This window comes from Nicotiana tabacum, chromosome 17 (assembly GCF_000715075.1).
Source record: "Nicotiana tabacum cultivar K326 chromosome 17, ASM71507v2, whole genome shotgun sequence".
NCBI classification, from domain to species: domain Eukaryota; kingdom Viridiplantae; phylum Streptophyta; class Magnoliopsida; order Solanales; family Solanaceae; genus Nicotiana; species Nicotiana tabacum.
The window spans coordinates 26,405,330-26,458,119 of record NC_134096.1 but is presented as its reverse complement, the minus strand read 5'-3'; the positions used below and the strand labels follow the sequence as shown (position 1 = coordinate 26,458,119).

The window sequence follows — 52,790 nt, the reverse complement described above, 5'->3', positions numbered from 1 at the left end:
TTAAAAGAGTGAATTATGAAAAAGTTTAAAAAATATTTATAAATTACATTACAATAATTATTTTTATGTATAAAATATTTTTAAAACTTGTATACATGTAATGTCGGGTTGGTTTGGTTTCAGTTTGACTTTTTCTAGTTAAAATTGTAGGTGGCAAATGGTTAAAAGAAAATAGTTATCCACCCATATTATCCATTAAAAAGTGGGTTGGATAATGAACTTTTTAAAAACGGGTCGAATATGGATAAGAACCATATTATCCACTTAGAAAATGGTTAACCAAATGGATAACCAATGGATAACTAATGTGTTTAACTTTTTCATTTGTAAAACCTCAAATTGGGGGTTCGTCAAGTTTGGAAGACTAGGAATTCTTCCACAAGTGATCATATTCAAGAAGGCATGGATAATATGGATATCTATATTATCCGTCGGATAATCCATTTTTTATCCGTCTAAAATACGGGTCGGATCAGATAATTTATCTATTTTTTGAATTACTCGTTTTTTACTCGCTCATATCTGACTCAACCCGCCCGTTTGCCACCCCTAGTTAAAACCAAACCAATTATGGTCGAGTTTTTTTTCTAACACCAAACCAAATAAAACCAAACCATAGTCGGATTTTTTTCTCGGTTTGACTCAGATTATCGGTTTGGTGCGGTTTATCGATTTCCTTTGTACACCCTTAGTCGAAACACACCAAATCAACTCTGATTGACCTCAAATTTTGCACACAAATCATAAATGACGTAACAAACGTATTCCAACTTTCGAAACCAAAATCTAAGCCTCGTAACTACAAAGTCAACTCTCGATCAAACTTCTCAACTTTTCAAACCTTCAACTTTCCAACTTTCTCCAATTCAAGACAAAACTACCTACGGACCTCCAAATCAATATCTGGACACACTCCTAAGTCCAAAATCACCATAGAGAGCTATTAGAACTATCAAAACTCCATTTCGGAGTCATTCACACATAAGTCAACAGCTGGTCAACTCTTTCAACTTAGGCTTCCAACCTTGGGACTAAGTGTCCCAATTCATTCCGAAATATCCCCGGAAATAAACCAACCATCCCGGCAAGTCACATAACCACAAAAGATCATAAAATAAGAAATAAATAGGAGAATGGGGCTACATTACTCAAAACGACCAGCCGAGTTGTTACATTCCCCTCTCTTAAGCAAACGTTCATCCTCGAACGGATCTAGAATCATACATGGAGCCTCAAATAGGTATGGATAGCTGATCCGCATCTCCCGATCAGTCTTCCACTTAGCCTCCTTGACTTGCTGACCTCTCCACTATACTTTTACAGAATCTATATTCTTTGATCTCAACTTTCGAACCTGTCAATCCAAATTGGCCACCAGCTCCATATCATAAGTCAAATTCCCATCTAACTAAACCGTGCTGAAGTCCAAAACATGAGATGGATCACCGAAATACTTCCAGGGCATGGAAACATAAAATACTGGGGAACACTCGATAGACTAGGTGGAAATGTAGGCTTGTAAGCAACCTCTCCAATCCTCTGAAGCACCTCAAAAGGGCCAATATACCGAGGGCTCAACTTTCCCTTCTTCCCGACCCTCATAACACCCTTCATGAGTGAAAATCTAAGCAATACCTTCTCTCCCACCATGTAGGCAACATCACGAACCTTTCGATCAGCGTAACTCTTCTATTTATACCCTGACGTATGAAGCCGATCCTGAATCAACTTAACCTTTTCCAAAGCATCCTGAACCAAGTCAGTACCAAATAGCCGAGCCTCACCAGCTCAAACCAACCAAACGGAGACCAACACTTCCTACCATACAAGGCCTCATACAGAGCCATATGAATACTCGATTGGTAGATATTAAGCGGTAAAAACTGATCCCAAGAACCGCCAAAATCCATGACACAAGCGCGTAACATATCCTCCAATATCTGAATGGTGCGCTTGGACTGTCCATCCGTTTGAAGGTGGAATGATATACTCAACTCAACCAATGTGCCTAAATCTCACTACACTGCTCTCCAAAACTACCATGTGAATTGCGTGCCCCGGTCTGAAATAATAGACATCGGTACACCATGAAGGCGAACAATCTCGTAGATATAGATATCATCTAACCGCTCCGAAGAATAGGTATCCCGACTGGAATGAAGTGTGCGGACTTAGTCAACCGGTCCACAATCACCCAAATAGCATCAAATTTCTTCAAAGTCCCTAGGAGCACAACTACGAAGTCCATGGTGATACGCTCCCATTTCCACCCAGGAATCTCAAGCCTTTGAAGCAAACCGTCCGACCTCTAATGCTCGTACTTCACCTGTTGACAATTCAAGCACTGAGCTACAAACTCCACTATATCTTTCTTCATTTTCCTCCACCAATAGTGCTGCCTCAAGTCCTGATACATCTTCGTGGCATCCGAATGAATGGAATACCGCGAACTGCAGTCCTCCTCAAGAATCAACTCACGTAACCCATCCACATTGGGCACACAAATCTAACCCTGCATCCGCAACACCCCATCATCTCCAATAGAAACCTCCTTAGCATCACAGTGTTGAACTGTGTGCATAAGGACAAGCAAATGGGGATCGTAAGACTTGCGCTCTCTGATGCGATCAAATAAAGAGGACCAAGAAACCATTCAAGCCAGAACCCGACTAGGCTCCGAAATATCTAACCTCACGAACTGATTGGCTAAGGCCTGAAAATTTGATGCAAGTGGTCTCTCACTAACAGGAACATATGCAAGGCTACCCATACTCACTGCCTTTCTACTCAAGGCATCGTCCACTATATTGGCCTTCCCGGAATGATACAAAATGGTAATATCATAGTCCTTTAACAACTCTAGCCGTCTCCGCTAACTCAAATTTAGATCCTTTTACTTGACCAAGTGCTGAAGACTCCGATGATCTGTAAATACCTCACAAGACACGCCGTAGAGAACATGCCTCCAAATATTCAATGCATGAACTATGGCTGCCAACTCTAAATCATGAACGGGGTAGGGTAGTTCTTCTCATGAGGCTTCAACTAGAGTGAAGCATACGCAATCACTCTACCCTCATGTATCAAAACACACCCAATACTAATCCGAGATGCATCACAATACACTGTATAAGAACCCGATGCTGAAGGCAAAACTAGAACTGGAGCTATGGTCAAGGCAGTCTTGAGCTTATGAAAGCTCTCCTCACACTCATCAGACCACCTGAATGGGGCACCCTTATGGGTCAACCTGCTCAAAAGCGCTGCAATGGACGAGAAACCATCCACAAAGCAATGATAATATTCGGCCAAGCCAAGAAAACTCCGAATCTCAGTAGCTGAATACGGTCTAGGATAACTCTGAACTGCCTCAATCTTCTTCGGATCTACTTTGATCCCATCACTGGACACCACGTGTCCCCAAGAATGCCACCGAACTGAGCCAAAACTCACACTTGGAGAACTTATCACAAAGCTTCTCCTCTCTCAACGTCTGTAGTACAGTCCCCAAATGATGTGCATGATCTTCCTAGCTACGTGAGTGCACCAGGATATCATCAATAAACAAACGAATCGAGATATGGTTGGAATACATTGTTCATCAGATGCATGAATGTTGTTGGGGCATTTGTCAACCCAAAAGACATCACAAGGAACTCGTAGTGACCATAACGGGTCCTGAATGACGTCTTCAGAATATCAGAGTCTCGGATCTTCAACTGGTGATACCCAGACCTCAAATCAATCTTAGAGAACACTCTAGCTCCCTGAATCTGGTCAAATAAGTCATCAATTCGCGGCAAAGGATACTTGTTCTTAATTGTAACTTTGTTCAACAGCCTATAGTCAATGCACATCTACATAGTACCATCTTTCTTCTTCACAAACAGAACCGGTGCATCCCAATGTGACACACTAGGCTTAATGAACCCCTTATCAAGAAGCTCCTGAAACTGCTTTTTCAATTCCTTCAACTCTGCTGGTGCCATGCGATACGGAGGAATAGAAATGGGCTGAGTGCCTGACACCAAGTCAATACCAAAATCAATGTCCATGTCGGGTGGCATGCCCGACAGGTCTGCAGGAAAAACATTCGTAAAGTCTCGCACTACCGGAACAGAATCAATGGTAGGAGTATCGCACCCACATCCCTCACAAAAGCCAAATATGACAAACATCCTTTCTCAACCATCCGTTAGGACTTCAGATATGAAATCACCCTACTGGGAACATAGTCCAGAGAACCTCTCCATTCGATCCTAGGTGATCTAGGCATCGCCAACCTCACAGTTTTAGCATGATACCCCTCTCCTGAACTGGACTTTGAAAACGACGAGGATACTACCTCCACACATGTACAAACTCCCCGTACTCGAAGCAACTCTGATTCGCCAATGGTGGTGGAGACTGAATCGAACCCCAAGAACCAGAATAGCTACTAGAAGGACCTGGTACATATGAACCCCTGAACTGATAGAGCACGAGATGAACTTTGAGCTGGGAAGGCACTGAGAGATGACTGACCCGGATGAGCACTGTATGAACCATAGCTAGCTGATGCACCACGATAAACCGGACGAACCATCTGAGCAGGCCTATAAGGGCAACCCCTGTTGTAGTGGGATTATCCTCCATAAGAAACATCGTTAAAACCACCCAAACCAGGAGGCCTCTTGGCCTCCCTCTCCTCGTGCTCCTAGCTGTGAACCCGCTCTAGATGCCTAGCAATATCAACCACCTCGTTGAACCTAGCACCTGATGCAATCTATCGATTCATGACAAAGCATAGTCCATAGTTGAGGCCATCAATGAACCTCCTAATCCTCTCCCTCTCTATAGGAACCAACCAAATCGCGTGACGAGCTAACTCTTAAAATCTTATCTCATACTGGGTCACTAATATACCCTCATGGTGTAGCTACTCAAACTGCCTACGCAACTCCTCCATGCGGGTCTTTGGAACAAACTTCTCTAATAAGAGAACTGAAAACTCATGCCACATAAGTGGTGCAGCGCCGACTGGCCTGCTCAACTCATAGGCCTCGCACCATCTGAAGGCTGCCACCGATAGCAGAAAAGTAGTAAATGGGACTCCACTAGTCTCCAGAATACCCGCTGTGGGAAGGATATGCTGGCACTTGTCTAAGAAATCCTGAGCATTCTCTGACTCAACCCCTACTGAATGATGGAGGCTTGATCCTCCCAAACCGCTCTAGCCTATTCTGCTCCTCGTCACTCATAGGTGGACCCACCTGGGCCTGAGAAACTACAACCGGCTGGGCTGGTAGTACCCCAGGTGTCTAAAGTCCCTGACCACCTTCTCTGGAGTATGGGCGGAGGGAGTCTGAGCAGCTCCCCCGACCTGAAAAGTGGTTGGTGCGGCCTGAACTGAAACCGCCTGAGCAAGGCTAATGTATACAGCAAATATCTGGGTCAAAGCTTCCTAAGGCCTAGAATCACAATGGGCACATCCGATGCCTGAGTTGGTCCCACCGGCTCAACCACATCCGGTATCTGCTCCTGAGCTGGAGCAACTGCTGGCTCCACAGGTACAACTCTAGCTGCACCTCAGCCTCGACCTCTCGCGGCCCTAGCTGGTGGTACTGGTGGTCGTCTACCCGATCCGATCGCGCGTGTCCTCACCATCTGTGAGAGAATAGAATAATAAAAGTTTAGTTTTCCCGAATCAACAAATTCGCACGACAAGAATATAAGAAGGTGAATTTTCCTAGTCGGTTAAGTAGCATCTCGAAGATAAGTACAAACGTCTCAGTACTGATCCACAAGACTCTACTAAACCTTCTCATGACTCGTGAGACCTAAGTAACCTAGGATCTAATACAAACTTGTCATGGACCAAATCTCAACATGTCGTGATGGCGCCTATCATATTACTAGGCAAGCCCATAATCACAAAATAACTATGCATTTTCAATTAAAAGCATGATGTAATAAGTTTAACAGTGAAAAAACGTGTAAATAACCGATAAGAACAACTGTGACTCGACTACAAACTCCCCAAAATCCGAGTTTCACCGAGTTCATGAGCTACTAAGTGCCAACATAGTTTAAATCTCTAATACAACTATCTAAAAGATAGAACATTACAAAATAAAACTGAAAAGAAGGAGAGTTGATGTTTGCGGGCATCAAAGCAGCTACCTCAATAGTCTTCTAGCTGATATAGCTTCGAGCCTAGCAACCACCGAGTTCAGATGTACCTGGATCTGCACACGAAGTGCATAATGTAGTATGAGTACAACCAACCCAATGTACTCAATAAGTAATATGACTAACAATGGGCTGAAAGCAGTGACGAGCTCCAAAATGTATAGTCCAAATCCAGATAATAACAATACAGATATAACAGGGAAATGATATTAATAATTCAAATAAATTCCATAATCACATTACAGAAATGTAGACATGCTTTCAAGTTCAATAATTTAAGCTCAATACTGATAAAATATGCCAAGTATAGTCAACACGGGGAATGTTACGTCTCTATGTCTACATGTCAAATATGCATGTTACATGTAATGCAACACAGTAATAAACTCATGTACTCATACTCTCAGAGTACTCAATCTCACTCAGCACGCTCAATCATTCAGCACACTCAAATCGCTCAGCACACTCAATTACTCAGCACTCTCAATCGCTCAGCACTCTCAATCACTCAACACTCAATGGTACATGTGCCTATTGCTGGTATGTCAGACTCCGGAGGGGCGGATCCTACCTAAGCGCTAATATAAGCCAGCATGGCATGCTGTAGCATGCATCCCGATCCCATAAATGTGTCAATAAAGCCTGCTGCGGCCGCAACCCGATCCTATAAATATCACTCACAAGATGGCCCTCAGACCCCAACTCAGTCATCAATCTCTCGAGTCTCTCGAGCTCACAACTCTCATGCCAATCAGCCCAAACAAAGATAATATGATATAACAATAAATGATAACAGAGACTGAGATATGATATGCAAATGATGAATATGACTAAGTACATAATTGCAATTTAAGTAAATAACTCAATAGTAGAAATGTTCTCATTGGGTCCCAACAGAATAAGCATATAGCCTAAACATGATTTCTAACATGGATCGCAGCTCAATTACTCTAACACGTAGGGATTACATGAATAGCAACAAGATTTGATAACTACACAGTACCACAGAATCAACCGGGTCATAATTACCACGGTGCACGCCACATGCCTGTCACCTAGCATGTGCGTCACCTCAACACCAACCATATAACACAAAATCTGGGGATTCATACCATCAGTACCAAGTTTAGAAGTGTTACTTACCTCAAACCGCGCAAATCACACCTCTATCAAGCCCTTCCCTCCAAATCGGCCTCCGAACGACTCCAATCTAGCCACAAATAACTTAATACAATCAATACAAGCTATAAGAATCGATTTCATACGATAAAGCTAAGTTCTTTAACCAAAGTAAAAAAGTTAACTCCGAGCTCACGTCTCGAAACCCGACAAAATTCACAAAAATTAGAACATCTATTCAATAACGAGTCCAACCGCACCTAAACCATCCAATTCCATCCTCAAATTGCCTTTCAAATCCTCAAAATATAGTTATTTTCCTAATTTTTTTCCAACCCAAAACACTAATTAAATGGTAAAAATAATAATGGATTCATGTATAATAATCAAATCCGAGTTAGAATAACTTATCCCAATCAACTCCTTGAAAATCTTTTCAAAAATCGGCCAAAATCGAGGTCTTTATCTCAAAAGATGAAAAATGGGACAAAACCCTCGATTTGGAAATAATATACTGCTGGCCAGTTGTCCTTCTACGCGAACGCGGAAAGTGCCTCGCGTTCGCGAAGCACAAAATCCTCAGCTGCCAAAATTCCTCGTACGCGAAGGCGAGACCTCCCTCGCGAACGCGATGATCACTGAACCAATGCATACACGAATGCAACTCATCTCCCACGAACGCAAAGGCTTCAATGCCTGGTGCCCAACCGGCTTCAACCTTCTACGCGAACGCGATTCCCCTCTTGCGATCGTGATGTACAAACTCCCTAGACCTTCACGAATGCGAAGAACAAATTTCACCAATCACCTAGATACACACCGTGAACGTGAGACCTCTCTCACAAACGCGTATAAGGAAACCAGACACCAAGAAATTCAGCAACTCTACAAGGCCAAACTCAATCCGAAATCAATCGGAATCTCACCCGAGGCATCCGGGACCCCATCCAAACATACCAACACATCCTAAAAATATTATACGAACTTAGTCGAACCCTCAAATCATATCAAACAACATCAAAACACAAATCGTACCCCAATTCAAGCCTAATGAACTATTGAATTTCCAACTTCTAACACCAATGTCGAAACACACCAAATCCACTCCGATTGACCTTAAAGTTTGCACACAAGTCATAAATGATACAACAGACTTGTTCCAACTTCCGAAACCAAAATTCGAGCCCGGTAACAACAAAGTTAACGCTCGGTCAAACTTCTCAACTTTTCAAACCTTCAACTTTCCTACTTTCGCCAATTCAAGCCAAAATGACCTACGGACCTCCAAATCAATATTCAGGCATACTCTAAGTCCAAAATTACCATACGGAGCTATCGAAACTATCAAAACTCTATTCCGGAGTCATTTACACATAAGTCAATATCCGATAAACTCTTTCAACTTACGCTTCCAACCTAGGGACTTAGTATCCCAATTCATTCCGAAACATCCCCGGAACCAAACCAATCACCCCGGCAAGTCACATAATCACAAACGAACAAAAAATAAGTAATAAATGGGAGAATATGACTACAATACACAAAATGATTGTTCGGGTTGTTACACTTAATCTCATGAGTAGTTATTGTATTCTTAAAATCTTGCTTGCTTGAAAAAGTATATTCCAGAGCTAAAATCGGATTATCTCTATCTGTATTTTGATTGAATTGAGGGAAACTGGATTTCTCAATCTCAGAATCTCTATGCAAACTTTTTGTGTCTGTAGAATCAACACAATTAGATTCCCCTTCTGGAGCTGCCATCTTTCTCTTCCATTCGATACAAATAATCTCTCTTTCATCCGTATGCTTTGTGCAATATTTTCATGTTTATCAACAAGTAGATCACCAGACAAATCAGCTTTGAGTCACTAACATCATCACTAAATGAATTTTCCTGCACAAATTGATGTTTGTCATTATCTCCAGACTCCAACATTTGATTTATATACCGAATCCATATTGTCTATACTGAAATATGAGTCCAAGTGTATAAAGTAAATCTCAATTACATTGTCATTCAGGATGTTTCTACCAACTGCATAGGCTTCATTATGTGTAGATACCAACCTCCATTTATTAACAGATCTTCCATACCTATGCCAAAAAGTTATTGAATCCTTTGACTATCCACAAATATGTGCCATCTCTTGAACTCATCAAGGTTCGATTTTTTCATATTAATATAATCAATATAGTTGATGTTTGCCGCCAACATAATGCTTTTCTAGCATATGTTTTATACAATAGTTTGATACTGACAAATGATGCCCCTGTTATCGATTTTGAAATCACAAAAGGTATATTATGACACGATTAGCAAAAATAATATACAATACGACATTAACAATAGTACATATCCGAAAACGTTCCGATTTTAGGGCATGGATCAAGTCATATTTAAAAAAAAAAAAGAAGTTGCAAATGTGTCTTTTAAAGGTTCTCTTTACTTATTCATAAACATGTTTCTTGTACTTAACTCTTTTGTGGGAGGGGGTCCGACAAGAGTAAAGAAAAGCTAACCATAAATTGGAGTCAATTCTCTGCCACTATAACGCCTTACAAATATTGTTACTTCCAAGCTATGATTTTGCTGATCTGAAGTCTGATCATTTCAAGGAGAAGCCCAAAGGATATTGCAGCAACAAGAGTTTGAGTTTGGAGGGAATTTTTGTTCAGTTGAAGGACTCACAGTGGTTAGGTTTGGGACTTAGAGCCTGTTTGGATGGGCTTGACCAACTTTTAAGTACTTTTTAATTTGTGAAAGTGTTTGGCAACAAAAAAAAAGAGCTTAAAAAAGTTAAAATCTGCTTAGAAAAAGCCAAAATCAATAAGTTGGAAAACTCAACTTTTCGAAATTGGCTTAAAAGCCATATTGCTTTGACCAAGAATATTATATTCTTATCCCTTATAATTTTTCTTAATTTCAAAATTACCCCTCAGTAGAAAACCCTACAACATACTATCATTTTCTTTTCTCCATCTTTGTTACAACAACCCCTGCTTTTTTCTTGGTCATTTTCCATAGCTTCCTCTCTTTTCTTTTTATTTCTTTCTTTACACTTTCATTTATTATTTTCCCATATTTTTCCTTTCCTTTCTTTCTTCCCTAGTGCTGCTATGAACTGAAAATATATTTACGTGTTCCTTTCCTTTCTTTCATCAAATATATTTTCCGTTGCCCTTTCTCTTGCTCACCTCTTAACCTCTGAGAAATTATTATATTTTCCATCCGAGAATGTGAAGTCCGACGATATGATATGAGTGAACGGAGATCAGAGAAGATTTTGGGATAGCTTCCTTCCCCGGCGCTGCCACCTCTATTGCTACTTGATCCTTGACAACTTTAAGGATATTTCAGTCATTTTAACAAGAAAAAGTGCTTACCAGCACTTGTTTACCAAACACTTCATCATATATTTTTCAGCTTAAGCACTTTTATCCAAACACATAACTGCTTATTTATAAAATAAGCTAAGTGCTTTTAAGTAGTTAACTTAAAAGTTATTTTTTTAAGCCAATACAAACGTTCTCTTAAAATATACCACTTTCTCAAAGAACATGGACTATTAGTGCTCAACCAAAATAAAAAATAAAAAATATAGGATTATTTGGAGCCGAGTCTATTTTGAGCTTTTTTCACAAGGAAAATAACTCTAGATTGTTCCACGCTCTTCCACTTTCAGTTTGATTTTGCCCCTTCCCTAAGGTTACAGTTAGTCTCATTTGCACAATCATCAGCTCTATGGCAACACGTAGAAGCTCTAGCTCTGCTCTCACGGCCCTTGCGGCGTCTCGTTCCCGCCTACTCTCTCGGTTTCGTCCTGCAGTTTCTCGTCTCTCTGAGAATACTTTACTCGGCGCCGGCAGCTGTCCACCTCCCAATAGTGAATTTTTTGTTTGGCCGAATTATAACGCGTTGTCCAAAAATTTCGTGCACTCTTACTCTACTACTGCTGCTAGCTCCGGACAGGCACGACTTTCTTCTTCCTAATTGCATTCTTCTGTCTGTTCAATTGGAAGTGCTAATAGAATTAACTCTAATTGACGTTTAGATTAAACTTGAATGAATGCTTTTGGTTCTTTTATTTAGCTTTTGCTGCGAAGTGAAGTAATCTCTATTTAGATATTGTCAGTTAGAGAACTATTTTCTCAACGTTAAGGAACACCATTTCCAGCCTTTCTTTGCAGAGTGGAGGCCTTAAATTGTGTATTTTTGGACGAGAAAATAAAAAAATGGTCCCTTATATGTGGGGTAGAATAAAATAGTCCCTTAACTATACTCCTGAGCAGTTTTGGTTCTTTAAGTTTGCAAAAAAGTGAGCATTTTTAGTAGTCGTCAATTATTTTAACAAACTCTGGTTGTTTAATTTAACGAATACGAAGTCACATTTGAAGGTGCATTTTTTGCAGTTTATGATATATTTGATCTTTTTTTTTTTTTTTTTTAGAAGGTAACAAGTTTTATAAAATAAGTAGAAAAACCTTTAGCATAAAGATTATGCTATAGTTTAAAGATAGTTACAAGAACCCCGAAAAAAAAGCAAAAAGCAAACCCAGACTTGTGATTGTTACAAAGACCCAATAATATCCACTATAGACTCTACATCCTGTACCAGATCTTCTTTACACCAAAAGTGAAACAAAAATATACAATTCGTCTTGATCTTCTGTTCAGTGTTAGCTCTATCTTCAAAGCACCTTGAATTTCTCTCCAACTAAATTGTCCACCAAATACATGGTGGGATCAATCTCCACCAATGCTTCTGCCATTCCAGCAAGCTAACATTTCTGCAGTTGTCCTAGGTATTGCCCATTTCACACCTTTCATACTCATGAAAAGATACCACAACCTACTAGTTACTTTGCAATGTAAAAAGAGGTGACTGTTTGTTTCAATCTCTTTTCCACACAAGAAACATTTGGAACACATAAGCATTCCTCTCCTATTTAAATAGTCATGGGTTAGAACAACCTCTTTGACGACAAGCCAACAAAAGCAAGCCACTTTAAAAGGGATTTTCACCTTCCAGATGTGCTTCCAGTGCCATGTCCCATTGTTCATGTGGCCAGAGCTATTCAAAATTCCATATGCTGACTTTACAGTATATACTCTTCCGCTGTTTCTTTCCCATATAAGTCTATCCTCTTCTTCTGTGATGCCATTAAAACCATCCAACAATTTGTAGAATTCAATCACTCTCGTAACCTCCCAGTCATTGAGGAACCTTCTGAACGTAACATTCCATCCCTGCATACTCCATACCTCAGCCACATTAGCTTGGGGTTGCTGCACTATAGTGAACAAATTTGGAAAAGCCTCTTTAAAAGGTCCATTACCAATCCAATCATCATTCCAGAAAGAAGTTTTATTGCCATTCCCCACTTTGATACTTACATTGCTGCCATAAATTTCTAATTGACTTCCGTATACTTACACCATAGGATCCAAAAGCTCCTACTGTACACCACCTTCCATCTGCCCCATATTTTTCACAGATAACCTTCCTCCATAAAGCTTGATCTTCCAGAGAAAATCTCCATAGCCACTTCATAAGTAAACTCTTGTTATGTTGTCTCAAATTTCTAATTCCCAAACCTCCATCCTTCTTGCTTTTAAGAAAAGTGCTCCATTTTACCAAATTGTAGGCCTTTTTCTCCTTATTCCCTTGCCATATGAATTTCCTCCTTAAAGCATCCACCCTTTTCTCTACTTTAACAGGAAGTGAGAAAAGAGACATCATATATGTAGGAAGAGCGTCTAGCACACTATTGACTAAAGTAATTCTCCCTCCCAAAGAAAGATAATTTCCTTTCCATATATCAAGTTTCTTTTCACACCTCTCCAGCACCTCATTCCATAACTCTTGAGATCTATTTTTTGCTCCCAAGGGCATCCCCAAATATGTTGTTGTGAGATTTCCCACTTGACAGCCTAGCATCCCTGCCAATCTTTGAATGTTGGTGACCTCATTAACTGTGTACACCTGCGACTTACTCCAGTTGACATGTAACCCTGAGACAGCTTCAAAGACAAATAAGATCAACCTCGGATGTCTAACTTGCTCTTCATTAGCATCACAGAACTTCAAAGAATCATCAGCATAAAGCAGATGAGTAATCTCCACTGACATCATTCACTACTTTGAAACCCCTTATCCACCTCTCCTTGTTTGCCTTATTAATCATACTATTCAGACCTTCAATTGCAATTATAAAAAGGAATGGAGACAAAGGGTCTCCTTGCCTTAGCCCTCTCTTTGAAGAAAAGAAACCCTCTGGAGAACCATTAACTAGAATGGAAAACTTAACAGCGCTATTGCAGAAACCTATCCATTTGATCCACTTGCTTCCAAAGCCCATATTCTTCGGAGTTATCAACAAATAGTTCCAGTTTATATGGTCATATGCCTTCTCAATATCCAATTTGCCAAGGATCCCATGGATCTTACTTTTAACCCTGGAATCAACACATTCGTTTGCTATTAGGTCTGCATCCATGATCTCCCCAGAGTGTCAACCAGTTTGTGAATGACTGTCTTCAATCTCTCTGTCAACACCTTTGAAATGATCTTATACACACTACTTATGAGACTTATAGGTCTATATAATCTTTTAGCTCCATCACCTCAGTCTTCTTTGGAATTAATGCTACATAAGTAGCATTAAAGCTCTTCTCAAACAATTCCTGTGAGTGGAAGTTTTGAAAAGTATTCATCAAATCTTCTTTTACCACATCCCAACATTGAATAAAAAAACCCATGGTGTAGCCATCTGGACCCGGAGCTTTGACTGCTGCACAAGCCTTCAATCCCTCAATGATTTCTTGCTCTTCAAACTCCCCCTGTAGCCATTGCTCCTCTGCCTCACTAATTCTAGGACAATCTGGAGAATTGAACTCTGGCCTCCATGCTTCAGATTCAGTGTATAAGTGCTTATAAAAGGCTAAGATCTAACCCTTTATAACTTCCATATCATCCATTTGTATCTCATTAATGATGAGCTTGTCAATGTTATTGAACCTTCTGTGGGCATTTGCAATCCTCTAAAAATATTTAGTATTTCGATCCTCTTATTTTAACCATTGAACTCTTGATTTCTGCCTCCAAATTAACTCCTCATTTTTGGCAATCTCTTCCAATTCCATGACTAGGCTAGCCTTTTGCACCAACTCATCTTCAGAAAGATCCCTGGAGTCTTGAGCCACATTTAGTGGGTCTTTCCTAGTGGTTCTAGTTAAATCCTTTTCTTTTTCATATTTGGTGATATTTGGTCTATTTCTGGTGTTTGATGCAGTTTTTGGGATTTAGTGGGTCTTTCCTAGTGGTTCTAGTTAAATCCTTTTCTTTTTCATATTTGGTGATATTTGGTCTATTTCTGGTGTTTGATGCAGTTTTTGGGATTTAGTGGGTCTTTCCTAGTGGTTCTAGTTAAATCCTTTTCTTTTTCATAGTTTCGGTAAATCTAACAGCCAAAATTTGATAAACAATTGACAAGATTAAAAGTGCTCATGTGTGGCAAACATAGATCCTGCTTAGCTTAGCTGATAAGCGTCAAGCAGTGGAAAACACTTTTAGGTGCTGAAGTGGATTTTATAAATTGACAGTTACGTGTTAAGAGAGAAGTGGAACTGATAATAATCAATTAGTATGTTTGGTAACAAACTGTTGATAAGCACCTTTTTTGCTAAAATAACTGTAATGACCTTAAAGTTATTTACAAATTCTATAAATTTAAAAGAATTTATTACATAAAAAGACGAAAAATAGAGGTAATTAAAAGTTATGTTAGAAGAATTTATTGGAGATTACAAAAGATCTTAGGAATAAAATCATAAAAGGCTTGGTCAAACAAAAAATGTTTATAAGCTATAACTTATGACTGATTTTGGCTTACAAGCACTTCTCATATGAGCACTTTTGGTGTTTATCAAACGTGTAGATAAGCCAAAATGTGCTTACAAGCTAGTATGATCCTCTTAAAGGACCCTTTTATAGCTTAGCTAAATACATGTATTTAAGAGTCTATTTCATACCTACCCGGCTACCCCCCAACAAAAGTTGTCATTTTCTAATTGTTGGACAGGCGGTTTCATTTTACTATTTTTTGACAATTTCGTGGGTCATCCTTGGGGTAGGGTAGGCTGCCTTCATCACACACCCTTGGGGTGCGACCCTTTCTCGGATCCTACATGAGGGCTTCCCTTTGTGGAGTACACTTTATCAAAGTTATGTATAAACACATGCACTAAACTAGACTTTTGTGATAGTTGTTTCACTTGAGGCTGTCAGTTTACTTCTTTTTTTGTTTGGCTGCACATTTCATTTGGCTGCTATTGGTGTTGCCATAAAAGCTACTCTAGTGTTTACTATTGATGCTAAGAACTTATGGGGTGAATGAAAGGACGGGTGACTGAAAGGACATCTCCTTCCTCAACTGTGTTATATCTTCTTAAACAAGAAGTTTTGATGTACTCAAACAATACTAAGGGGTTTGTGCAGATAAAAACAGCTATTTATAAAGGTCCATTGGTCTCCCTGGCCTTCTCTAAAATGAGGAGTACCATGATTGTAGATATTTACCTATACCATATCGCCATTTGTCAATTCTCTTGGATTTGACCTGATGATTACTTATCTTTAATTTTGGATAATTTTAAATTGTTTTGGCATATTATTTGTTGTTATGTTAATTAGTATGAAGATTTAACAGATCAATAATATGGACTACACCGAGATGGCTCTTGAGGGTATTGTTGGTGCTGTTGAGGCGGCACGGACTAGCAAGCAACAAGTAGTTGAGACTGAGCACTTAATGAAAGCTCTTTTGGAGCAGAAGGATGGGTTGGCTCGAAGAATATTCACTAAGACTGGGTTAGACAACACATCAGTTCTGCAAGAAACAGATCAATTTATATCTCAGCAGCCAAAGGTATGAAAAATGGAGTCTGATTGTGGATTCTGATGAGTTCTTGGACTAGAGAATCAGATATTTTTTCTTGCAGGTAGTAGGTGATACTAGTGGCCCCATATTAGGGTCACATCTTAGTTCTCTCCTAGAGAATGCGAAGAAGCACAAGAAAGAAATGGGAGATTCCTTTGTGTCTGTGGAGCATATGTTGTTATCTTTTTTGTCAGACACTAGATTTGGTAAAAAGTTATTCAGGAATCTCCAGCTTACGGAGAAGGCTTTGAAGGATGCTGTCAATGCTGTTCGTGGAATTCAGAGAGTAACTGATCCAAGTATGTATATATGTATATAGCCTCATGTTTCGTATCCATGTCTCGTATGATTTCATTCGTTTTGGTTGAATGGTAAATCCCAGTTGGCTAAAGGATCTTACTTTATCACAGCATGAGATGATCCTTGCTTTGGTTGATTGGGTGGATCATGCGTTATTGTCTCTCTGGTTTGTCATGGACATTAAATTTTGCTTATTGATGGGGGGAAGTCTTGTAAGGTGGTTAGAGGCTTAGAGCTTATAATATTTCAAAAAGTACTTGGCAAAAAAGGCTAATTCCAAGTAGCTGGTATAATACTCCATTCACATGAACTTAGATTAAATCTGAATTTGAAGAATGATTTTTGATATCAAAAGGTAGAATGAGGAATTCTGTTAGCAAAATTGCATTAAGGGAGTATGGATGTCCTTGATATATATGACAATGCATATTACTGTCTCTTAGTGACTACATCATGGAGTTCCAAAATGACTGACCATGCTCAGTGCAAATAAGATATCTAATTGTGTCAAAATAGATAATTTAGTATAGCTCCGATATTTGTCAAGATCTTCCAGCGGCTCTTCCTGTCTAGGAATGAGTTTGAAATCCCGATCCTAAGGGTGTGAACATGTTTACAATGTGACATGTTTGTTTACTCTAGTTGTCAAAAGCATGCTTTGTAAGATAGCAATGCCTATCTTTGATTGTGCTACCTCAATCTCCTGTAATTTTCTCAAATCCTGAGCCTGACAGCAATTGAACAAGTGTTGCTCGAGTTAAGAAACTATTTGGTCATTGCCTTCTATAATAAAATGTCATCAACATAGTCCACTAGTAAATACATTAACCATGACCATTATAATGAAAGGAAATTGAACGATCAGCTTCACTTTGGACACTTCCCATGATATTGGACCACAAACTGAATTAGAGAAATTCCAAGCCATACTCCCTATAAGTGTTTTAGACCATATGACCGTCAACAGCATACTAAACCTGAATTCCCTAGAGCAACAAGCTAGAGTGGTTGCTTCATGTACACCTCCATGGCTAATTCCTCATGCAAGAAGGCATTTCAGATATCCTGTTTATAAAGTGTACATTAAAACATTGGCGCTAAAAAGTTAAACAGTTGGGTGGGTGGATGCAGTACAGGACGTGTTACTATAGTCAAGGCCATAAATCTGAATGTACTCTTTGGCAAGGTTGGCCCTCAGTTGACCAGAACATACCTCTACCATATAAGTAGCGACGTCCAAAAAACACTTACCAGAACAAAACCAATTCCCGCACCCAAGGGTGTGGACTAGTGTTCAATGAAGTGGGTTGAGAATCATGAGTTTCAGGTTCAAATTCCAGCAGTGGCAAAAGACACTAGGTGATTTCTTCTTGTATGTCCAAGTCTTGGTGGACATATGTGAGAAATAAGAGAGCTTGAGAGGGAACTCAGCTTGATTATTCCCTTAAGCAGTGGGCTTTAAATAGCTAAGTGCACATATTCTGAGTATTAGATCAAGTTTGAGTCCTAGTAAACTTCCACAGGAAAAAAGATAGAGTCAGAAACCTAAACCTAGTTATACTCTAAAGTTCTTATTGTTAGATAATTATGTGTAAATAGTCCTAGTCCCATATATAATAGGAATAGAATATGTCCTAGTTCCATATGTAGTAGGAGTAGAATATGTCCTAGTTCCATATGTAGTAGGAGTGGAATATGTCCTAGTCCCATATGTAGTAGGAGTAGAATATATATTATATATAGGGCTCATTGTATCATTGTTAATAAAAATAGATTTTTCTCCCGTGTATTCTCACATGGTATCGGAGCTTCAGTGAGAAAATTATCATTGTGCGTCATTCCAGTGACATCCGGAAGAAAGATCTCATCGCCGTGCAATTTTCCGGCAATTTCGTCTTGTTCCCAGGGTTCATCACTGCTACAGTAGTACTGTGCATATACCAGTACCGCCATCAGATCTGAAACCCTTGTGTGACCAAACCCCAGAAATTCCAATCACATCTGAACAGAAAAGTCAGTCACCGTGCATCTTTCCGGTTGACGACTCAAGATTGATTTGTGTTATCTCCTAATCGGTAAGTGTTGTGCGAAAACCAACACTACCATCTTGTTCGGAAAAGTCAGGCGACAAAACCCCAGTCAATCGCTTCGGCATAAAGTCACTCGCGCCTCTACGCGCCACCAAAACTAGGGTTCCGGTGAGCTACAATAACGTTTCCGGCGCGTATGAGCCATTCCGGCCACTTTTTGACAAAACTTCTTTAGGACAACTTACTCGTTCAATGATTCCAAGCCTACCCATATAAATTACATCAAATTCTGACAACTTTTAGTCCCATATGTAGTAGGAGTAGAATATGTCCTAGTCCTATATGTAGTAGGAGTAGAATATGTATTATATATAGGGCTCATTGTATCATTGTTAATAAAAATAGATTTTTCTCCCGTTCATTCTCACACTTATGTAATTAGATCTCCTCAGTCTCTATCCTATGGTATATTCTCATCTGTGCTGTCCCAAATTAATACGCTGAAGAGAAATTCAATCCCGAAGTTGTGTGTGAATTTATATGGTATCAGAAGCCATGTTGATATCTTCCTCCTCCTCTCCTCCATCACCTACACTCGTTAACCCTCTTTCTTCTTCATCTTCCTCGCATGCACCCCTTAACCATGCTCATCACTTTGAAGGGAAGCCCGGTGCACTAAGCTCCTGCTATGCGCGGGGTCCGGGAAGGGCCGGACCACAAGGGTCTATTATACGTAGCCTTACCTTACATTTTTGCAAGAGGCTGTTTCCACGGCTCGAACCCGTGACCTCTTGGTCACATGGCAGCAACTTTACCAGTTGCGCCAAGGCTCCCCTTAACCATGCTCATCACTTCATTTCAATAAAATTAACTTCTACGTAAGTTTTCTTTCTTGGAAGACACAACTATTACCTTTTTTTCCAGGACAAAATCTCCATGGCTATATTGATGGAACTAATCCTTGCCCATCATCACACACTATGGTGGAAGGCAAAGAAATACCAAATACAACCTATGCATAATGGATCCAACAGGACCAATTGATTCTTAGCCTGTTGATATAATCACTTTCCGAAGGAATGTTGCCCATGAAAATTGGTTTAAATACCTCCAAAGCAGTTTGTGATGCACTTGAGACCGCCCGAACCTTCAAATGCACGAATCCTCAATCTTCATATGCAACTTTATAACTTGAAGCAAGAAGATCTTTCGGTTACTCAATAGCACAAGGCCAAACTCATCTCCAACGAATTGGCAGCTGCTGGAAGGCCCCTTTGTCTTGCCGATCAAAATGTGTACATCTTTAAGGGACTGAGATCTGATTTCAAGGACATTGTTACAACTCTCTCAGCACGACCTGAACCAATCACATTCTCAGAAGTTCACAGCCTCTTGCTTAACCATGAATCTAGACATGGTTCCTCTATCTCCTCACTTTCCTTAACCACCCCAACACCACCTGCTCTTCAACAATACCCACAGCTAACCTCAGTCAACGAACTACAAATCTGATCGTAATAATGGTTTCAATTCAAATAGGGGACGAGGCAGATCTTCGTTTGGAAGAGGGGGTCGAGGTGGTTGTTCATGCTCAAGGAATTTCTCTAAACCATCTTGCATCAACTTGCTTCCAGAGGTATAATCACTTGAATAACCCTATGGCTTATTTGTCTCACCAAGCTCCTGTACCCTCAACTTTGCAATGGTTAGCCACTCGCCACATCACTCTGGATCTCACAAATATTCATCAAGTTGAAGATTATAGGGGTTCAGATCAGGTTCAAATTGGCAATAGACATGGCCTTTCTATCCATCGCACTGGTAACTCCGCTCTCTGATCACCCTCTTGGTCTCTCTATCTTAAGAATATCCTTCCATGTTCCTTCAATTACCAAACATTTACTCTCAGTTCAACTTTTGCTCGTCACAATAATGTCTTCGAACTTCATCCCTTTCATTTTGTTGTCAAGGATCTACAATCCAGGACACCTCTTCTTACAGGGCAGAGTGATGCTGTGATGGTGATTTATACACACTTCCAGTCAAGTCTTCTTCTTCCATCTCCCAGCCAGTTCCAGCCTCTCCAACAGCTTCTCTATCCATCAACACATCACCTTCATGCTGGCATCTTCATATTGGTCACCCCCATCAACGAGTACTTAGGCAGATTCTTAGGACCTACAATTTACCTTGTTGTGGTTCTAGTTTGAATAACATTTGTTGTGCTTGCCAACTTGGCAAGTCACATAAATTATCTCTTCCTTTGAGTATTAATAAAAGCACTTTGATTCTTCAATTACTTTATGTTGATGTTTGGGGTCCTGTACCTTTTCTTTTCTCTCAATAACACATATACTTCTTGGTGTCTGTAGATGATTATTCTAGTTATACCTGAGGATATGCTCTATATCGTAAAACTGATGTATTAACCACATTTAATCAGTTTAGAATTCTTGTGGAAAGACAATTTAATATATTCATTAAAGCAATACAATCTGACTGGGGTAGGGAATGCAGATTAGTTAATCCTGTTGTTGCCAAACTTGGGATTGCTCACAATGTTTCTTGTCCTCATATTCATGAACAACAAGGAAAAGTTGAAAGAAAACATCGACACATCGTCGAAACTGGCCTTAGTCAAAGCTCTATGCCTCCTCGTTTTTGGCAGTACGCTTTCGAATCTGCAGTTTCCTTATCAATCGTCTGCCATCAACAACTACTCGAGGAATCTCACCTCATGAGTTGCTTCACCATTCTAAACCTGACTATGGATTTCTTAAAGCCTTTGGATGCCTCTGCTATCCTTACTTACGTCCTTACAACAAGCACAGGTTTGATTATTGCAGCAAATCTTGCGTCTTTCTTGGTTATAGCCCAACTCACTTAGGGTATTGTTGTCTTGATCGTTCTACTAGGATAATCTATATTGCTCGTCATGTTCGCTTTGACGAGATCAATTTTCCTTTCGATGTGCCCTCAATTCTTGGTCCTCCACTAAACCAAAGTCATTTTACTTCACCATGGGCTTCCTCTCCTTGTAGCTCTTTCGCCAACATCTACTACACTGCAGCTCTCAAGACCAATAGCTTTCCCTCCTGTTCCTACTTCTTCAAGCCCTACTCCTACTCCTACTCCCACTCCCGTTCTACGAACTGTTCCTCCTCTGGACCCTAATCCTAGTCCATATCGTCCTTCTTCTCCGAAAAACAGTTCTAGTTCACCTCCCAATGCTTCATCTCAGTAGCCTAGCAATTTGCCAGGTAATCCATTAAGCACATCTCCAGGTTCACCTTTCGTAGCAGAACCTCCAGCTCTACTCAAACAATATTCTCGTCGTTCCACAAAAACAATACACTTGTTCAACGTACTCATCATTGAATCTTCGGCATATGCCACCCTCTTCCCATCTCACTTCAGTGTCACCTTCCTCTCCTCCTACTATGGAGCCACATGCTTCACTGAAGCAAATAAGTACAAAGAATGGCGGGAGGCCATGGAATCTGAAATGAATGCTTTGCTACGAAATAATACCTGGTCTTTGGTTCCTCATAATCCTTCAATGAATGTTTTAGGATGCAAATGGGTGTTTCTCATTTAAAAAAAATTCTATTGGGGCAATTAAGAGATACAAAGCTCGTCTTGTGGCTAAAGGTTTTCATCAACTTGAAGGCCAGGACTACTCTAAGACTTTCAGTCCAGTTGTTAAGGCTGCAACCATTTGCATTTTTCTATTTTTAGCAGCTTCACATGGGTGGTCTCTCCAACAATTTGATGTGCAAAATGCATTTTTACATGGTGAGCTTCAAGAATATGTGTTCATGAGCTAGCCTTCAGGTTTCATTCATCCTCTTTTTCCTCATCATGTTTGTCAGCTTAAGAAGTCACTTTACGGGCTCAATTAGGCTCCCAAGGCATGGTATATGCGTCTCCATAAGTTCTTGCACAGCGTAGGCTTCATCACCTCTAGATCAGACACCTCCCTGTTTGTCTACAACTCAAATGGTGTTGTCGCCTACCTCTTAGTATACGTTGATGATATCATAGTCACTGGCAGTGGTACCTCCTCTTTAGAATCTATTATCCTCAAACTTGGAGATGTCTTTTCCATACATAATCTTGGTCTTCTCAGTTTCTTTCTTAGTGTTCAGGTTTCACGTGGTCACCATGGCATCTCTATGTCCCAAGCTGAATACATTAAGACTATTCTTGGAAGAGCACGTATGTAGCACTGCAAACCTTTAATTACTCCCATGGAAGTTGTTAGTTATGTGTAGTCCCACAATGAGAGTAATATGTACTTTGTAGACTATAGCTATAAATAGGACCTCTTGTATTATATTGAGTATTTAATATCAATAATATATTTTCTCCCGTGCTTTCTCACATGGTATCAGAGCATTAATGCAAAAAGATAGTTGTGCGTCATTCCAACGTTAACCGGGAAGAAAGAACTTAGTCGTCGTGCAATTTTTTCGGTGACCTATGGCATGTCTACGTGAAAAGTCACTTTCTGTCGGTGTTGTGCTAAAACCAACACCACCACGAGGTAGATCACCCTCCGACGACCAACCCCTGAAAATTTATCCAGCAGAAAAGCTGCCACGCGCCGGCAACAACAACTTTTCCGGCGAGGGTTCCGGCCACTTTCCGGCCATTTTTTCGTGAAGCTTTTTCAGGACAGTCTGCTCTCCTCACAATTTCGAGCCTACCCATCTAATTCAAATCAAATTCCAATCACTTTTATATTTTTCCGGCGTGAACTGTGACCTTTCCGACCATTTTTTGAAAACATTTCTTCAGGACAGCTTGCTCGCAAGGGAATTTCGAGTCTATCCATCCCGGTTACGACAAATTCCGGCAACTTTACAATTTTCCGGCGAGCTACAGTGTTGTCCGGTGTGAACAATGTTTTCGGCATAAAATAGTTTCTGTTTTCTACTGTGAGCAGTGTTTTCCCACAGGAGTTACTTATTTCCACTATTTCAAGTTAACCCTACTACTACAAATTGTAGCGACATGGGAACCGATACTTTGAATAGTAGGATGGTTTCTTTAGCAGATTATATTGAGTTCTTTCAGTACAAAGCATGTAAGCAGACATCTTCTGAGATAGCTTCTGTTGTTTAATCAAGTAATAGCGTGACTTGTTTCTCCCAATCTTCATCCTCTGTGGTTTGGGTCATTGATTCAGGTTCATCAGATCATATTTCTGGTAACAAATCTCTTTTCACTACTATTTCGTATTCTCAATCTCTTCCAAGAGTCACAATGGCCAATGGGTCTCAAACCATAGCAACTGCAATAGGTCAAGCAAGCCCACTTCCTTCCTTACCTTAAGATTCAGTCCTTTATGTTACCAATAGTCCTTTTAATCTCATAGATGTTAGTCGCTTGGCCAAATCACTTAAATGCGCTGTTTTATTTCTTGATGACCATGTTTTTATACAAGAACGTAGTACAGGGCGGATCATTGTTTTCTCCACGGTGATCTTGAGGAAGAATGCGGAGCAACCACAGTTTTGTTGCTCAGGGGGAGTTTAATGGTTGTGTGTGCAGATTGTGCAGGTCACTATATGGTTTGAAACAGTCCCCTCGAGCTTGGTTTGGTAAGTTCAGCACAATTATTCAGGAGTTCGGCATGACTCGTAGTGAGGCTGATCACTCTGTGTTTTATCGGCATTTTGCTCCTAATCTGTGTATTTATCTAGTGGTTTATGTTGATAATATTGTTATTATTGGCAATGATCAGGATGGTATTACTAATCTGAAGCATCATCTCTTTCAGCACTTCCAGACTAAGGATCTGGGCAGATTAAAGTATTTTCTAGGTATTGAAGTCGCTTAGTCTAGCTCAGGTATTGTTATTTCACATCGGAAGTATGCCTTAGACATTCTTGAGGAGACTGGAATGATGGGTTGCAGACCTATTGATTCTCCTATGGATCCGAATGCTAAGCTTCTGCCTGGACAGGGGGAGCCTCTTAGAGACCCTACGAGATATAAGAGGTTGGTTGGCAAATTGAATTAACTCACAGTGACTAGACCTGACATTTCTTTTCCGGTGAGTGTTGTAAGTCAGTTTATGGATTCTCCCTGTGATAGTCACTGAGATGCAGTTGTTCGCATTCTTCGGTATATAAAGTCAGCTCCAGGCAAAGGATTACTATTCGAGGATCGAGGCCACAAGCAGATTGTTGGGTACACAGATGCTGATAGGGCAGGATCACCTTTTGATAGACGTTCTACGTCTGGATATTGTGTTCTAGTAGGAGGTAATTTGGTCTCGTGGAAGAGCAAGAAACAAAATGTAGTTGCTCGATCTAGCGCCGTAGCCGAATATCGGGCCATGGCTATGGCAACGTGTGAGTTAGTTTGGGTCAAGCAGTTGCTCAAGGAGTTAAAGTTTGGAGAAATCAGCAAGATGGAACTGGTGTGATAACCAAACTGCTCTTCATATTGCGTCAAATCCGGTGTTCCATGAGAGGATTAAACACATTGAGATCGAGTGTCACTTTGTCAGAGAAAATATACTTTCAGAAGATATTGTTACAAAGTTTGTAAAGTCAAATGATCAACTAGTAGATATTTTCACTAAGTCTCTTACTGGTTCTCGTATTAGTTACATGTGTAACAAGCTCGGTACATATGATGTGTATGCACCGACTTGAGAGGGAGTATTAGTTATGTCTAGTCCCACATTGGAATGAGAGTAATATGTACTTTGTAGACTATAGCTATAAATAGGACCTCTTATATTATATTGAGTATCTAATATCAATAATATATTTTCTCCCGTGCTTTCTCATAGAAGTGAATGTCAAACTTCACAATGGAGAAAGTCTTAGCTTTCATGATCCTACCTTGTACTGTCATATTGTGGGTGCCTTACAGTATGTCACTCTCACTCGGCCGGACTTAGCTTTTGTAGTGAATAAAGCTTGTCAATTCATGCACAATCCTACTATGAATCAGTGGGCAGCATTCAAGCGCATACTCTGCTATTTGAAGCATACCCAACACGTGTTTTCACATTCCTAGGTCTCTTATTCTCCTCTTCAAGCCTTCACACACTCAGATTGGGCAGGTGATGATCGTAAGTCCACTAGGGTTATGCCTTTATCTTGGGTGAAGCTATTCTCTCATAGTCGTTCAAAAAGCAACGCATTATAGCTAGATCCTCCACAGAATCAGAGATAAAGCTTTAGCAGATGCAGCTGCCGAGCTGACTTGGATTCAGTCTCTCATGTTTGAGCTTGGTGTTAAACTTCCCAAAGCTCCAATTCTATGGTTTGACTGCCTATCTTTCAGTAAATCCTGTGTTTCATGCACGAACCAAGCACGCGGAAATTGATTTTCACTTTGTTAGACAAAGTAGCTCGAAAGGATCTCAAAGTTCAGTTTTTATCCTCCAAAGATCAGCTGGGAGATGTCTTCACAAAGCCACTAGCTTCCTCCAGATTTGAGTTCCTTCGGTCCAAGCTCAATGTGGTTTCTCCACCTCAGCTTGCAAGGGGAGTATTATATCAACTTTGATTCCTAGTAAACTTAGGATAGAGTCGGATACCTAAACCTAGTTATACTTTGAAGTTCTTATGTAATTAGATCTCCTTAGTCCCTATCCTATAGTATATACTCATCTCTATAAATGTACGACTGCTGTACCAAATTAATACATTGAAGAGAAATTCAATCCCAAAGTTGTGAGTGAATTTATACTAAAAGGAAAGATAATTAATCACAATGAAAATACAATCAAGCTATACTCTATTTACAAGATCCTAGAATATTCTAGAATATCGACAAGATTCTAATAAGAGTTAGTCCATATCAGCATCCAAGGGTGTGGCCTAGTGGTCAATGAAGTGGGTGAGAACCACGAGGTCTCATGTTCAAATCCCAGCGGAGACAAAATACTAGGTGATTTCTTCCCATCTATCCAAGTCTTGGTGGATAGAGTTACCTGGTACCTGTTGCTAGTGGGAGGTGGCAGGTATCCCGTGGAATTAGTCGAGGTGCACGCAAGCTGGCCCGGACACCACGGTTATAAAAAAAAAAAGAATTAGCCCATTATCCTGTGGAATTAGTGGAGGTGTGCGCAAGCGCCGGAACACCATGATTATTAAAAAAAATTCCCTACGAATTATTGGTATGAATAACAACAATCTCCTCTATCATGGCATGACTCCGTATTAGATGAATCAATAATTTTCCATCTGTCTTTAAAATGTGGAAACACTAGAAAAAGTTGACACATTGATTAAGAAAGTAACAAAATGATACGAGAAGTACGAATATCTTTGCGTGGGGTAATGATAGGAGTTGTTATGTCTGTTGAAGGCATGATTGGGATTAGTGATGGAGGAGGAGGAGGAGGAGGAGGAGGAGGAGAAAGTCACCGAAAGCTGGCAATGTACTTGTATCATGAGAAAAATCTCATTTGTATTAGTAGGAGGATGTTTATGAACTGAGTAGACTCGGACAGGACAAACTTGTGTTTTAAGAAGTTAGGGACTAGTAGATGTCAGGAAGGAAATTTTATTTTATAGAATTTGGTGAAAAGTATAGAGATGAGTCAAAGGGAGGTTACATTTGCTGAGACGAACTTTACTTTTGGGGGGATTATAAACATTTGCAACTTTTCTTGAAAATGGGTGAGTAAAAAAAGACACAATTCTGATTAGGATTGAGGTCTGTCCTTTCCAGTAGTGTGATCATAAAGGAAGCAAGTACATCCAAACACTTCCAATTGTAGATGGTGGAGATTTTGATCTGGAAATTTTAGTGTGGACAGTAAAGTTGCAACATAGAAAAGATTGATTTGTGCATTTGCCATCGATAACAATGCTTCTAGCAACAGGATTCTAGGGTGGATGGGTTGTTGGGGCTCTATGAGTCTTCCTCGAGTGGCAGTGAGGTCTAGAAGTCTATGCAAAGAGAATTGAGTGGTACAGTCAGTGACTATGACTCATTCTGTCAGCCTCTGTAATTTTTTGCGACTCTATAGCTTTTCAGTAAGTAGTTTCTTCCCTGGCTTTAATGTCATGAAGACTAGAAATAAGAGACTGAAAAATGATGGAAAAACTTGATTATTTCCTCAAGTTTGATTAAGAACTTAAACTAACTATAATCTTGGTAAATTACAGAATATGGTGAAGTAATTCTCCTAATGTGACTCATTCATAGCAACTGAGTTAACCCAATAAATGCAAATGACTGGACGATCTCGACAAATCCAAGTCTATCGATCTCAACAAGTTTTGCTGCCTTAATCGTGACAATATATTTAAGTTATGGTCATTAAATTGGAAAGAGTTTCTGTTGCTCTTATTTATGCCATCATACAGCTGTTCACTATGGTAGATTATGGTTTCCTACCAAGTCCAATGAAACTGAGCAGCCTTGACAATGCCTGATGTTCAGTTTCTAAATTCTGTTCTCTCCAAAAGTAGAGGATGGACATAATGTTATCTGATTGGCTCGGAAAAAAGTTGTATGTAGGGTGAAACCTTAATAACATAATGAAACATGTAATGGTCTTTGTGCCTTTGCCTTGTTATGTCTGCTACTAGATACTGAAATTGCTTTTTGAGGTGTCACTCATTTTTTCTTGCTGCTATTAATACATAGCGTTCTGATTCTTTTCAGACCCAGAGGGAAAGTATGAGGCACTTGAGAAATATGGAAATGACTTAACTGAACTTGCCAGACGTGGCAAACTTGACCCGGTGATAGGAAGAGATGATGAAATACGGCGCTGCATCCAAATATTAAGTCGGAGGACAAAGAATAATCCTGTTATTATTGGTGAGCCTGGAGTGGGGAAAACTGCAATTGCCGAGGGGTATGATCTCTAGCCTTTTGTGGTCTCACGGGGTGATGTATGACCATGTTTTTCCTTATATTTATTTGTCTGGATCCTGGTTCAGTTGAAAACAATCCAAATACAGTAATGGAATAGCGGATCTGTGGACGACATTTTTTATTATTACTTGTCTACATTGATATTCTTTTGGTTGGATATGCTGTTTTATTTAGTTTTGTTGAATAATGCTGCCTGGCAAACCAAACATTGAACTTTAAAAGAGTTATGTTTCTAGAAAATACGTGCTTGGAATAGCATGATTATCAGCTCAGAGAGGTTTGTGATATTTAGCAGACTGTATGTGTAATTTACAGGAAAAAATCATTGCTCATACATATAGTTTCTGGATAATACGTTATTCCTGTTAACTATTTGAATTGTGAGATGGGTCAGGGTGTGTTACGTGGAGTTGTTGAAAATTAGTAATTGTAGGATGGAATGAAACAATTATAATCTTTTTTGTTTACCATGGTTCCTTATGTTTATTTTTAATGAGCATTGGTGTGGTAATGAAATGTAGTTATAGCACTTCTTACTAAGGGGTCTGCCTATATGTTGCAGAATCAGCATCGTTGACAAGGTTTAGTGAAGAGTTCTGATGGATGCATTCAACATTTCTTGAAAATATATATCAAAATAATGTTGTCGTTAGTGAATCACTGAATTTGTGTTAACTTCCCTATGATTTGAAACTACCTTGCCAGTAAGCCTGTAAAATTGAAGTGGCTTGCAGAGCCTTTGAATGATCAAATTTCTATTTAATAATTAATAAAATGCCAAAATTGTGGCAGCTTGTAGAGCCTATGTGTGACCTCGTTTTAACTTTTTACATAGGTCCAAGGTAGTGTTAGCTGTAATATTTGCTTGTACTTAAGAATCCTATGCAATTGGTGGCATTTTTCACGTCATCTACTTTATGCAATATGTTATGTTTCCAGCCTTCGTGAAATGGGGATGTATTTTTGACATATTAACTGATAAAAGTCAATCAGTTCTGTCTCTTGTAATGATCTTTTTCCAGCAAAGGAGACTTTTTAGTTATTACTTGTTACCAGTACGTTATGAGATTTAGAGCCTTTGTGGTTTGGATATTTAAAAAGTTAATCAATACTTACTTTTTATTAGATCAGTTGTGCTAGTTGTAACTTACTTATCTTACATATCGGAAAAATTAGTTTGGTTTAACTGCCGGACGAATGTGTTTCTGCACAGGAAGTGAATAATTCTAAATTGATATTGGATAGTGGCTTATTTGAGTGTATCTGCAATAGAGGTATATTTTTGCTTAGACCTAGAGAAAGCATATGATAAGTTGGGAAAAAATGTCGTTTAGTGGGTGCTTGAGAACAAAGAAATTTCTACTCAATATACAAGTACCATAAAGGATATATATGAAGGAGTGGTCACAAGTGAGGAACCGGTGCGCGGAGATATAGAGGAGTTTCTTCTAACCGTTAGTCCATAATAGGGATCTGCCCCATAGTTGCTTACCCTGGCTATGGAATGAGTTATTCAGTAGCAAATAGGATGAAATTTATGGGATATGCTATTTGTCGATGATATTTTGTTGTTTGACGAGGGGAAGGGCAAGAAAGTAACAATCATACCCGAGAGAGTTAATTGTTAATTGACAAAATTAGTTAGGAGCCGATCAGAAGTTGGAATTGTAGAGAAGCACGCTAGAGAATAAGGATTTTACAATAGGTAGAAGTTAAACAGAAGATGTGCAATGCAAGTTTAGCTTTTGAAGTGAGGTTAGATAGGATACTAGTGTCTAGACAAAAAATTCAGATATCTAGACCCGATCTTTCAATAGAATGACATGATAGATGAATATGTAACACAATAGTATGATGGCCGAATTGAAGGAAGCCCATGGAAATGCTTTGCGATAATGAGATAGCTACTAAAGTAGAACATAAGGTCTATGGAAACTGGTGAGATCAACAGGGTTATATAGGAGTAAACGCTGGACTTTTAAGACCCACAATATCGACAAGATGAGCATCATAAATATGTGGTGTCAGATGGATGTACTATACGACCCAAAAATGGTTGCGTCCAAGTCACTACATTGACAAGATGAGCATCGTAAATATGTGGTGTCAGATGGATGTATACACACCAAAAATGGCTGTGTCCATGTGAAGGTGCAAGTAGCACATGTTGATTATAAATTGAGAGATGGCCACATTTCCATCATGTCTTTCGTAGGCCTTCCAAGTGCATTGGTTTATTGGTGAGACTATGATAACTGAAGCTGTTGAAAAGGTATGAAGTAGATCTAAAATTACATGAAGAGAAGTCATCTAGAAACACCTACAATCTCTCAGAATCTGCGTGGATTCATTATGAACATAGCACAATGAAAGCGTTTCAAAAGCATGCAATAGTAATTAGTTAGAGTTGAAGCTTAGTCGCTATTGCTCTTACATTAGGTTTTGTGTTTGCCAGGAGCTTTTAATTTGGTTAGAGATTTGTATATCAAATGTGAGATATAGAGACCCTCTAGTTTTAACAAACACCCTTAAGTTATCTTATAAGAGAGCAAAATAGATAGAGGATTCATATAACGATCCCAACTAGGTTGGATTTGAGGTATAGATTAGAATGATTGATATAGTTATCTAAATTTTAAAATCAACCTTATAATTATGGCAAAGATGCTCTTAACATGTTAAGAAGAAGACGAACAAGATATTGTTCTTCCTTTTCTTTGATATAAGATATTTCTCTTCCCACCATCCTGCAAGGAGAAGGTAAGAACAGTACGAAAAGAAGTGCTGTCTTTTTCAACAAGGGAAGAAGAATAAATTTCAGCCTCCAGGTGTCACAAGTAGGGCTCCCTGCCGCACATGTTGGAGGGATGAAGAACCATGGAGTTCTTAGTAAAGTGAGGCAGGGAGCAGCTTCATGTGACCCCCAGCAGCCCGATGCAGGCTTTAGCTGCACATGTTGGATGGATGAAAAACCATGGAGTTCTTAGTAAACCGAGGCAGGGAGAAGCTTCATGTGATCCCCAGCAGCCCGATGCAGGCTTCAGTATATTCTTTTTTCGTTTCTTGACAAAGACGAAACTCTTCTTTTCTTTTCTGATCCTTTTATTTATATTTTTGAGCATGTGGAGAAATATTACAGAGAGGTCATGTCAACATAAAGGTCAGAAGATTAACATCCAAAAGGACAAGAGATTTAATAGAAGCGGGCATTTGGACCCTGGATTCTATGGGAGGATTACACTCTAGCTAGCAACTTTCTCATGACTTGGTTTTTCCTTTTGTGAATAGTATGGTAACAGTTTCCTGCTTTTGCACTGAATTATTATCACTGCGTTTAGCCACACAGTGAAGTATTGTTTATGTATAATCACTTTGCGCACTCAATAACCTCAGATAAATTTACTTGTGGAGTTGGTTTCCATTTTTCCTAATGCATGGTACTAAGGAAAACGAAGCTAGGTCAAGGTTAACCATGCGTCTAACATCAGTGAAGAGAATTTCCCACTGTGGTTGGGTTAGAGGAGAATACTTCTTATTGAACCTAGGAGTATTATCTTGTAAACGAAGGTAGAAAATATTTTTCCGCCAACAATAAGGGAAGTGATAATATCCTACTTTTAGATTAAGAATATTCTCAAATATCACATAGAATATGCTACAACATTCTCCTATTCAGATATGGTGAATTTAGACAATTCTAACCTATAATGAAGTCGATTCTCTTAATACTCTAAAGTGCCCTCTCAAACTCGAAGATGAAAAATCAACTTGAGTTTGCTTATTAAAACATAGATGATTGTCATCCAGATCTCACTGGAAAATCTGCTGCTAGAGCAAGGGCTGGAATGATGCACACTACGACTAGAATAGCCTCCAGAGAAAGTGGAGCAGCAACCCGAAGAAAATATTGGCGGGTTGGGCCGCCGGTAGACAGAAGTTATTGAGTCTCTACTAAGAGAATAGAGGTTTTGGTATCATGGGAAAAGAAGAGAGTACTTATTGATTTGATTATTGACACAACGAGAGTGTTTCTTATAAAGGATTCTTATTCTAGTGATATAAGCTCAGTATTTATATTATGCTAATGATATGAATAGTGATTTTTCTCTTGTAGTTAAGTAAAGAATACTCCAAAATATCATATAAAATATTTTACATATTCTCCTATTCAGATACAACGAGACTAGGCAACATTAACCTATAATTACTTTGATGCTTTTGGTATTCTAACATGGTCTTTAGTCTTTAAAAGAAATCAGGAAAAAGATAAGTGAAAGATGGTATCAGCCAAATCTATGACACTTACCTCGGAATGATTATGTTTTCTGCTCCTCATCCATGCAGGTTAGCTCAAAGGATAGTCCGTGGTGATGTTCCTGAACCTTTGATGAATCGGAAGGTTATAACCTTTCTTCCTTGGTCTTAATTTGATTAAGTTTATTTTATTGTGAAAAGGTCAAGTGATTGTGCATGTGCAAGAGCTTGGAAGATGGCCTTTGCGTAGTGTGCATTGGATTGCTTTCTCTTCAATTTGAAAAAGATAGTATCTGGGAAAGGCATGTCTTGAAGAAATAAATCAATGGTTGAAAACCTGCTGCCTTTCTCTTGAGAATTATGAGCCGTAACTTGTTGCTTACTGCAAATAGTTCTGTTTCTCGTGTTGCAATGATTCATTTGTATGACGCCAGTATTATTGGATCATAATTTTCTTTTCAAGATATGAGTCTGCTAAAGACAGTTGATGCTGTCTTTACTCAAATGAACGACCGTGGCTAAGTAACATATTGTTTTAATCATTTCTGGGAGCAATTTCAGTCGAGTTTGATACTAAGTGAGATATGCATAACAACAACAACAACAACATACCCAGTATTATCCCACACCGTGGGGTCTGGGGAGGGTAGTATGTACTGTGTACACAGACCTTACCCCTACCTTGTGAGGATAGAGAGGCTGTTTCCAATAGACCCTCGGCTCAGGAAAGCATAAGCACCACATTAATGAAAATATAAACAAGAAGGGACAACACCAAAAGCCATATATGCATAACACTGCACTCAAATGTCAAACTAAATATTGATCATCTAAGCTAGTCCGATGAGCTATTCTCTTTTCTGAACGCCCCAACCCCTCACTCAGCAAAGGGGTAGGAAAAAAGGAAACGAACCACCTCATTCTCTAAAAAAGCTCTCTTTTCTGAACCCAACCCCTCACTCAGCAAAGGGGTAGGAGAAAAGGAAAGAACCACCTCATTCTCTAAAAAAGAGTGGAACTAAATTATGATGCCTCCTAAAGTAAAGTAGTTGGACATAAGTTTCTGAAGTTTCAAATTTGAGAGTAGGATTCCGAGGAAAGCCTTCTGTAGCTTGAACCTTAATTGTCTATTAGGATTTGTTAATTTCGACTTTTAAGTGCTAATACTGTAAGTTGATTTCCATTTTCTTTTCATTTTATTTAGTTGATATCTCTCGATATGGGTGCCTTGCTTGCTGGTGCAAAGTACCGTGGAGATTTTGAGGAAAGGCTGAAAGCTGTTTTAAAGGAAGTCTCTTCATCCAATGGGCAGATAATATTGTTTATTGATGAGATACACACTGTAGTTGGTGCAGGTCTGGTGCTTTTTTTTAATATCCATTTCCCCATGAAGGAAGAAGTTTATTTCTACCGACTGGTTAGAAAATTTGCCAACTATAATCTTTCTCTCAAAGATCAAATCTCTATTATTTATTGAGTTCGATATTAAAGAAAAGTGCTGACTCCAACTGCTTCTCTGCTTTCAAATCTCATGGGTTGTGGACAGCAAGTAGTGACTGCTCTTTTTGTTGGATGATTTTTCTCCTTGCTTAATTCAATCTTAAACAATCCAAAGTTCATGGGTTAATTCATTTGATGTCACTGGGAAACACTAGTTCTTCTCTAGTGAGGTTAAAAAACACTATTGCTTCGTGATTGTGGTTTAGGTGATCCATTTTTAAATTTGAGCCTGGAGCTGGGAAATGCTTGAACTAAAGTTTACTTTTCTGTTAATTTGAGCCTGGACCTCGGAAATGATTGGAATAGGTTTATTTTTCTGTTCCGTAAAGCTGATAAAACATTACTGATGATGTCCTTTATGTATGCAACCGGGTAAAGGAGAAGGTACCTTTACACCCAAGATATAGTTTCTGTTTGTAGCTGGCTTATATTAGCAACTAATTCAGCGAATGTTACTTGGTTAAATTATGTTGATATGTTATATTCTAAAAAGATTGTTTGTTTATACCTTCCTAATCATTGTGTTTGCTTATGCTTTGTGTCTAGGAGCTACTAGTGGGGCCATGGATGCAGGAAATTTGTTGAAACCCATGCTTGGTCGGGGTGAACTTAGATGTATCGGAGCAACCACTTTGAATGAATATAGGAAGTACATTGAGAAGGACCCTGCTCTGGAGCGCAGATTTCAACAAGTATATTGTGGCCAACCATCTGTGGAAGATGCAATTTCCATCCTCCGTGGATTGCGTGAACGATATGAGCTGCATCATGGTGTTAAAATATCAGACAGCGCTCTTGTATCAGCTGCAGTTCTTGCAGATCGATATATCACCGAGCGATTTTTGCCGGACAAGGGTAGGCTAACTTATCCTTAGAACTGCAAGTTGTCTGAAATACTTGCTTTTCATTCCTATAAAATTCTTGTGAACGTTTTTCGTGATATCTTCAAATTAATACAGCAGCCTAGTGTTACTTTTAGATAATAAGAAAGTTACAGGGGTACAAGTAACTTATTTTTATGGCTTCTTTAGATGTTTAATTGCATTGAATGGATCAATTGATCCAGATTTCAAGCTTCTTCTAAATGTTTTTAGCTGTGTGTGATCTGACATACGTTACTTGGGGCTTTTCACTTATACTCAGTTCTTGCTTTTCAGCCATTGATCTTGTTGATGAAGCTGCTGCAAAACTAAAAATGGAAATTACTTCAAAGCCAACTGAATTGGATGAGATAGATAGGGCAGTGCTAAAGTTGGAAATGGAGAAACTCTCCCTGAAAAATGACACGGATAAAGCATCTAAAGAAAGACTTAACAAGCTAGAAAGTGATTTGAAGTCCCTTAAGGCAAAGCAAAAAGAGTTAAATGAACAGTGGGAACGCGAGAAAGATCTGATGACACGTATACGTTCTATAAAGGAGGAGGTAAATTGCATCTTTCGTTAATGAGGTCAAATCAAAATTGCAGTTTTTCTTTGTTTTCTCATGATTACTGTTCACTTTTTTTCGTTGTGTAGATTGACAGGGTTAACTTAGAGATGGAAGCTGCTGAACGTGAGTATGACTTGAATCGTGCTGCTGAACTCAAGTATGGCACCTTAATCTCCCTTCAACGGCAGCTAGGAGAAGCAGAGAAAAACCTGGCCGACTACCGGAAGTCTGGGAGTTCGTTGCTTCGTGAAGAAGTAACAGATCTTGATATTACTGAAATTGTTAGCAAGTGGACGGGTATACCACTATCAAACCTTCAGCAGTCTGAGAGGGACAAGCTTGTCTTTTTAGAGAATGAACTTCACAAAAGAGTTGTTGGTCAGGATATGGCAGTAAAATCTGTGGCTGATGCAATCAGGCGATCTCGGGCAGGCCTGTCCGATCCAAATAGGCCCATTGCAAGCTTCATGTTCATGGGTCCCACTGGAGTTGGCAAAACTGAACTTGGAAAGGCTCTTGCTGCGTACCTTTTCAATACTGAAAACGCTCTGGTGCGTATTGACATGAGTGAATACATGGAAAAACATGCTGTTTCACGGTTGGTTGGTGCACCACCAGGTTATGTTGGATATGAAGAGGGTGGGCAACTCACTGAAGTGGTCCGTCGGAGGCCTTACTCTGTGGTCCTTTTTGATGAAATTGAGAAAGCGCATCATGATGTTTTTAACATTCTCTTACAGTTGTTGGACGACGGAAGAATAACTGATTCTCAAGGGAGGACTGTTAGTTTCACAAACACTGTTGTAATAATGACATCAAACATTGGGTCACATTACATTCTTGAGACTCTGCAAAACACTCGAGATAGCCAGGAGGCAGTTTATGATGCGATGAAAAAGCAGGTTATTGAATTGGCAAGACAGACTTTCCTGCCTGAGTTCATGAATCGGATTGATGAATACATTGTTTTCCAACCTCTGGACCTTAAGCAAGTTAGCAGAATTGTTGAGCTCCAGGTAATACAGATCTGTAATCTGTTGAATTCTGATTCTCCTGACTTCATACGTTTTTCTTCTGTGTTGTTTTCTGTTTGCTGCGGTGTCATCTGCTTTTTGATTACTTTGACTTTAAGAGCTTTATAAGCACTACAGCAGTTTACTCTTTGTGCGTTATCTCTGTTAATTTCAGTTTTTCAGTGTGAGCAAAAAAATGTTTGTGTGCATTAGATCTCAGAAGGGGAGCCTTGGCGTAACGGGTAAAGTTGCTGCCATGTGACCAGGAGGTCACGGATTCAAGCCGTGGAAACAGCCTCTTGTAGAAATGCAGTGTAAGGCTGCATACAATAGACCCTTGTGGTCCGGCCCTTCCCCGGACTCCGCGCATAGCGGGAGCTTAGTGCACCGGGCTGCCCTTTTTGTGCATTAAATCTCAACATTACACATAAGTACATCTCATTCACTTGGTGGTCGTCGTCCTAGTTTTTCCTCCTTGCTGCTTTCTGATGAGTGCATGGTTGAGTATGTCGAGCTTGAGAACTGCATCGCATCCTGTCTAATGTCTTCTCTTGCAGTAGTTTTCTAACAGAGTATGATGTAAAATATATCATTTCATCTGGTGGTTAAGCTTTCTCCAAGATGAAATATAATTTGATATCTGTTCTTTCTGGTTCTTTATTTGGGGAAAGTGTTTGGCTATTTCTTTATTTTAACCTTATCATCGCATCTGCAGCCATAGCATAACCTTGGTGAGGTTCATGGGAAAGAAAGTTACTGAGGCTACCTGACAATATCATTAACTGAAAATATTTGTAGAACAAAACTTTGTGTGTTTTCATTATCATACTATATTAGTTGCTCTCTTTTATCTTTATTTCGTCCATCTTCTCTGTTTGAAGAGATTTTTCTTCTGTTTCATGAGATAATTCGAGGTGGAACTACTAAGTGCTATGTATTACATGCGGCTGATTATCTATTTCATTTTCTATCAAACCTTCTCTCAATCGTGAGAAAGCGAAGGTCTCCCTCTGAAGTTATACTGCTGATATTGGAGTTTCTTAGAACCTGACAAGTTTATCTCTTTTTCTCTTTGCAGATGAGAAGGGTGAAAGACAGACTCAAACAGAAGAAAATTGATCTTCATTACACGCAGGAAGCTATCAGTCTACTGGCGAATATGGGTTTCGACCCTAACTATGGAGCTCGACCCATTAAACGCGTGATTCAGCAGATGGTTGAGAACGAAGTAGCAATGGGTGTTTTAAGAGGAGATTTTTCGGAGGAAGACATGATTATCGTTGATGCTGATGCTTCTCCTCAGGGGAAGAGACTGTTGATACGAAGAATTGAAAATGGTTCCAACATGGATGCCATGGTTGCCAACGATTGACATTTCGTCCCAGAAGGTGTACATATATGATGTAGATGCCTGGGTGTGGATCTAGTTTGTAAAATTTAACATGAATAAATGAAATAGTATAGTTGTCGTGTTTCTGTCCAGCTGAGGGTGATGGCAATCCATCCATATATCTATATAAAGGAGGGCCAATAAGTACTGACATGGCACCTCCCTTAATCCAGGATTCACATTTATCTTTTTCCTGATTTTTTTTTTGTTTCCTTTTTCCTCATTTTTTCCATTTAATCACAATTAAAAGCGAAACATTTCATTTGTGTCTAACGGTTTCTGTCGTTTCACTTAAAAGCCACGCCCCACTTATTGTACGGGCCTAAACGGTTTCTTCTCATTTATAATGCCGAAAAGATATTGGTGATAAACATAACCAAACACTCCAATATTTTTGTGTTAAACAACAAAATATTCTTAAATTGTCAAAAGAGAGAAAAAAGAGTGAGAATTTTGTACTATTCTGAAGATGCGTCAAGGATCGTCACTTCCGCGAGAGAAAGAAAGAGTGAGAATTTGGTAATATTCTGAAGATGCGTCAAGGTTCGTCACTTCCGCGCCGATGATTTCTGCCAAACAAAAGCTTTCACTTACCAGATTTTGGCCCAGAAAAATTGAGTTTCAGCTCTTTGAAAGAAATAACAAATTCTCATGCGGTTTCTTTAGCTAATTGCAAGAAACTTCTTGAGGTTTGAGCATAACTTGGTTGGTGAAGATTAATTTCTTTTCCTTTTTGAACTAATGCGTTCTTGGAATAAACTGTATGGTGCACAATATCTTACTCTATCCTTGAAAAAGAAATACTTTTTTTAAAAATCTAAAACCGTAACATTATTATTTAGAGGTATTTATAGTTAACAATGACACTTTTATATTATTACTGCAGGAAAAGCACTTTCATATTAAAGATTTAAATACTCGATATATGAAACGCATTAGTTCGTGCACCAAAGATATATATAATGCCTTTTAAAAAACAATCATGCAGGAACTTTCTAGATAGATTTTGGTGGTGCTTTACAAGAATTTATTCTCTATAATGTGATAGAGTAAAGGAGAAATAATATCATATTTAAGTCGAGAAACAAGTGTATATATGACAACATATATTTGAAGAGGAGTGAACTTGGGGTAGAGGTAAATGACGATTAAAAATCAGTTTTTTTTTCGGGCGATAATTATTGACTACACGTGAATCAGTTTTCATGAATTTTTATTCTATATAGACTCTTAATATTTCGGTTCTCTTTCCCTTCCCCACAATTGATGTTTATTACTATGGATGTATTACTGTTAATGATGGATATATTGCATTATCACCAACGAGATAAAAAGGCTGGAACCTTAGCTACACATGTCGAGGCCTTCATTTCCACAAATATAAGAGAAATCCATTGAGAAACAAACTTGCTTTTACAAAGAGGATGTGAGTTCTATGGACGGCCTTCCTACAAACCACCATCAAACTCTCATATGCTTGACAATTTTAAATTCCGAATGAGTGCCTCATAATTTTTTTTGATAAGTCAGTTTTTGCGTGGAAAGAGGACTTATGTACGTTACATATTTTGCTCTTTATATAATGAGAGTTGGAACAACTTTGCTTTTCCAATTGAGAGATTGTTTCTCTTGTAATTAATTTTTTGTTTTATTTTTTCCACATATAATTTTTTCCTTCTATATTTGTTCTTTTTTGTATATATGTCCTGCCTTATATGTGTGTTTTATTTTTTATTCTAGATATTTCATGTTTATTTTTGAAGAAGTTTATATGTTTTTTCCTTCTTATATGTTCTCCTGCCTTAGAGGTCTGTTTTATTTTTAATTTGGAAAAATAGTCGTTTTAGTCCTTTCGTTATTGCATAATTTCGGTTTTAGTCCTTGTGATATCTTGTTTAATACATTTAACCTTTAATTAACCAAAGTGAGTGATTATGGTACTTTTACTCATGGAAGTTAACATTGCAAACAGAACGTTTACTACTACAGAGGGTAATTTGGGTATTACATTTAAGAGCTTATTAAAAAAAATCTAATTTTACGAAAAATTTAAGAGCCATGATAATATTCTATTCTTTCTTGATGAATTTACTGAGCTTAAGGAGTATACAATAAAAGGAATGTCGATATTTGGTGTACATTTCTATGCATAAGAACGAAGGTATTATGGTTCCTCTTTATAACATCGAATATATCATGAAGAATTTTGTTAGAAGTTTCTGTAATCACTTAAAATGTTCTTGATGGTCAAGCTTACATCGTACATGGTTTGATTCATTGTAACGGATTTTAGCATTTGTTTTGCATTAATTGATTCGAGGGTGGATCAAAATCTCTCTATGGTCGTGAAGTTGTGGACCTCTAGGTTGTATTTGCACTAATCTTGGCGAAACCAGAATTTTCACTAAGAGGAGTCAAAATATAAATAAATAAGCATGCAAAAAAATCAAGAGAAATTAATATATAGTAAATATAGATCAATATTTAAAATTTAACCATCTATGTAATTTTTGGACGAGAGGATGTCAATTGGCTCCCCTTACTAATGAGTGGCTATGCCATTGCTTAGAGTTCGATAATAAACATTTCTCTGAAATAATAACAAGAAATCAAATTCTGATTTTGAATGTATTCCATGTGTTCTTGAAATAATTTCAGCTTTTTTTCATGTAAAACAAAAGGAAAATCACTATTGAAGTGGTATCCAAGAAGCATTCGATGGATTTGCCTTTGTTGTATGAGGTTATTTTCCCCCTGGATATGATGTTGCGTATGTGCATATATGGTTTGGTCAATGGGGTTACATATACAACCATGGAAAAATTAAGATTCTAGCTGTAATACTCAAATTACCCTCCATAGTAACAAACATTATGTTTGCAATCTTAACTTCGGTTAGTAATAGGACTAAAATCACTCACTTTAGTTAATTAAAACTTAGATGTGTTAACTGAGATATCACAAGAACCAAAATCAAAATTAGACGATAACACTCGGGGACTAAAATAATAATTTTTTCTTTTAATTTTTGATATTTCATATTTATTTAGAAGCTTATATGATCGCGCGAAGCGCGAGAAAATCAACTAGTTAAAAGCATAATTTAAACCATGCACGCAACATAAAGCGAGAATTTTGTGCACTTTTTTGCAACGAAAAATTTGAAGAGAATCACTCACGATATGTTTACAATCCTTAGTTTTTAAGGGAAGATAATAAGGGGGCAATAGAAAATATTTTTCTTCTCTAATTTTTTAGGTGTTGTGTTTCCTTCACCGTTTATACAAAGTAGAGTTCGACCTCCTTCAAAAAGATAATCCCTTGGTAACTTGTGGTAACCATCCTGAGGGTTGAGATCCAGTCCAGTAAAATTTTCTCCGGTAAAAGTTCAATAGGGCATTCATATGTTGACACGTGCTCTGATATAGTTCAATGGTCATCTATTTGGTCTTTAACTTTGGTAAATTCTTCTCTAACTTTTATTTTCCTCTTGGAGAATCCAGACTAAGACCCCTTTTCTCCTTAACTTTTCGGCATGTTCGACATTTTTTTTACTAATTCCGAGATGTTCTATAACTGTCACAACCCAAAATCTCACTAGTCGTGATGGCACCTAACCCAACCCGTTAGGTAAGCCAATTTCCAACTATTCAATTCCAATGAAATTAATTAAAAGAAAATATCTAAAACTAATACATTTCCCCAAAAACTGGTAGTATAAATCATGAGCTTCTAAGAATAGAGTATACAAAGCGGAAATGATATAAATACATAGTCTATTTGAATAATACATAAACAGAGCTTTTATAAATCTAAGACTATCCTGAACAAGAGGCAGCTGCAACAAGAATGCAGGTACATCTTCAGATCCCGCAACCATCGAGCACAACAACAACAACAACCAATATTTGTACGAAAAGTGCAGAAGTATAGTATCAGTACAACCGACCCCATGTACTGAGTAAGTAATAAACCTAGCCGTAGGTTGAAAGTAGTGACGAGCTTCCACCAAGGTCGGGTCCAAAACCAATAGTCCACAACAATCCATAACAACATAAAGAAAATAATACCAGAAGTAACTTAGGGATAAAATACTCAGCCAAATAATGATTTCAAAAATAGTAGTTCTTTCATTCAAATACATCAGTGAAAACCCAAATCGTTTGCCGAAATTGCCAATAATATGAATAGTTTGAAAACAATAAATTTCTCCAAAATTTTTTCAATAATAAATAATATGTTTCATTTTCCTTCCGGATAACCCGTTTAAAACAAATGCATCACTATGCCCATCTGTCAAAATGTGTGAGAAATCATAAATGATGTGATATTGTACAGCATGAGAAAAAATACCTCTCTATGCCTGTATGTCATGTGTGTATGCCAATGCGATGCAACTCAGTGATAAAATAATAAACAGCCCATCGGGCAGAACATCACTCATATACAGCCCTTCGGGCAAACCTCACAGTCACTCGTGCCACTCGGGCATACCTCACAATCACTCTTGCCACTCGGGCATACCTCACAATCACACATGCCTCCCAGTCACTCAGCACTCGGCACTCGGCACTCGGCACTCGCACTCAGTAGGTACCTGTGCTCACTGGGGGTGTGTACAGACTCCGGAGGGGCTCCTACATCTCAAGCGCTATAATCTGCACGGATAACTCACGTGCTGCACGGACAACTCACGTGCTTTAATAAGTCAATAATGTCTGTTGCAGGCGGGCAGCTCCGATCCATATAATAGTAATAATATATATAAAGCCAACATGGCCTGCTGCGGCGTGCAGCCCGATCCCAAAATATCTTCACAATCAGGCCCTCGGCCTTCCTCAGTCATCAATTTCTCCAGTCTCTCTCTCTCTCTCATGGGCTCACATTGTCATGAGAATAGCCCAAAAATAATGATATGATGCATCAATAAATAACAACAGAGACTGATATATGATATGCAATGAAATGAATATGACTGAGTATGAATTTTTAATTTAAACAAATAATTCACAGTAATATGACCTCCGTGGATCCCAATAATACTTGCATATAGCCTCAACATGGTTTTTAACATGCTTTTCAGCTCAATTTCTTTAACTCATAAAACACATGGAAAATGCCAAGATCATTTAACTATAAAATTCCACAGAAATAATTATGTCACAATTTCTATAGTGCACGCTCACACGCCCGTCACCTAGCATGTGCGTCACCTCCCAACAATTCACAAAATACATATATTCAGGGTTCATACCCTCAACTCCAAGATTAGAAGAGTTACTTATCTCGAACAGGCCAAATCCAATGTCGAGCAAGCTAAGCAATGCACCAGAAATTTTATTATGCGCGTAACAACTTCCAAACGGCATGAATCTAGTCACAATAATTTGATTCAGCCCACAAAAAATTATAAGAATTAATTCCATATCAAAATACTAATATTTTCCAAAAATCTGAAATTGCACCCCAAAAATTACCCGTGGGGCCCATATCTCAAAATTTGACGAAATTCACAAAATACGATAACCCATCCAATTACAAGTTCAACCATACTAATTTCACTCAAATCCGACTCCAAATCGGTATTCAAACTTGAAATTTTCGTTTTGTGACATTATAGAAATTTTCTTCTATTTCTCTTGAAGATTCAGTACTTTTACACAAAAAATGAAGATTAATTCATGGAATATAATCACAAGAGAGTTAAGAAGTCTTACCCCAAGTTGTGTGGAAATTTCCTCTCCAAAATCTCCCAAATCGAGCTCCAAAATGTCCAAAATGAGAAAAAATCTCGAAACCCTCGTTTTAAACACTGCTCAGGAATTTCCGCACCTGCGGTGCCTGGGCTCGCACCTGCGCATCTGCATTTGCGGACAAAAATCCGTGCCTGCGGAAACAACCAGCCTTCCAAAACCTCGCATCTGCGGGCTCGCAGATGCGCATTCCCCTTCGCACCTGCGGTCGCCTCACGCCAGCCCCAGTCCGCATCTGCCCCAACACCTTCGCACCTGCGGCCTCGCAGATGCGGCAAATTCCTCGCACCTGCGAGCACTGCCTAGTTCCACACTTGGCCGCTTCTGCGACTGATCTCGCGCACATGCGGCTTTGCACCTGCGATCAAAATCTTCGCAGGTGCGATCACACTAGTAGGCAGCAATTCCAACATTTCCTTAAGTTCAAATTTGATCCGTTAACCGTCCAAAACTCACCCGAGGCCCCTGGGACCTCAACCAATTGTATCAACAAGTCCCATAACATAACACGGACCTACTCGAGGCCTCAAATCACACCTAACAATATCGAAACGACGAATTACTCCTCAATTCAAAATCAACGAACTTTGAACTTTTAAATTCTACATCTTGTGCCGAAACACATCAAATCAATCCGGAATGACTTCAAATTTTGCTCACAAGTCACATTTCACATTACGGACCTATTTCAATTTCCATAATCAGATTCCGACCTCGATATCAAAAAGTCAACTCCCCGGTCAAACTTCACAAAAATTCATCTTTCGGCATTTCAAGCCTAATTCCACTACGGACCTCCAAATAATTTTCCGGACACTCTCCTAAGTCCAAAATCACCATACAGAGCTATTGGAATCATCAATATTCGAATCCGAGGTCATTTACACATAAGTCCGCATCCGGTCACTATTTTAACTTAAGCTTTAAATCTTGGAACTAAGTGTTCCAATTCCTTCAAAAATCTCACTGGACCCGAACCAATTACCCCCGCAATTCACACAATAACTGTAAAGTATAATTTGAGAAGTAAATGGGGAAATGGGGTTGTAATACTCAAAACGATCGGTCTGATCGTTACATTCTCCCCCACTTAAACGTACGTTCGTCCTCGAACGTGCAAGAGTTGTTTCCAAGCCATCAAATCACTGTTCCATCTTACCACACACGTACCCGGGGGTGAACCCACGTCACCCTATCCCACATAAGCTTGACTGCACAATGTTACTGAAAATCATTAATTTAACCTTAGCCCATAAACCTTGGAGTTTAATTTCCAACCTTAAAAAAAGTTCTTTCAAGGCACAAATCTTACATTTACACACCGAATAATCAACCTACATATTACACAACTCGCATGCTCGTAGCACTATTCCTGATCTTAGTGACTACTCCAAAACCAACCGCATACTAGTATTAAACCCATATCGAACCAAACCTCATCCCAAAACCTTCATACACTGTTGATAATAAAAGAAACACGCAAAATTTCATGACCACTTACCAGATCAACAAGTCACGGAGTCCTCTCGTCCCAACCAGAACCATAATCCCTTTCTGAGCCGACTTTCAATATTATACTCCCGAATATACCGAAATTAAATCTGATTGTACCCATTCCAGGTCCAATGACCTTATATTACTAAACATAACTATTCTACATACATACCGCACCAATATAACTCGGAGTCACAACCCGTGCCATCAGTGCACCAATACGCAATAATTCAAATATAATCAGTCATGGAAAATGACTCAAATGAGAGAACTGCCTCGCCAGATTAACAAGTACCTCCACAACGAAATACTGAAAATTCATCATACACCGTAGAACCATCACCCGATTCTAACACAAGGTTCATACCTTAACATAACGTCGCTGCAATGTGTGACCCCATCCAAACATTGGTCCATAATATATACCTCGAGCCACCTCGCTCAAAATCAATAACCACAGAAAGGCAAATGACAAAAATGCCACACAAAACCTGAAAGAACATAACCATTACGCAATCGATCATGCAATACCCAAATACTCATCACGCTCAAATTTCGCTATAAGGCTCAAATAGAACCGCACCATCCGTGCACATAACTAATGAATCACAACTCCTCGTAGCATAAAGGAGTAACTCACAGATCATTTAAGAACACGAATAAGTTCAACATCAACCAAATGACACATCCCTCAATATTAGAAATATGGAGCCAACCATTCCGGCTCGGTGTAGAATACACATCTTAATTGGGCCTACCTATGGACCCCCAAATCAACTCGGGTTACCCACAAATAGATAAAAATCCCTCTAAAAATCCATAATGATTGAATCATAACACATTTCATCATCCAGCTAGCTCCGGCCACAACTTCACAGTCCACAACCATGAAACAATATACTCCTGGGAACTCCCAATCTCCAAATCCATAGAACACGCGAATCACCATATTTGATTCTATCTCCATCGCCCGAATGCCTAACACCTCTCTCATACCCGATCATCCCAAGAGAAATACTTTAAAAGTTCTTCCGTACCACTTGACAAAATTTGAATATCAGCAGTCTATCAACCATGTGAGTACCACAATACTAATTTATACATCCGTAAGTCAAAATACAATGCGCCTTCTGAAGTCCGCCCCTTTCTCATACAACACCAAGTAGTAATAGTATTCATCTAGTTATTTGAAACCGTCCATGTTGTCCAACATTCGTTACCTTCTCTTCAAGACTGCACTGCTACCTTGTACATGAAAATCTAGCTTTCGTACAACACATAACATCTATCTTGCCATCATGTGAAAAGCACAAGAATCTTATTATCAAATTTGAGTCACCAATAATTTACATACCATTTTAGTTAGAAACGATTCTCTTGCTTCTTTCTAGGAGGAAATCACAATACACAACACGTTCTCCACTCCGGTAGAAACCATCAAGTATATTTTACAATCCATTTGCACATAATCAAGCCCTTAAAACTAAATTTCTCTAACTCGACCAAGCCATGCAGGTCGCCAAGTCGAGGTACCATCAAATGCAAATCTCGAATTTTATCCATACACAAGTCCGAAAATATTCTCAATTGCTATATAAAATTCTCAAATCCACTGGAATTTTCTCGGGAGTCACCCACTTTGCTCAAATCTAATTGCACCGCCCAAATGGGCCAAAAGACATGTGCCCCATTAGTACCACAACACTCAAAGAAGTAACTCTACTTTAACACCACATATCAAATTCATACTCCGTGCACACTACATCATTCACCAATAGCAACACACTCATCCCGTGAATTTTATTTACTCATACGTGCAATATAATCCTTAACCATGAATTTTCTTATTCGAGTCATCCTCGATCTCAACTTCTGCAAGTCATAGCTAACCCACAAGTATGCCTCAGACCAAAATTAAAATTTAATACCTAACCATGAAATCAAATTGTCAATAGCAGACTCCCCCACTTGGCTCAAAGCCATAGATTAAAATATTCCATAACTCACAATACCAATACTCTCTTACTGCCATAATGCCACAGTTAGCCCAACGAAACTTCTTCCCAAGTTCATACAACGCCAATCATAAAAATACCTCAATCATCTGCTAAGATCGTATTCATCCTCTTAACACACAAGTCAACTTTCTCAACCAGATTCAGATTCAAATCTCTACCCATACACCCCGTCGGCAGAAAAGAAACTCTCTACTCACATCATAAGGAATACTTCTACGTAGATTTCTCCATAGGGGATAATACACCTGCTTAACCTCAATATGATATCTTGTTATACTCTTTCGCATTCACAATTACTATGCAATCACTTAGTCTATCTGAGTCCAAACTCATTAACCAGACGTGAGAATTTAGTTTTACCCCAAAATTTAACAATGTGAAAGATCCTTCAAAACATTCATACTGGAGACTGTACGCCACAACAATTCGAAAAATCAAGCACCCAATGGCCTTTCCTTTACATTTCAAGGAAACACTTCTCGTCATATTCAAATCGTCTTAATACATCCCGCAGTCACATCATACCTATCATACCGCTATTTTACCACTCATCGAGCCATAAATTTCACTGTAGGGTCATCACCGGACATATAAGTCCAATTGTACGAGTTACAACTGAAGCTACCGAGCTTAAGTTGCGGTCTAAACCTGGCCTCAAGTCCTCAAGACTGGCCTATCACCAAAAAATAGAATACACATCTCGCACGATAAGGAAAGAAAGATGGGAAGTATATATCCTAAATGTCATGTAGCCCCTCGAAGATAAGTATGGACGTCATCATACCGATCTGCAAGACTCTACTAGACACATGCTCATGACTTTGTAGAACCTATGAACTTAGAGCTCTGATACCACCTTGTCACAACCAAAAATCTCACTAGTCGTGATGGCACCTAACCCAACCCGTTAGGTAAGCCAATTTCCAACTATCCAATTCCAATAAAATTAATTTTAAAAAAAAAATCTAAAACCAATACATTTCCCCAAGAACTGGTAGTACAAATCATGAGCTTCTAAGAATAGAGTATACAAAGCGGAAATAAAATAAATACATAGTCTGTTTGAATAATACATAAACAGAGCTTTTATAAATCTAAGGCCACCCTGAACAAGAGGCAGCTATAACAGGAATGCATGTACATCTTCAGATACCGCAACCATCGAGCACAGCAACAACAACAGCCAACATCTGCACGAAATATGCAGAAGTGTAGTATCAATACAACCGACCCCGTGTATTAAGTAAGTAACAAACCTAGCCGTAGGTTGAAAGTAGTGACGAGCTTCCACCAAAGTCGGGTCCAAAACCAATAGTCCACAACAATCCATAACAACATAAAGCAAATAATACCAGAAGTAACTCAGGGATAAAATACTCAGCCAAATAATGATTTCAAAAATAGTAGTTCTTTCTTTCAAATACATCAGTGAAAACCCAAATCGTTTGCCGAAGTTGCCAATAATATGAATAGTTTGAAAACAACAAATTTCTCCAAAATCTTTTCAATAATAAATAATATATTTTATTTTCCTTCCGGATAACCCGTGTAAAACAAATGCATCACTATGCCCATCTGTCAAAATATGTAAGAAATCATGAATGATGTGATGTTGTACAACATGAGAAAAAATACCTCTCTATGTTTGTATGTCATGTGTGCATGCCAATGCGATGCAACTCAGTGATAAAATCATAAACAGCCCCACGGGCAGAACATCACTCATATACAGCCCCTCGGGTAAACCTCACAGTCACTCATGCCACTCGGGCATACCTCACAATCACTCTTGCCACTCGGGCATACCTCACAATCACTCTTGCCACTCGGGCATACCTCACAATCACTCATGCCTCCCAGTCACTCGGCACTCGCACTCGCACTCAGTAGGTACCTGCGCTCACTGGGGGTATGTACAGACTCCGGAGGGGCTCCTACATCTCAAGCGCTATAATCTGCACGGATAACTCACGTGCTGCACGGACAACTCACGTGCTTTAATAAGTCAATAATGTCTGTTGCAGGCGGGCAGCTCCGATCCATATAATAGTAATAATATATATAAAGCCAACATGGCCTGCTGCGGCGTGCAGCCCGATCCCAAAATATCTTCACAATCAGGCCCTCGGCCTTCCTCAGTCATCAATCTCTCCAGTATCTCTCTCTCATGGGCTCACAATGTCATGAGAATAGCCCATAAATGATGATATGATGCATCAATAAATAACAACAGAGACTGAGATATGATATGCAATGAATAAATATGACTGAGTATGAATTTTCAATTTAAAAAAATAATTCACAGTAATATAACCTCCGTGGGTCCCAATAATACTTGCACATAGTCTGAACATGGTTTTTAATATGCTTCTCAGCTCAATTTCTTTAACTCATAAAACGCATGGAAAATGCCAAGATCATTTAACTACAAAATTCCACAGAAATAATTATATCACAATTTCGATAGTGCACGCCCACACGCTCGTCACCTAGCATGTGCGTCACCTCCCAATAATTTACAAAATACATATATTCAGGGTTCATACCCTTAACTCCAAGATTAGAAGAGTTACTTATCTCGAACATGCCAAATCCAATGTCGAGCAAGCTAAGCAATGCTCCAAAAATTCCATTCTGCGTGTAACAACTTCCAAATGGCTCGAATCTAGTCACAATAATTTGATTCAGCCCACAAAAATTATAGGAATTAATTTCATATCAAAATACTAATATTTTTCAAAAATCCGAAATTACTCCCCAAAAATACCCGTGGAGCCCACATCTCGAAATCTGACGAAAGTCACAAAATACGATAACTCATCCAATTACAAGTTCAACCATATTAATTTCACTCAAATCTGACTCCAAATCGGTATTCAAACTTGAAAAATTTATTTTGTGACATTATAGAAATTTTCTTCTATTTCTCTTGAAGATTCAATAATCTTACACCAAAAATGAAGATTAATTCATGGAATATAATCATAAGGGAGTTAAGAACACTTATCCCAAGTTGTGTGAAAACTTTCCTCTCCAAAATCGCCCAAACCGAGCTCCAAAATGAGAAAAACTCTCGGAACCCTCGTTTTAAACACTCCCCAGGCATTTCCGCACCTGCGGTGCCTGGGCTCGCACCTGCGCATCCGCATTTGCGGAAAAAAATGTGCGCTTGCGGAAACAGCCAGCCTTCCAAAACCTCACATCTGCGAGCTCGCAGATGCGCATTCCCCTTCGCACCTGCGGTCGCCTCACGCCATCCCCAGTCCGCATCTGCGCCAACACCTTCGCACCTGTGGCCTCGCAGATGCGGCAAATTCCTCGCACCTGCGAGCACTGCCAAGTTCCACACTTGGCCGCTTCTGTGACTGATCTCGCGCACATGCTGCTTCACGTCTGCGATCAAAATCTTCGCAGGTGCGATCACACCAGTAGGCAGCAGTTCCAGCATTTCCTTAAGTTCTAATTTGATCCGTTAACCGTCCGAAACTCACCCGAGGTCCCCGAGACCTCAACCAATTATATCAACAAGTCCCATAACATAACACGGACCTACTCGAGGCCTCAAATCACATCTAACAACATCGAAACGATGAATTACTCCTCAATACAAAATCAACAAACTTTGAACTTTCAAATTTTACATCTTGTGCCGAAACACATCAAATCAATCCGAAATGACTTCAAATTTTGCGCACAAGTCACATTTCATATTACGGACCTATTTCAATTTCCAGAATCGGATTCCGATCTCGATATCAAAAAGTCAACCCCCCGGTTAAACTTCCCAAAAAATCATCTTTCGGCATTTCAAGCCTAATGCCACTATGGACCTCCAAATAATTTTCTGGACACTCTCCTAAGTCCAAAATCACCATATGGAGCTATTGGAATCATCAAAATTCGAAATCGAGGTCGTTTACATATAAGTCCACATCCGGCCACTATTTTAACTTAAACTTTAAACCTTGGAACTAAGCGTTCCAATTCCTTCAAAATCCTCATTGCACCCGAACCAATTACTCCGATAATTCACACAATAACTGTAAAGTATAATTTGAGAAGTAAATAAAAAATGGGGTTGTAATACTCAAAACGATCGGCCGGGTCATTACAATAACGAATTAACAATTGTGAATAATTTAATTCATGTATTACATGTAATTCAATTGTAAAATGGAATTAAATCATATTACTAATAAATAAATATTTTCTTAGGAAAGGACAATATGTTGCATTCAAGCCTTCAACCAAAATAGTGCCTGATATGGGACTCGTTACGTTAAGAAGAAAATTAATCTTGAATATTCAAGAACGAAAGAGAACAAACAATTATCAAATCTATAAAGAGAGAAATATAAACAGTAGAGATCTTGAAAAAGGGAGAGAGATGATTGGAAAATTATTTGGCTGAAAATTCTAAAGAACTTTGAAGATGGAAGAATGAAGAGAGGAGAAAGTGAAAATTAAAAAGAGGATTTGGTGTGTGTTATCGGAGTGGGAAATTAGGAATAGAGAAAAGTTAGAGAAGAAACTTAACCATAGTTAAAGACCAAATAGATCCTCACAATTGAAACTATATTGGAACATGTGTCAACATATAAATGCTCTATTAAACTTTACTAGAGGGAATTTTACTAGACTAGATCTCAATCCCCTTAGGGAATTCCCTCCGGTAAAATTTCAATAGGGTATTCATATGTTGACACGTGCTCTGATATAGTTCAATGGTCAGGATCTATTTGGTCTTTAACTTTGGTAAATTATTCTCTAACTTTTATTTTCCTCTTGGAAAATCCAGACTAGGACCCCCTTTCTCCTTAACTTTCCTGTATGTTCGACATTGTTTTACTAATTCCGAGATGTTCTATAATGAATTAATAATTATGAATAATTTAATTCATGTATTATATGTAATTCATTCTAAAATAGAATTAAATCATATTATTAATGAATAAATATATTCTTAGGAAAGGACAATATGATACATTAAAGCCTTCAACCAAAATAGTGCCTGATACGGGACTCGTTACGACAAGAAAAAAATTAATCTTGAATATTCTAGAACAAAAGAGAACAAACAATTATCAAATCTTTAAAGAAAGCAATATAAACTGTAGAGATCTTGAAGAAGGTAGAGAGATGATTGGAAAATTATTTGGTTGAAAATTCTAAAGGATTTTGAAGATGGAAGAATGAAGAGAGGAGAAAGTGAAAATTAAGAAGAGGACTTTGTGTGTGTTATCGCAGTGGGAAATTGCGAATAGAGAAAAGTTAGAGAAGAAACTTAACCATAGTTAAAGACTAAAGAGATCCTAACAATTGAAACTATATTGGAACACGTGTCAACATATAAATGCTCTATTAAGTTTTATTAGATGGAATTTTACTGGTCTGGATCTCGATCCCCTGAATGTTGAGATCCAGTCCAGTAAAAATCCCTCCGATAAATTTTAATAGGGCATTCATATGTTGACACGTACTTTGATATAGTTCAATGATCATGATCTATTTGGTC

The 52,790-nt window shown here is 38.8% G+C and overlaps 1 protein-coding gene across 1 annotated transcript; it reads left to right on the top strand.

Moving 5' to 3' along the window:
• Nucleotides 1-10,862: 10,862 nt before the first annotated feature.
• Nucleotides 10,863-38,207, top strand: LOC107818328 (chaperone protein ClpB4, mitochondrial). Its single transcript, XM_075234127.1, has 10 exons — nt 10,863-11,263; nt 16,003-16,221; nt 16,295-16,532; nt 28,209-28,404; nt 32,769-32,823; nt 33,883-34,033; nt 34,725-35,033; nt 35,336-35,601; nt 35,694-36,623; nt 37,699-38,207. The coding sequence occupies exons 1-10, from the start codon at nt 11,036-11,038 to the stop codon at nt 37,990-37,992; spliced, it is 2,886 nt and encodes a 961-aa protein (XP_075090228.1). The 5' UTR covers nt 10,863-11,035; the 3' UTR covers nt 37,993-38,207.
• Nucleotides 38,208-52,790: the final 14,583 nt, after the last annotated feature.

Coding starts and splice junctions, on each gene's coding strand:
- LOC107818328 (XM_075234127.1), top strand. CDS start 11,036: ATGGCAACACGTAGAAGCTCTAGCTCTGCTCTCACGGCCCTTGCGGCG. Junction 16,533..28,208: donor TCAGAGAGTAACTGATCCAA/GTATGTATATAT, acceptor GATTCTTTTCAG/ACCCAGAGGGAAAGTATGAG. Junction 36,624..37,698: donor GCAGAATTGTTGAGCTCCAG/GTAATACAGATC, acceptor TTCTCTTTGCAG/ATGAGAAGGGTGAAAGACAG.